At 43.6% G+C, this 72,089-nt stretch overlaps 1 protein-coding gene and 1 pseudogene across 1 annotated transcript; one reads left to right on the forward strand and one right to left on the reverse strand.

Moving 5' to 3' along the window:
* The first annotated feature begins 20,824 nt into the window (after positions 1–20,824).
* Positions 20,825–21,184, forward strand: LOC142450812 (small ribosomal subunit protein uS10-like). Its single transcript, XM_075552756.1, has one exon. The coding sequence runs from the start codon at positions 20,825–20,827 to the stop codon at positions 21,182–21,184; it is 360 nt and encodes a 119-aa protein (XP_075408871.1).
* Positions 21,185–25,617: 4,433 nt separating this feature from the next.
* On the reverse strand, positions 25,618–31,895 carry LOC142451402 (transcription factor Spi-C pseudogene; annotated as a pseudogene).
* Between the last annotated feature and the right edge of the window lie 40,194 nt (positions 31,896–72,089).

Genomic DNA, 72,089 nt, shown 5'->3' on the forward strand with positions numbered 1-72,089 from the left:
TTTTTTTTTTTTAAATAGACTGGTTCATTATTTTGTCTTTTTCCCTTAAGACATGAAATCTGGGAAAACGAAAGACTGCCATTGGGAGGGGACTTCCGGACTGTAGGAGGTGGTCAAGCAGAGTGGGTAAAAGTCATGCTAATCTAAGCCCCCGTTCTACCCTCACTAGCTGTGTAGATCTCGAGTTACCTAGCCTCTTGGAAGAAGTAGAGGTAGAAATCTTAGAGCTATGTAGACTATTCAGTAAGTTAGTAAAAGTGCTTCTAGTAATGGCTGATACTGCTAAGAGAGGACATGCCCCACAGTGTAGGGCACACAGGGGCTTGGAAAAGTATTGTAGTCATAAGGATCGATTCTATGTAGTATTTTAAAAAATTAGTTGGTTTATGTTTAGCAATTTCACCAACACAGTTTACTAATCATTCATTTTAGTAGTTCAGTACATTCATAAGAGTTGTACAACCATCTCCCCCTGCCCCTCCCAGTCAAGTCCAGGACATTTCTCCTTTGTTAGCTCCCCATTTCCTGCCAGCCTCTCCTGTCATGTCCCTCTGGGTACTATGTGGTATTTTGAAGCCATGGTTTTCATTTATTTTATGGGGTCTCAACACTTATAGGATACAATACATTTGCCTCTTTGAGTTTCTGAGGCTATCAATCTTTACTGGAACAGGGAGCCTCATTGTTGTCCCTCAGAGCTGCTGGTGGTTTAGAACCGCTGATCCTTTTGGTTCGAGCCTGCTGTGTAACCCACTATATATTAGCGATCCTTAGATCCTGAACAGCCTTCCAATCAGTAATCTACTTTTTTTCTTGAAGGGTTTGATAAGACCCGAGGACAGACAGATGTATTGTTATCCCTTGATTAAAAACAGCAATAACAATAACCCAAACCCAACAACAGCTCCTTGTCATGGAGTCCATGCTGCTGCCTGGAGACATGTGATACAGAGAGAACTGCTTCATGGTGTTTTCTTGCCTGTAATCCTCATGAACGCAGTTTGCCAGGTCCCTCTTCGGTAAAGTCTGTGCGTGGGCTGTGTCACCAGCCTTCATGTTCTCACTTCCGAACTGTGTGCACCACAAAGTCAGACGGAGTTGTTTCTGAATGAAGTAGCAGTGGAGACGGGTGTGGCTTGCTCCCTACCAGGGCATTTGCTTTTTAGTTCCACTCCGGAAATGAGAACTTGCAAAAACAGCCTGTGTGGTTTTACTGCATGCTCTCAAACCCTGCCAAAGCCATTTACAATACAGTGAGCAAACATGTCCTAGCATCGTCTAAAGCCAGACATCCTGTGCTTCTGAAGCAGCTGATAAAGGACTGTTCAATCTGCTGCGCAGAAAGACAGGAAATGACTCTGGGGAGCTTCAGTGTGTTAATTGTGTCATAACTGTCCTCCCTGGGCTTACTGTGATTCCAAGAATTTTGAGTTTTGCTGTGGCAACTTCTACTAACTTCCCCTGGGGAGTGAGACTGACCCCATCAGGGCTGACTCAGCACCTTCTCACCTGGCTCTGTGATGACAGGACGTCTCAGATTACGAACAAGTTTCTAAGTCTGTCTTTAAGTTGACTTTGTATGTCAACTGGAACCGTTGGCTACGTTTGTATCCAATGCCAGACAATTGTTTGTCTTTGTATACTCATATATTGTTTTGTTTTTTTAATCATTTTATTGGTGGCTCATACAACTCATCACAATCCATACATACATCAATTTTATAAAGCACATTTGTATATTCGTTACCCTCATAATTCTCAAAACATTTGCTCTCCATGTAAGCCCCTGGTATCTACTCCTCATTTTCCCCCCTCCCTCCCCACTCCTCCCTCCCTCATGAACCCTTGATAATTTATAAATTATTTTGTCATGTCTTACACTGTCCAACGTCTCCCTTCACCCACTTTTCTGTTGTCCAACCCCCAGGGGAGGAGGTTATATGTAGATCCTTGTAATCGGTTCCCCCTTTCCTACCCAACCTCACTCCACCTTCCCGGTATTGCCACTCTCACCACAGGTCCTGAAGGGACCTGCATTCCCTGTGTTTCCAGTTCCTATCTGTACCAGTGTACATCCTCTGGGCTAGCCAAGTTTATAAGGTACAATTGGGATCATGATAGTGGGGGCTGGGTAATACTCATTCATTAGATAATACCTTACTATACATAAAACATTGAAGAAATCTTTGTAGATAACATGAACACATCTTTAACATAATATAATAATAACAATCATGGTTTGAGGTATGTTGGAAAGTAGGATCTTTCTTGTTATTATGAACCATTGCAAGTATATTGAATGTTTAATATGATAGGCTTTGTGGGGGTTGGTTCATAACTACAGATTGCATGTAAGTCAGCCATTAGTCACCCGAGAACTGCCTGCAATCACAGTCGAAGGAGACAAACTGGTAATAACTTCATGTGTCCTTTTTATGTCGTTATTGCAAATATTTGACTGTCTTTAACTTCCAAGTAAGCATATCTGTGTGTATATACACATTCATGCAGATGTAGATAGTCCGTTTTCTTGGTAGTGGCCCGTGAAGGCAGGCTGATCAGCTCTTTGGCGTGGACTTTTGACAACGGAAGGGTTTGGGCAGAGCTTTGAGTATATTGCTGCCCTGCCTGAACACCTATTACAAAGCAGTGGTGTGTGGCGGTGCCAGGCCCCTCTGTAATTTCCTGTTTCATCACTATCGCTGGAGGGAATGGCTCTGGTTTCACTGGGAGAACCACCCAGTGACTTAGTCTTAGCTTCCAACAGCAAAAGAGACTTCTGCGGTAGATGTTAGTGTCTGAGTTTTATTTGTAGGTGCAGATAAATCTGATTCTGTCCACAGCACGCTGATTGATTGGAAAAATAAAGCAAACCAACAAATGCAAACCTAAAGCTAGAGTCAATTATGACTAGCGGCGGCCCTACAGGACAGAGCCGAGCCGCCCCAAGGTGTCCCAGAGTTAGAGTCAGATTGCTTCATTTTGTCTTGTGTTGTTCCTGGTGGGTTCAAACTACTGACCCTTTAGTTGACAGCTGGTTACTTTAAACACTGTGTCACCAGGGTTTCTTATGGCTCAGTATCAAATAATTGCAAGTGTTGCCAGATGAAATTCCCGATGCCTGTGAAAAGGACCAGGTAGCTAATGGAAAATCGGACTTGCATTTTTCTCTCATCAGCTGGTGGGCCTTGGTTTATAGAAATTGTTTGAACAACCGCTTTGGGTAAAATTTCAGGCAACGATGTATGTCTCCGCTGCTTGTGAAAATGGTGTGTTTGAAAGAGCTGATCACGGGATTTCAGAGATTTAGACCAACTGATTCATCCCTCTCTGAGGAAGAGATGTTACTGGAAAGTTCAGTGAGCTGCCTCAGGGCCCACAGCCAGCCAAAGTCAAAGGGCAGGATTTGCACCTCAACTTAGGTACTCTGATTCTTAATGCTCTTTTCTGAGAAGGGGCACTTCCCTGTAGTGGGTTTGGACCACAATATCCTCGCAAGTAAGCCCGGGAAGCATGGAGACATCAACTTTCTTCAAAAACAAAACAAAAAAAGCCAAGCATCAATTAGTCTTTTTAAAAAATAATAAGTAAATTTATTGGGGGCTCTTACAGCACTTCATCAATTGTATGAAACATTTGTACATATGTTGCCACCATCATTTTCAAAACATTTCTTTCTGTTTGAGCCCTTGGTATTAGCTCCTATTTTTTGCCCCCCCTCCCCTATTCTCACACCCTCGTGGACTCCTGATAAATTGTAAATTATTAATATTGTCATGTCTTACACTGACCGCTGCCTCACTTTGCCCACGTTTCTATTGCTCTTCTCAGGGAGGTGGGGTGGGGGGATTAATACATAGATCACTGTAGTCGGTTCCCTGTTTCTCCCCTTCTTCTCCCACCTTCCCCCTTCCCTCATGGTATCGCTTCTCCCATTACTGTACCTGAGGGGTTTATTTGTCCTGGAGTCTGTGTGTCGAGAGCTCTTATCTGTACCAGTGCACATACTCCAGACTAGCTGGATTTGTAAGGTAGAACTGGGGTCATGATAGTGGAGGGGAGGAAGCATTAAAGAACTAGAGCAGTGGTTCTCAACATGTGGGTCACCACCCCTGTGGGGATAGAATGACCCTTTCACAGGGGTTGCCTGATTCATAAGAGTAGCAAAATTGCAGTTATGAAGTAGCAACAAAAATAATTTTATGGTTGGGGGGTCACCAAACATGAAGAACTGTATTAAAGGGTTGTGGCATTAAGATGGTTGAGAACCACTGTTTTAGAGGAGTTTTAAGATATTGAAAATAAAATGTTGAATTCTATAGTTTTAAAAAAAGTGAATCACATATTCCTAACTATACCCTATCTGAATTAATAGAAAACTCAAAAAGACAATTAACAAGGAAATTTTTTTGAGATAAGTACTGTTTAAAATGTGAATATTAGAATATATAATTTTTTTCAAAATGGATTCAAACTTACTTATTGAGAACCTGGGTTTAGTAGCTGTTTGGGATTTCTTTTATCTTAAGACTCCTAAGATATTCATGGAATGTTTCCAGCATTCCTAATTATCACCAAGGTCTTTAGTTATCTTTGGAAAAATGCTGGAGCGGTGTGAATGTGGATCCAGTTCCTTGCGGAGGTAGCTGACGGGCTTTCCTGGATAGCTCTTCATGAAGACGTCAGGAGATACCCCTCTGAAAAGGTTTGGTTGAGGACAGTGGAGCAAACAGATCTATGAGACTTAATAGGTAGGGTGGTGAAACACTTTGCTGCCTATCTAGGGCACCTGATACATGTAATTCACATAGACCAAAATTCAGTCATAAATAACAGTTTCTGCCCCCCTCCCTTCTCTTACAAAATTCATTGACACCTAGTCCATCCAGATGCCCAGCTGGCCCTATGGGCGGGGTCAATCCTCTCCTCCGGTTTCCACGGCTGCAACCTTTACAGATGGAGACTGTGTCTTTGCACAGTGATGATGGGGCCTCCAGCTGGTGGGTTCAAACCGCGGAGGGACCTTCAGTGAGGAGCCGAGCTCCTGCAGGACTCCTGATGACCCACCTTAGACTCCAATGTGCCCAAACCAAATGTTTCCCCCAAGTGCGTCTTGCGTCAAAAGGTCCAACCAGGAGATTTCCGAACTCAGATCTAAATGTCATGAAAAGATAGAGGAGAACCCAGGATACATGCATACGCTAACACCCAGTGATCCGGGTTTGAATTCACACCTCCCCCCAGCCCCCCACGACGCCAGCATTTCCTCTTTCACGAAGTGACCTTTTACAGGGTTTCATTCATAGCACTTGGCTCACAGCACTCATCACATGGCAGCGGTTGCCTGCTTGTTCTTATGCAAGTGATGACTGGGCGGGCGTGATAGGAGGATGCTGACAGCCTCTCTCTCTGACAGCAGATTGCCAGCATTCTTGACCCGGGCACTCCGAGAGCCTGGGAAAACACTTTGATTTCCACTGGCTTCAAAAAGCAGTGGTTAGCTAGCTGAACCCAAGCGCTGTGTGAAAGGGGTCTGCAGAGCAGCTCTCCGTGGGCTTGCTGGTTCTCCCTACTCCTCAACCTCACTGACTCGGGATTCTCCGGACATCCGAACCAGGGAGCACTTCCGTGGCAGGTCAAATCACTGTTCATATTTCAAACTTAATGCACCGACTTTAACAACTATGGGGGTAAATCAAAAGGCATTGTTATCAATCACAGAAATATTTAGTACTAAAAACAAAACAAAATGGGAAGTGATTTTACATACTGTATATCTAGGTTAACACATTTCTGAAAGTGGCATTTCCATCTCTTGAAACTCCCCCCCAAAACAAACAAACAAACAAACCATTCTCAGCTATTTGATTTATATTCCACATCAAAATATGAGATTTGGCATCCTTGAGAGACCCAAATTGTGAGCCTTTTAAATGTTCTGTAAGTTCTGGGGACAATGACAACAACAAAGATGAAGAGGTAAGATCAGGATTGTAGCGGGGATGGGCTGAGGTTTCTCCACAAAATTCCTGTAGCAGACACAGCCAATGCAGTCTGGAAGCAGGGCCAGGTGCACTGTCAATGGCGAAAAATTCTTTGGCGCAATTTCCCTGGCCTTTTCCTCACCAATGCAGTTTTCCATTTTTGGAAAACTTCTCTATGATAACCTCCCAGGACCATCCTGTTTCCTTTAAGAAAATCTTTCAAGATTACTCCTTGGGGGAGGGTGGGGAAGGGAGAGGCTAACAGGGGAGCTGATATCAAAGAGTTCAAGAAGAAAGAAAATGTTTTGAAACTGACTGGTAGCAATTGTACAGCACTGCTTGATGTGATTGAACTATGGAATGTTATGATATCTGTAGCAGCTCCCAATAAAATGATTAAAAAAATCAGTTATCTCTCGGTGGGCGTGGTGGTGGTGGTGGTGGCGGAGGAGGAGAGGATTCCTGGGGAATTTCAAAAAGCAATTTCCATAACCACTGTCTTAATCATCGGCACAGTACTTCCCTTCAGAAGCCCATATTTTGCAGGCAGCCTAACAAAACTCAGAGAAGTAATGTTTCTGAGAAAACTGGTCTGTAGCCATTTACTAAGCACAGAGACATGTTTAGACATGTTTGGAATAAACCCAAACACGTGAACTTGAACCTTAGTAGTAATTCTGTTTTTTTTTAGGTAGAATTAAGATGAAAGATAAAGAGTATTGTAAATTAGAAATATGGAAAGCATCAGCGATGAAAAAAAAATCTTGATTGTGTCACGAGTTCCTGAAAGGGACCCCATCTTAACCTTACAGAAAGGATGGAGATCTATCTCCCACAGGATTAATACGAGACTGTCATTAAGACAAGGCAATAAAGAGTCCAACTCACTGAAAGTCCTCAAAATCCGATAGCTCCAATGACAATACTGTTAGGATGTATATGCAAGTAGATTGGGGCTGATATTCTAATCTATATGGTCCCATTATAACAATCTTCAATGTTTCCTCTTGACATTTAAGAAATTTAAATAGATACCATATTTTCAGATGCGAGTTGTACTGCCACAAGAGGACATAAAATCATCTAAGCATCCTGTATCCATTAGCACTCCCATGCACCATCGCAAGATCCAAAGCAGGGACTGGAAGAAGAGCAAATGCTTGCTTTGCATCTGTGCTCAGCAAAAGGAATGCCTTTACTTTTACTCTATTCTGGGAATGCCTCATTGTTTAGGGAGATTTTCCACGGGAAAGAATTCTGGCCTCTTGTATTGATTTTGCTGCTAACAGGTCACCTTGTGACCTAAGGCAAAAGACTGCCTCCCTAGACTTCACATTTCTTGTTTTTAAAGCAAGGATTCCTTCAATTTCCCCCTTTCAATTTTAACATTTTGTTATTATTGGTTGTTTCTGTACCTTTCAATGGAAAGAATACAGCATTTGCATTGGGAGGGCCTGGGTTTGAATCTTAGCTCTTCATGTAAACTGAGTGATTTGGACAAGTCAGTTAACATATTTGAACTTCAGTTTCCTTTCCTATAAAATGAGAATAATGAAATCTGTCCCACAGAACTAATATGAGGATTCAAATTGATATACATGAAAGTAGTTGCACAAGACGGTCCATAAATATGGTCAATAAGAATACCATGAGCCTATCTTCACACTGCCTTTAAAAAAATGGTTAAAATAGACTTTCTACCGAAATAAGAAAGTTCCTAATATTCTTTATTTGAAAATCATTCTATTGGGGCCTCTTACAGCTCTTATCACAATCCATCCATCCATCCATTGTGTCAAGCACATTTGTACATATGGTGCCGTCATCATTTTCAAAACATTTACTTTCTCCTTGAGCCCTTGGTATCACCTCCTGGTTCCCAAGGTTTCAGAACCACATCCTAGTCACACTGTGTGTGAAGGAGGGTTCCCTTGATCGAAGTAGTCAAGATGGCAGAACACGTAGTAACTCACAACGGAGAGGTGAAATTGACAGTGGAATATACATAAATACAAATGCATTTTCACAGTCTGGTCGGAAAAATACCACATATCTTGCAGGGTAATGTAGGTGTGCTTGAAAACAGAGTCAACTAGGAGGGACTAGGATGCAACCATTGCAGCTGATATGGGAACCAGACAGATTGGGGTCTTTTCTTGTGGGTGGGGCATATTTGAACCGGACGGGAAACTCAATCAGGGTTAGGCCTTTGGGCGTCGGTGAGACTCAAAGGTGTCATTGGGTCCTTGACATTTTAATAAACCTGTATAAATTAAAGTAAACGTATGTATGCAAAAGTTTCTCTCCCTGTCATTGAGAGAGACCAGAAAGGAAAGGATTACAGTAGAAACCTAAACCTTTAGATAAAAAAACACACACACACACAAAAGACCTGGCTGCTCAGTTCTTCTAGTTAGTTTAAATGCAGCCCAAAGACCTCTTTGCCTGATGTGAAATTTGTCTCTATCAGGCAAAGCATCTAAGAAGAGTGTTTCTTCACTATCTGCGGAGGAGCTCTGCTATTTCTTACCTTATTCAAAATCCACGGGGTCCCAGGCATCAACATTGCGTCAATTTATAAAACCATCCATTTTCATTCTGTGGTTTCCCGCTCCTTCCTTCAGGACAAAGACGGAGACCACAGTGTGACATGCTACTTTATAAGGTTGTTCGTTGTGGTTTTAACAGCCCAATAGGTTCTTTAAAAAACCTCCTCCACTGCCTTTTCACTGAAAACCCAACTGGACCATGAGAACCAGTGTTCTGAGTGATGAAATTGCTCAATAATTAAAGCACCTGATTACTCGCTAAGGCTGGAATTCTTTTGAACATAATTCAAAATTATTTTCTATCTTATGACCTGAAATGAAAAAGCATGCTTCTGAAAGAGGTGATTTGAGCAAAAAATTCTTGAAGGAGAAGCTCCGTTTCTCAAGCACTCGAATGTGCAGTGTTGTATTTCAGTAATGGAATGGAAGGGGCTAGCAATAGTGGCCGTCATCTAGAAAACAACAATGTCCTTACACTGATGTGAACACTGGCCTTATGCCAGGCCCTTTGTCATAAAAATGGCTATGAATTCAATATTGATATCTCCTTTTCACTACAGGAAAACAGAAGCTTACAGAAATTGATTCGGTTTTCAATATCAGACGTCAGTTTTTGTCTTTTTTTAATCATTGTATTAGGGGCTCATACAATTCTTATCACAATCCATACATACATTGATTGTGTAAAGCACATTTGTAAATTCATTGCCCTCATCATTCTAAAAACATTTATTCTCCACTTAAGCCCTTGGCATCAGCTCCTCATATTTTCTCCTTCCCACTAACCCCTTTCTCATGAACCCTTGATAATTAATAATTTTTTATTTTGTCATATCTTGCACTGTCCAATGTCTCCCTTCACCCACTTTTCTGTTGTCTGTCCCCAGGGAGGAGATTATATGTACGTCCTTGTAATTGGTTCTCCCTTTCCACCCCACCCTCTTGGTATTGCCATTCTCACCACTAGTCCTGAAGGGATCATCTGCCCGGGATTCCCTGAGTTTCCAGTTCCTATCTGTACCATTGTACATCTTCTGGTCTAGCCTGATTTGTAGGGTAGAATTGGGATCATGATAGTGGCCACAGGGTGGGTAGGTGGGTGGAGGAGGAAGCATTTAGGAACTAGAGGAAAGTTGTATGCTTCATTGTTGCTACACTGCACCCTGACTGGCTCGTCTCCTCCCCGAGACCCTTCTCTAAGGGATGTCCAGTTGCCTACAGATGGGCTTTGGGTTTTCACTCGGCACTCCCCCTCATTCACTATGGTAAGATTTTTTTGTTCTGATGCCTTTTTGTTCTGATGCCTGATCCCTTCGACACCTCATGATCATACAGGCTGGTGTGTTTCTTCCATTTGGGCTTTGTTGCTTCTGAGCTAGATGTCCGCTTGTTTACCTTCAGGCCTTTAAGACCCAAGACACCTTATCTTTTGATAGCCAGGCACCATCAGCTTTCTTCACCACAGTTACTTATGCACACATTTGTCTTCAGCGATCGTTTCAGGGAGGTAAGCACACAATGATATGGTGTTTTGTTCTTTGATGCCTGATAACTGATCCCTTTGGCACCTCGTGATCACAGAGGCAGGTGTGCTTCTTCCATGTGGGTTTTGTTGCTTCTGAGCTAGATGCCGCTTGTTTATCTTCAAGCCTTTAAGACCCCAGATGCTATATCTTTTGATAGCCAGGTTCCACCCCCTTTCTTCACCACATTTACTTATTCACCCACTTTGTCTTCAGTGGTTGTGTCAGGAAGGTGAGCATCATAGAATGCCAATTTAATAGAAGAAAGTATTCTTGCATTGAGGGAGTACTTGAGTGGAGGCCCAATGTACATCTGCTACCTTAATACTAAATCTATACATATATGCACATAGATCTATTTCCACATCCTCATATATAAATATATTTACATATGTACATGCCTTTATTTAGACCTTTATAAATGCCCTTTGCCTCCCAGCTCTTTCCTCTATTTCCTTTTACTTTCCTCCTGTCCCACTATCATGTTTAGCCTTCATTTGGGTTTCAGTAATTCCTCTTGTTACATTACCCTTGGTCATGCCCTTCCAGGCCTCCTACACCCTCCTCACCACCGATTTGGATCACTTGTTGTTCCCTTGTCCTTGAGTTTGTTAACACTACTACCTTTTCCCCCACCTCCTCCTCTTCCACGTCCCCCCGGAAGTGTCAGTCCTGTTATTTTCTCCTCCAGATTGTTCATCCAGCCTATTTTATTTAGATAGACCTATGGAGATTATAACATGCACAAAAACTAGGCAGAACAAAACCAAGCAACAATATACAGCAAAACAACAACAACACCAAGAAGCCAATGACAACAAAACAAAACACAGTAAGAAAGAAGAGCTTCGGGGAGGGAGGGGGAAAAAAAAGAGGACTTGATGCAAAGGGCTTAAGTGGAGAGCGAATGCTTTGAGAATGATTGGGGCGGGGAATGTATGGATGTGCTTTATACAATTGATGTATGTATATGTATGGATTGTGATAAGAATTGTATGAGCCCCTAATAAAATGTAAAAAATAGAAAGAAGAGCTTGTAGTTAGTTCAAGGACTATTTGTTGGCCTTTAGGAGTGTTTTCCAGTCGAGTCTGTTGGGGTGCCAAGCTCTGGCCCCAAAGTCTATTTTCGGCAATCCCTATGGACTTCCTTGCTCTGTTCCCCTTGCTGTTCTCTTCTACACCCTTAGTGTTTTGCCTCGGTGTGGTGGGATCAGATCGGGCAGAATTCCCACACGGTTTCTCCAGTGTTGTCCCCTGTAGGGCTATAGGTCAGTGAGGGATGTTGTGTCTCATAGTGGGGCCAGCCATGTGGTCTTCTCTGTGGATTGGCTGCTCTGAGTGGGAATATCATCCTGAAAGCTTGGTGGGTCAGGATGTGCTATACTCTCCCCCCCCCCCCCCCCGCCTTCATCTGCTCTTGTGTACTCTGGTCAGATATGTCCTTCTCCCAGAGCTGCAGATTTCTGGGGGGAAGGGCAGGTGCCCACGTAGTTGGGATTGGGGCCGGCCCCTCAGTCCTCTCCACTGGTTCCCTACTCCATACTGGCATGTTGCATTCACATTTTGGAGCACTGGGTTGAAGTCTGGTGCCTCTTTCCTTGTGGAGATATAAACAATACCCTCCACTTGGGTGGGTAGTGCCCTGTGCCCCTGCTACCCATTTCTTCTTTTCTTTTTTTCCTTTCCCCACCTCCTTTTTAGTTGGCTACCATATATATACCTGGATTTGCTCTGGCCCCTGCAGAGGGCAGTTCTACAGAGGCAGTGAGATGTGAACACAGATCTCGGAAACTCCAAATTCTCGTTCCTTCCATCGTAGCAGGCTGGCTGCCCCCTCTTTGGTGTAAGCAGAAGAGGGGACGCCCAGGGCAGCCTGGCCCCCCCTTTAGTGGGAAGGAGGACATCATCTGGCAGAGCCATGTGGCTTCAGAGAGAGGCTGCCAGCCAGGCTTCAGGCTCTCTCCTCCCACCACCCTGTGCACTTGTCTGTGTGCTTCAGGCGCCTCATTTCATTTCTAGCGTGACAGGGCTGTAGATCACGGGAAGCAAAACAAACCTAAACATAAAGAAGTTTTATTTAGCATCTTCTCAAGACAAACACATGCCTTTATAAGGAATGGAATGGAAACTGGGCCTCCCAGCTGTGCCGATGAGCAATGATTGAGCCCAGGGGAATCAGCCCCCAGTCATGCCAGAGAAGCCCCCTGGTCCCCGACTGAGAAACCCGCCATGCTCAGTGGGACCTCTTGGTGGAGAACGGGCCAGCCCATGGGGGAGGGGAAGCTGCGTGGAGCACAGGCAGAGGAGAGGGAAAGCCAGGCAGTGGGACCTTGGCTGTCAGCAGCCTGCGGACCACGAGAGCTGGCCTGTGAGTGTCGTTCAGCCTTCACCTGGCTCTACAGCCTCTTGATATTATTGATTTAATTTTCCCCCTATAATTTATCAAGGCCCTCTGGTTCCTTTGAGTGCCCTGGTGGGGCAGCTGTCTAGGTGCTTCGCCAGTAATGGAAAGGCTGGTGGTTCAAACCCACCTAGCACTGGAATAGTCTTAGTAACTAACACCAACGATGACTAACTGCTCCCTCACTCCTTTAAACAATTTTTTTTAAAGACCTGCTTTGACGGCCTCTGTACCATCACGGTCAGGGTGCTCTCCTGACACCAATCTACAGTCCTTCCTTCCCAGGGTGCGCACTCTGGTGCAGTAATAGCACTGAGACCCTTGGGGTCTGCTTCTTCCTGCCCCTTCATTTGCTCCTGGGCAATGACTGGCTTTTACCTTGTCCTCAGAGTGCCGGGAAGTTAACGCTGTGCTACCATCCGGGCCAGGAGCGATCCGAGGCTCAAAGAAGGGGGGGATTGACTCTATCTCCTAGCTCCTCAACCTGGGGTCTCCTTGGCCTTCAGAGACCTTGCAGAGCCCAGGAGCAGAGTTGTCCTCTGCAGAATGAAAGTTTGAGAGCGGTCTTGGAATCCAGGCAGCCTCTAGATATGGCAGGCACCTCCATTTTGAGGAATACCCCCTGACCCCAATCTGTAGCGGACACCTTCACCTGTGCATGTGTGTGAAGTGGAGGAGATGGAAGACAGAGGCTGGTAGGGTCTGAAGATATATATATATATATATATATTTTAGGATCGCCAGTTTCCCAGGGGCCAGGGGAGTAATAGAGGTGACAAAGATACCCAAAGCAAGACAGACTCTGCCAGGAGGCACCAGGGGCAGGATTTTGGGGGTGCAGATGTAAACCTTGTATATTACAAAGAGACGAGGAAAGGTGAATAACTTGCAAGAAGGAGGGAGCGCTCTCAGGTTTGCTACATTCCACCCACAGTGTAGAGCAGCGTGAGGCAGGCTGAGGACCACTGCTCTAGAGTAATGCTGCCCAGAGGTCCGAAGCTTCGCAAGGGTTTTGTTTCATCATCCCCACCCGTCTGTATTGGTCAGTCTACAAAGTTATGTCTCGGAGGTCCTTCCAGTGGAAAGTTGGACAATCTAACCACTGTGCAGACAGAAGCCATCATTCATCTTTGTCTTCTGCCCAAGGCATGTGCCCACCGCTGCCCTTCCACAGCACACAACCAGCCCTCAGTACACATCAGATGACAACCTGAGGGCACTCACCGGACTTCCCATGACCTGCCTGGGGCTTGAGGCAGCAGGATTCTAGGAGGGAGCAACCTCAATTTGCTTGGTAGAGTGTATAGTTGCAGTGTGGGTGTGCCTATCAGCTGCAAAGGAAAGAACTCAGAATCCCAGAGAGCTGGGCAAAGACAGTTCTTGTGGAAGAGTGTAGGTGGGAGGAAGCACAGGAGGCAGGCAAGAGACAGGAGCTGGCCTAGACTTTGCTATGATCAAGTTATTGCTAAGAAATCTGAATGTCCCCAGACTCTGTCCCCTTCCACCTTGGGGATAATCACATCTTGGGCAATAGTGGAAATAGCATTCGGTTAGATCTCCTTGGCCCCTCCCAACCCAGTTATCCAAAAATGCTTGCTTAGGTATTTGGTATTGACTCATTCATTAAAACTAGTATCAGTAACAGTGGGCTCAAACCTCACAACTGTGAGGACGGTACAGGACTTGGCAGTGTTTCGCTTCGTGCCTGTGAATCGGAAATGTGGTGCCATGGTGCCTCACACCAAGAGCAACAACACTATTAGCTGGAGCTGCTGCCACGTCCTCCATCGTAGCGCTCTCACTCTGTCCCGCTAGTGATCTCCAGGGCCTTTCAAATCTGGCCTTTTCAGTTCAGTAGGAGCTCTGTTGGCACTGTTGGGTAAGCTAAGGGCTAACCATGAGGTTGATGGTTCAAAACCACTGGACATTCTGAGGGGAAAAGATTAGAGGTCTGCTTCCATAAAGATGTATAGCCTCAGGAATCCTATACCAGGCTGCTATGCGTCAGCATTGACTTGATGGTAGTGGGTTTGGTATTTCATTTCATTTCATTTTAAGGATAGCTCACTGAAGAACTTAGAAAGGCTTCTCTAAGGCTCAAGACAAGTAGCACTTGGCACCTTGTTGTTGAAATATGCTGTGGATGTGACCTAGCTCATAGTGACCTTATGTGATAGAACTGCTGTCTAGGGTTTCCTATGCAGTAGTCTTTATGGGAGTCGGTGACCGGTTCATCTCTCTCACAGAGCAATGGGTGGGTTTGAACCACCTATCTTGGGGCTAGCAGCTGAGCCATTAGCCATCATGCCACCAGAGCTCCTTGATTTGACACCTTAGGATGTGCGATATTCAAATCTGTCACCAGTGTGGGCACCTGGACAGTACTTGTTTTATGGGCCTTTCCCTCTAGGTGGTCCTCAGAGAATCAATTTTATCTTCCCTTTTGCCTCCTTTGTTTCTTCCAGGAAGTCAGAGCAACGTTTGTCTCCCCTCTTTGCTCAGGAGTGCTAACCCCAGCCTCCCAGGTATCTGCCAAGACCAACATCCCTTTGCTGTTTCCCCGTGGAGGCGTAGGAGTGCTTCACATGGTTAAAGGCACTCTTAGCAGCCTGCCCCATTTCTCAGAGTTTCCAAAAGCAGCGTATAGATTAGTACTCTACACATATAATTTTTAAAGTAAGTAGCAAAAGAATTCTTTATGGATGGCGTGTAGAAACCAGGCCAGATTTGTCTTTTTAAGCAAGACCAGGGTCTGTTTCAATGCATTCTCATTAAGCTCTGAGCTATTTTGAGATTGAGGGCTGGGAATGCTGTTGAGCACACAAGACAGAGTCCCTTTGGGCACATGGGACCACCCCCAGAGTTACACAATGGATTGCAGAGCATTCCAGTGAGAGGCTGGGAAAAACCTGACAGGAAGTAGTTCCAGAACACTCTACGCTGCAAGTCCCAGTTGGCTGATGACTAGGGCATAACTATAAACAAAGCAGAAGGGCTTCAAAGAAGAGTGATCTAGACACACGAGCATCATCAGTCATGGCGCACAGAGAAAATGCCTGCCTGGCTTCTGGCAACTCATAGTACCGCTTATGCCAAGGCTTTCAAACTCCAACCAAGGACTATTCCTGTTCTAGAGCATGCCTAGACCTCATCCCCAGCTCCCGAACACCCTCCCCAGCTGATGCCCTCTCTCTCCACCATGTTGTCCTAGGGTTGGCTGAAAGAGAGAGGGCAGGGGCATGAGGAAAGAGGATGAGGGGGCCAGATGATCAGGTTACTAGACCTCCTTTGCTGCCACACGGCAGATTTTAGATGGTCATGATTCTGATGCAACACTTGCCAATTTTGGAGTTCCAGCTGTTCAGGACAGCCTGCAGAGCAAGGCGTGTGTGAATCAGATAGACCAAGCCCAGTGGTTCTCAGCCTGTGGTCACAAGTGTCGCCCAATTCATAACAGTAGCAAAATGACCGTTATGAAGTAGCAACGAAAATGTTAGGATTGGGGTGTCAGCACCACATGAGAAACTGTGTGAAAGGGTCGCGGCACGAGGAATGTTGAGAACCACTGTCATAGACCCCAAACTACAACCCAAGACTTGGATTTTTCCTTTGGTTCTTCCAGATCGATCTGTGCAGATGGCATTCTTTTGGGGTTTTCTACTCCACGTTTTTGCATGTGCTCTTTGAATTCGCTGTTCGGCTCTTTTATTTCATAATTTATTTCATGGACTTTACAGCCAAGAGCAAGTTTCAGAGCCTAGTCTGACATCTGTTTTTGTCTTGTCTTTCTTTCATGGCTAAATGACCTTTACTTTCTTCATGTATGATATTCTTGATGCTATCCTACAGTTTGTCAGGTCTTCTGTCACTACGAGACAAGGCAAGGGAGCAAAAGTGAAGATTTGGACAGAGCATGTGTGGAGTTGGGAGAAGGATGAGGCTTGCTACACCTCTAAAAAGTGACACTCTTGGAAACACACCGGGGCAGTTCTGCCATGTCCTATAGGGTCTCTATGGGTTGGAATTGAGTGGATGGCAAGGAGTTTAGAATGTATAGAGTTTATAATGATATACTGGGACTACATTTCCCAGAATCCTTTGCAACCCTGTTGGAAGTTCCCCTGCCAAAGAAGTTCCTTCGAATCTCATGTGTGTAGTTTGGGGTCTATGAGAGTGGTTCTCAACCTTCCTCATATGCAAGGGGAAGACAAGAAATACCAAACCGGCTATGTGGCCTAGGAAGGATTTCTTTCTCCTAGGATTTAATTTTAAAAATTCTCTTCTGTGTGCTATGTCTTCCAAAAGTAAATCTTTCCTTTTGTAAGACACAAACCTGATTCCAGTAACACTACTGTTCAATGAGTCAAATCTATTCTGGGACTGTTCTTGATCATTTAAATGAGATATAGTCAAGGTTGTATTTTTGGCTCTTGTATACTTGTTTTAATTTTCTTCAGCTTCAACTTGAACTTGCATATGAGGAATTGGCAATCTGATCCACAGTCAGCTCATCGCCTCATTTTGGCTGATGATATTGAGCCTCTCCATTGTCTCTTCCCATAGATCTAGTCAGTTTGTTTCTTGTATATTACATCTGGAGAAGTTTATGTACATAGAGGACATTTCAGTTATTGGAAAATAGATATTTGAGAAGAAATTGTTGGTTTTTAAAAACTCTAGCACATGATCTCAAGTTTTGTTTTTATCACCAAGGACATATTTTCCAATTACTGTTCCTTCTTCTTTGTTTCCAACTTTTGCATTCCAATTGGTAATTGTCAATGCCCGTTGACTACATGTTTGATCAATTCCAGCCAGAAATTATTAGAGTTTTCATTGCTAGCTTTAGTGGTTGGTGTGTAAATTTGAAAACAGTTGTAGTGATTGGATTTCTTTGTATGTTTGTAGACCATATCACAGACAGCATCATACTTCAAGATAGATTCAGGAACGTTCCTTTTAAAAAAATCATTTTACTGGGGGCTCGTACAATTTTTATCACAATCCATCCATTCATCATGTCAAGCACATTTGTACACTTGTTGCCATCATCATTCTCAAAACATTTGCTTTCTACTTGAGCCCTTGGTATCAGCTCCTCATTTTTCCCCCTCCTTCCCTGCTCCTCTCACCATCATTACCTTTGATAATTTATAAATTATTATTATTTTGTCATGTCTTACACTGCCTGCAGCATCTTTTTTGATGATGAATGGGAAGCCATTCCTCTAGGACTTGTCATTCCCAGCACAGTAAACCTCGTGATGACCTGATTCCAAATGACCAGCACTAGTCCAGTTTGGCGGGAGTCATGTTTTGCACATTCCAAGTTCCAATCATTAGTAGATGTTTGCAACTCTTTCTTCTTGCTTGATGCATGGAAATGGAAGTCCCAAAGGCTTACTCCATCTAGGTCATAGTTGCCGACTCTGCTTCCTGGGGGCAGCCCTTCCCACGTTATGGGTTGAGTCCCTGCTTACTTGAGGGACTCATCTTCTAGCTTGGCCTTTGATAATGTGCTGCCGCTATTCATAAAGGGCTCAGGATCTGATCATGTTCCACTCCAATTGATAAGCTTTTCAGTGGCCAATTCCTCACAAGTGGACCTTGTATTCAGCCTTTTCTTAGTCTGGAAGTTGTGTTGGCTTGGTGACCCTGCTCGGCCCTGGTGTCTCTGCTGGTATTTGAGAGACCGGTGACATCGCTTCCAGCATCACACCAACAAGTAGTTGCCACAGAATGACAAACCACAGAGAAGTGGGTCATAACAAATTATGGATGGCCTTAAAAAGAATGAGATTTCCAGAATACTTCATCTTGCTCATGTGAAACCTGTATAAGGACCAAGAGGGACACTTATTCGAGCAGAACAAGGGATGCTGTGTGCTTTGAACTTGGGAAAGGTATGCACCAGGGCCTTGTCCTTTCACCATATTTATTCAGTTTGTACACTGAGCAAATCATCAGAGAAGCTGGCTTATATGAAGAAGAGTGCAGTAACAGGATTGGAAGAAGGCTTGTTAACAACCTGTGATCTGCAGATGACACAACCTTGATTGCTGAAAGTGAGGAGGACTTGAAGCAGCTGCTGATGAAGATCAAGGACGGTAGCCTTCCGTATGGATGACAACTCAATGTGAAGGAAATCACCCCCACAACTGGACCCCTGGGTAGCGCAATGTCAGTGGAGACAAGATTGAGGCGGTCAAGCATTTCATCTTGCTTGGATCCACAATCCGTGCTCATGGAAGCAGCAGTCAAGCAATCAAAGGGTGCATTGCTTTGGGTAAATCTGCTGCACAGGATGTCTTTAAAGCATTGGTGAACAAGGGTGTCACTTAGAGAACGAATATTCACTGACCCACGTCATGGTATTTTCAGTGGCCTCATAAGCATGTGAAAGTCGGACATTGAATAAAGATTGAAGAAGAATATATGCATTATGGTGCTGGCGAAGCAGATCGAAAGTGCCATGGACTGCCAAAAGAACAAACAAATCTGTCTTGGAAGAAACACATCCAGAATGCTCTTAGAAGTAATAACGGTGAGACTTTGTCTCACTTACTTTGGACATGATGCCAGGACAGATTTGTCCCTGGAGAAGATATCCTGGTTGGTTAAATGGAGGGGCAGTGGATGGAGGAGATGGATTGACACAGTGTATAGGGATCGCATTATCAGTAAGAGCTAGTAGTGGAGCACATCCTCTGGACCTGAGGTCTCTGCACAGTGAAGCTCCTGGATCCAGATGACAGCTATATCACCAGAGGAGCAGCAGCAGAACCAGAAGCCAAAGCATGTAATAGAGTGGTGGATTTCCCAGCCCATGGAGCAAGTAAGATGGGTTTTTGTGCAGGAGGCGGGTTTGTGGAGTAGGGTGCCTCTTGGCACTTAACTGGGGAATTTAGACTTGCTTACCCATGGAAGTAGAGCTGAGTGACTTCAGGCTAAGACTTACAGAAGCGAAGTGCCTCTGGGCACTTAATTTAGGGAGCTGGGTTACTGACCCACGGAGCTTGAGCTGAATGCCTTTGGGTTGAGACTTACAGTGGAGTAGTATACCCTTTGGGGCATTTTTTAGTAAACCCGAAAGAACTTTGTAATATGTCCTGTTCAAACAACTCAACCTTGAGCATTTCTCACTGGCATTACAACCTATTAACTTCCTTAAGTAAAGCCTTTAGTAATGAATTTTGTCTGTGTGTCTGTGTAGTGATTGCAATGGATATTGGAATCCATAATAGAAAACATTAATTAATTAATAGGGGACATTAATTAAAACAACCCAAGTGCCCAAACTCAGCTGTATCAGTCAGAAGACCTGATACCTTATTGAACCTATTTCCTCATCTGCATAATGGGAATGATTACTCCTGTTCCATGGATAGGTATTATTATGAAATAATAATTGTATACAAATGAATATGTGTCAGTGACTGGCACACAGGAGATTGATACTGTTACTATTATTACATCTTCTAATACTTCTGTAAGTATTGTAGCTCGTTCCTGGTTCTGAGTTCTTATCAAATGCTAGGCAAGCACTGTGCATACATCCATACTGTGGTCTACATATCCCTTATGAAACTTTAAAATCATGATTTATAATACGAGTGTTGCTATGTATCAGTTTAACTAAACAAGAACCTCAGTGAAAAAGGGTGATTTGAATACACTGATATTTCTGTTTACATTTCCTTACCTGAAATTCCTCATTATATTTTAAACAATCTGTTCTTTGGTTAAGAAAAAATACCATATTTCAGTAGGTCTTAATGATGACTGTGCCTAAACTATTGAATGGATATTAAGAATTGGGACAGATGACTCTATAGAATAGTTTAAGAACCTGCTTTTCAAATGTGGTGAAGAAAGCTGATGGTGCCCAGCTTTCAAAAGATATAGTGTCTGGGATCTTAAAGGTAAATAAGCAGCCATCTAGCTCAGAAGCAACAAAGTCCACATAGACAAAGCACACCAGCCTTTGTGATCATGAGGCGTAGAAGGGATCGATTATCAGGCATCAAAGAACAAAAAATCATAACATTGTGTGCTCACCTTCCCGATACGATCGCTGAAGACAAATGGGTGCATCAAGAAATGCGGTGAAGAAAACTGATGGTGCCTGGCTATCAAAAGATATAGCATCTGGGGTCTTCAAGGCTTGCAGGTAAACAAGCGGCCATCTAGCTCAGAAGCGGCCATCTAACATGGAAGAAGCACACTAGCCTGTGTAATCATGAGGTGTTGAAGGGATCAGGTTTCAGGCATCAAAGCACGAAAAATCATATCATTTTGAATGAGGGGAAGCGCAGAGTGGGAACCCAAGACCCATCTGTAGGCAACTGGACACCCCCTTACGCCGCCATGGCATTTAAGGATACCGGAAAGACACCTGTGGAACCAGAGGTGGCCATTCACCGAATTAGAATTACTCTGACCAGCTGCAACGTGACATCCTTAGAGAAAGTGTGTGCTGACTTGATCAGAGGGACTAAGGAGAAGACCCTGAAAGTGAAGGGACCAGTTAGGATGCCTACCAAGACTCTGAGAATTACAACCAGGAAAACTCCCTGTGGGGAAGGTTCTAAGACCTGGGATCGATTCCAGATGAGAATCCACAAGCGTCTCATTGACTTGCACAGCCTGTCTGAGATCGTGAAGCAGATCACTTCTATCAGTACTGAGCCTGGAGTAGAGGTTGAAGTCACCGTTGCAGATGCTTAAATAAACTATTTTAATAAATTGATTTATCCATTGGTTAAAAAAAAAAAAAAGCTTCCTCGGGCCCCCTCCCCCTACTATCATGATCCCAATTCTACCTTACAAATCTGGCTAGACCAGAGAATGTACAGTGGTACAGATAGGAACTGGAAACACAGGGAATCCAGGACAGATGAACCCCCCAGGACCAGTGCTGAGAGTGGCCATACTGGGAGGGTGGAAGGAAGGTGGGGTAGGAAAGGGGCACCAATTATAAGGATCTACATATGACCTCCTCCCTAGGGGACGGACAACATAAAAGTGAGTGAAGATATGACAAAATAATAATTTATAAATTATCGAGGGTTCGTGAGGGAGGGGAAAGCGGAAAATGAGGAGCTGATAGCTCAAGTAGAAAGCAAATGTTTTGAAAATGAGGGCAACAAATGTACAAATATGCTTGACACACATGGATGGGTGTATGGATTGTGATAAGAGTTGTATAAGCCCCCAATAAAATGATTTAAAAAGTTATTAATGGGGACATTTTAAAAGGGTCAAACTAAAGATTAAAATACATTGTGAGTGAGTCAACAATTTCATTTTGACCCTGATTAAAGTAATATTACAAGCTTTCAAAAAAGAACCTGCTTTTGGGTAAAAAGTCGTAATTGAAACACAAGCATTAGATAGTGTGACAGGTAGTTTTATTGTGTCAACCTGGCCAATAGAAACATGTGGGATTAAAAGGTTGCTGTTTGATTGAAGGGCAAAGAGATAAATGGCTCAGCAAGGCCCACCCCTCTCTCTCTTGCTCTCTGGTGATTGGACCAACATGCGACAGCTTTAGCTAGTTCTCTGGCTCAACTTGTGAGCTACACTACCTGCGGGACAGCCAACCTGTGGGTCATGTCACTAGAGCTTGAGGTTCGAGACCTGCCTCACCGTGCTGCTGGTATATACATCGCTTGAGCTTGAAGCTGGCAGATCCTGTCGTCCCATCTAGTCCTGCTTTGCTAAACTCCTGAGCTCTGCTGACTCTTGGTGACTCACCCTGCTGTTTGCTGCCTGTGGGTGGACTATGCTTGCATTGCCTGAGGGAAGACTCAGCTGTCTGCTTCCTTGACCTTGGACCCAGCAGCCCTTGTGAGCAGGACTTCCAGTATATTAACTGTTCCACGGAAGTGAGTTGAACTGAGTCCTCTGTACTGTTGTGTGGATTAATTAGCTGTTATATTCCTTCATGCTCATCTATCTATCTATCTATCTATCTATCTATCTATCTATCTATCTATCTATCTATCTATCTATCTACCTATCTATCTATGTGTCCTGGTTTTTTTCTCTAGAGAACCCTATCTAACACAGTTGTCAATTGTTTGAAGTATTTTAGAATTTGACATAACCCTTCTTGACTCTGCTTTTTTGTAGATACAACCCTTTTATATCAACTTACATTTGTCCAAAATTTCTGTATTCTTTAGTAGGCAGAAAGGAAATATTTCCTGTTTTAGATTATTTTTGAAGAAGCCTAGAATCCACGACCTTCAATACAAGGGTACATGATGTATTAACAACAACAGTAGCTTTGATGATTCTCACATAGTTGCCTCAAGTTCAAGTGATAAGTAGAAGAATTAATATTTCCACCCCAGTTTCCTTAGTATGTGACCATGGGTAATTTAATGCTTCCAAGTCCCAGTTTTCTCATCAAGGGATGAGAAACAAAACTTACTCCAAAGAGTTGTTGGGAGGATTAACTAAATAAATGCACACATGAGTATAAACATGATCAACACATGTTCTTATTGTTTTTAGGTGTAGTTGAGTTGGTTCCAACTCATAGCAAAAGAACAAGATATTGCCCAGCTCTGGGGCATCCCCCCCATTGCTATTATGTTTGAGTCCATTGTTGCAGCCACTGTGTCAATCCACCTCTTAAAAAAAATCTTCCTCTTTTTCACTTCTCTGCTTTACCAACCATGATGTCCTTTTCCAGGGTGTAGTCTGTCCACAGTATGTGTGAGAAGGCTCACCATCCTTGCTTCTCAGGAGCATTCTTGTTCTACTCTCTCAAGGCAAATTTATCTGTTATTTTGGAAGTCGATGGTATTTTCAATATTCTTCTTCAGCACCATAATTCAAACACATCAATTTTTCTTCAGTCTTCCTTATTCAATGTTAAGTCTTCCTTATTCAATTCAATTCAATTCAGTTTTCAAATGCTTAGGAGGCAATTGAAAATATGATGACTTAGGTGGGCGGTGTCTCTTAGTTCTCCAAGTGACATTCTTGGTCCTCCATACTTTAAAGAGGTCTTGTGGAGCACATTTGCCCAGTGTGATATATTGTCTGATTGCATGGCTGTGTCTTACAGGACCATGGACTGTGGTCCCAAAGAAAATGAAATCCTTGACTTCAGTCTTTTCTCCATTTATCATGATGTTGTCTACTGTGAGGAATTGGGGGGTTTTTTTGTACATTGAGTTGAAATTCAGACTGAAGGCTGTCCTTTTTGATTTCTAGACTTGCTTTCAGTAAGCAGTGTTGTGTCGCCTGCATTTGGAAGGCTTGGCTCAAATTGTTAAAGACTCAAGGCTTACCACCTGTAACTATCGCTATTTTCGCCTACTTGGAACGCCATTAGTTTTATTGTGAAGGCTACCATTAAACCTCTGTTAATTTCACAGTGGTTTTTCACAACATTTTGCTAGAGACTCCATTACCAGAGGTGAGGATAATAGAGGAGGTAATGGCATTAATTAGGATGTCGGAAGTAAGGGCTAGCAGACCATTCAGTACTAACTGGAGAAATTAAGTGTGTTAGACACACAAAATATATACCTGAGGATCTTGAGAAGCAGGGTGGGAGGAGGTTTAAGCTGATTTGAGACTCCGGGAGATTCAGGAAAGAGCTCTGCCTCTCTCCTACCAGTCAAAGAAAGAAGGAAGAGACACCTGTCCTGGCTGGAAAGACTTCAGCTTCTACACGTATTTAGTGACAAGGATGAGAGCCTCTTGTCATAATTTATCCCAAATGGCGCCTCCTGGCCATCATTCTCAATCTTTGGGAATGTGTGTGTGTGCGCGCGTGCATGTGCGCAGGAGAGAGACATGTGTTATGTATATGCATCTGTGTGATATGTATGTGGTATCTGGAATGTGTGTGCTGTTTTTGCATGTACTGTGTGTGCATGTGTGTGTCTGTATGTATACAGGTGCAGTTGAGTTACAGAGAACCAAGGCTCTGTAGTTCTAGGTTTTATGTCTCTTTCTACTTTCCTTTTTCATTTAACAAGCACTCATTAAATATTTCCGCTTGCCAGGATCTTTGATCAAAAGTCCAGTGAAAAATCTTGAGTAAGACACAACCCTTGCTTCCAGTGAACTCACTGACAAAAAAATTAAAATAAACCAACAAATACGAGGGGTTGTCTTTTTGCAGAAATTTAAAGCTATTATGGAGGGAGAAGAAAAGAATGGTGAAATACACTTGAGGGGCTGGAGAAAGGCTTTCAAAGTAATTCTCTCTATGTGTTAAAAGGACCATGTGAAATTCAATAGTGAACCAAGGCTTTTGTCCCCAAACTCAAATCTTGCTGTCGAGTTGATTCTGACTCATAGCAACCCCATGTGTTCCAGTGTAGAACTGGTCCACAGGGTTCTCTTGGCTGTAATCTTAATGGAAGCAGATTGCCAGGGCTTCCAAGGAGATGATGCAAAATTTGAACCACCAACCTTTAGGTTAGCAACTGATGGAAAACTGCATGTGTCACTCAGGCTCCAGCTACCAACTCCCTTACCTGCCAGCAAGTAGATTCTTATTCATAGAGACCCTGTAGGACAGGGTAGAACTTCCCTAAAGGATTTCCTAAGCATTAAACAAAGCTTTTAATAATACCCATTCACTTGGGCAGCACTATGCCTCTTGGACAAGACATGCCACACCAAAGCAAAGAGTTTAGAAGCAGAGATTAAAAGCAAAGAAAATAGGAAATAAGTGGCAGTCTTAAATTGCCAATAACTGGGCACCTTCAAATTTGGAAATTTGAACCATAGTCCAATGACTTCCAAATCCATAAGCTTGGGCTCATCATCATCTGCTTCTCTAAGTCCCAGGGGGATCTCAGTTCCTTTAATCTGCCATACGTGTGCGTTTAAGGTAAAATCCAGCTTGCTTAGATGGCTTCCAAATGAATACTCTTGATGTGGTCTAAAAGGATGTTGTGCGCTGCAAAGGAACAAAGTCCAAAGTCCCAGTTGTCTGTAGCATGCTGCTGGGTCATCGAGGAAGGCGGTCATGTTTCCACCAATGTTAGTATAGGCTGGATGCGGTTTCAGCAAAGATAGCAACAAGGTAACTGATTGTTCTCTTCTCTTCAGTATTTGCCTTAAAGGAAGACTCCTAGCTGGTAGAAGCTTCTGGTGCCAGGAAGCCATTAAACATGTGGGTATGGCTAGCAATCAGGGTCACTTAGCTCATGGTAGTTGGCACGTGGATGGTTATAGTTTGCATTCTAATTATTTAAACTGAGATATTCTTGTTCAGGTTGGACGCACGGTGAGTAGAAGACCTCTTTCCCCAAGAAATAAGCGGGACAAAGTCTTTGGAGAATGGTCTCACTGAGCTGGTAAGTTAGTTTTCTCTGGATTTTGATAATTTCCCCAGTTCTTCTGCAATTCCGCAATGCCCTGGCCATTTTCTGGTAAGTCGTGGTCTTCCGGTTGCCTTGCCTTTCCCCCCAAAGTTCTGCAAGCCTCTCTTTGTTTGTTGACACAAACTGAAAGATGCCCTTGCTTCTGTCTACCCACTGAATACAAGAAGCCATCTATCTGCGGGTTACACAGGGATTCAAGAAGGTATTCAAACAGTAGAAGCTTCTTTCGGCCTTTTCCTCCCTTTTGCTGGAGAGTGGCAGCTTGCGTTAGCTGGCTTTCAGCGATATTCCGCAGTGATGGATGGATATTTGCTCCATACAGTAGTCTGCAACATTGTTGGTGATGGCTTTCCAGGTATGGGCAGGCTCTTCTGCCGGCAGCACTCCACAGCAGCTGGGGCTCCCTCGGACCTGAGCGCAGTGGTTGATGAAAGCCAGGTAATTTTTGTAGTCATGTTTGATTAATAAATTGGGTGATTCTGTTCATGGGAGTGCTATCTTGCATCCAAAAGGGCCAGACGCCAGGAGTCTTAGCTTTCACCGAGATCAGCATTAAATCCTTACAGAAACAGACATCCACAGAGTCTTCTCACAGAGCGCCTGTGTCACTGTGGTTCCTTAACCCCGATCTAAACATAGATAAAAGCCTTAACATTGAAATGAGCAATGAGTTGAAACTCATTTGTGTCGCTGCGTAATCGCTGAGTGTCGGTTCCGACCCATAGCAGCAACTCTGTATAAAACTGAACACAACACTGCTTGCTCCTGTACTACCCTCCTAGCAGTTACGTGTGAGCTCATTGTTGCTGCCGCTGTGTCGATCCATCTCAGCAAGGGGCATTTTTGTTTGTTTGTTTGCTGACCCTTTACCAAGCACGGTCTTCTTTACCAAGGACTGGTCTCTCCTGATAACATGTCTAAAGTATGTGAGATGAAGTCTCACCATCCTTGCTTCTAAGAAGCATTCTGGCTGTACTTTTTCCAAGACGGCTTTGGGTGTTTTTCTAGCAGTCTATGTTATTTTCCATATTTTTCTCCAACACGATCATTCAAACGCTCCGGCTCCTTCATTCAGTGTCCAGCTTTCACATGCGTATAAGGTGATGGAAAATTCCATGGATGGGGTCAGACTCACCTTGGCCACGTCTTTGCTCTTCAAAACACTAAAGAGGTCCAGCACAGCAGATTTGCTCAATGCGATGGGTCTTTTGATTTATTGACTGGTGCTTCCACAAGTGTTGATTTTGGATCCAAGCAAGATGAAGTCCTTGACAACTTCACTCTTTCCTCCATTTAGTGTTCTAGTTGTAGGGATTTGGGTTTTCTTGACATTTAACTGCAATCTATAGCGAAGGTTACAGTGTTTGATTCTCATTAGCAAGTGCTTCCAGTCCTCCTTATTTTCAGCAAGCAAGGTGGTATCATCTGCTCATAAACCTTCTAATAATCCTGATGCAACCTTCTTTTTCCTGTAGTCCTCCAGTTTCTTAGATTATTTGCTTAACATACAGATTGGGGAGGTCTGGTGAAGCATACACTCTTGACACGCACCTTCCTGATCTTAAACCAGGCGGTGTTCCCTTGTTTTGGTCGGATGACTGCCTTTTGGTCTATGTACAGGCTCCATAGTTACTCTAAATTCAAAGGCAAGTTTCTTCTGATATCCAAGTATTCTTTTCTTTCTTGTCTTTTTAATATCTTTTTGCTTTCTTCATGTATGATGCGCTTGATGTCATCCCGCAGTTCTCCACATCCTCTGGTACTAATGTTCAGTGTGTTAAATCTATTCTTGAGATATTTCCTAATTCACATGGGATATACTCAAGGTGTTATTTTGGGTTTCATGGACTTGCTGTTGTTTCTTCAACTTGAACTTACACGTGAGCAATTGATAGTTGATCCACAGTCAGTGCAGAGCCTTTATTTTGGCTCCACATATGGAGTTTCTCCAGCATCTCTTCCCACAGAGGGAGTGCATTTGATTCTTACATATTCCATCTGGTGATGTCCATGTGAATAGTTGCCATTTATGTTGTTTAAAGAAGGTATTTTCGTGAGGAAATGATTGGTCTTGCAAAAGTCTATGCTGTGACCTTCAGCTACTTTCCATCACCAAGGCCACATTTCTCAACTACTGATCCATTTTTCCCTCCTCCAACTTTTTAATTCCAATCACCAGTGCATCTTAATTGTATGCTTAGTCAATTTCACACTAAACAAGCTGGTAGAATTTATGTTTTGTCCATCATTAGTTTTAGTGATTGGTGTATAAATTCGAATACTAGTTGAACTAACTGGACATCCTTGTATGCATATAAATATCCTATCAAAGATAGTGTTCTACTTAAAAATCTATCTTGAAATGCTCTTTCTATGTTGAGCACAATGCCATTCCTCTCGAATTTTTTCGGGCACAAGAAACCACACAGATGCTCAATAAGTCACGGTTGTTGATGTTGGGTGCTGTAGCATTGGCAACTCTATCAATTCCATGTATAATTCAGTGCCATTGGTTATAGTCTTCATGTTGTGAAATCATTATTGATATCCTTTTGCAAATTATTCTACCAACATTAACATAAATTCAATGCTCCCTAAAGCAAAAACGTCCTCATTCACCCATGTAACCATTGATCAACTCTGGTTTCTTTTTTCAGTTGTTTTCTTGATGTGATATTCATATATTATTCACTTCCATAGTTAAGTTGCTGTTTAAAAGACTTGTGCATACATAATCACAACAGTTCTAGGGCACCTCACCTCCTGAATTCATTGTTCACTACCCAATTTTCCTCACCCTCCCCACCCTCCATCTCCAATAAACCATTTTATCAGTTAATGCCTTTATGTATCCACTCTTTTTGTGCTTCATAAACTGGGAAACATAACAGAAAGAATAAAAAACAGGAAGAAAATGAAACAGAAAGAAAAATACTACTAATAATAATATAAAGATAAAAATAAAGAGTAAGAAAGAAAAGACCATCAGGAATATTAAAAAAATGAGAGAAGAAATTTCTGTGATAGAGCAAGGAAGAGATAATTAAGCTTTGAGCAAATTCAGGTTGGGTCAAGAGAGAGGTCAACTGACCAAGGGTTATATTATACCAAGTTTACAGGAATCTCTGTCTGATAGTAAAACTGTTCGAGTCCCCTGTCTATGGCCAGAGGGGATCTGCCAGAAGCTTAATCTGACCAGAGCAGTGGTTCTCAACCTTCCTCATGCTGGGACCCTTTAATGCAGTTCCTCATGTGGTGGTGACTCCCAACCATACAACTATTTCATTGCTACCTCATAACTGTAATTTTGCTACTGTTATGAATCATAATGTAAATATCTGATATGCAGGATATATTTTCATTGTTACAAATTGAACATAATTAAAGCATAGTGATTAATCACAAAGCAATATGTAATTATATATTGTCACATATTTATTTCTAATGCCAAATAAATGAAATTTTGTCTTGAAGCATGGTGTAGCATGGGTAACGGTCTTAATACGACAGCAGTAAACTACACAGCAGTAAACTGCATTGCTGCATTTGCGACAGTCTGTGTAAACAGCCAACATCAGAGTGAAGGTTGAGATAGAGGAGCGGTGTCTCAGTTCCTAAGACCATCAGAAATATGTACTTTCTGTTGGTCTTAGGCAACCTCTGTGAAAGAGTCATTTGACCCCAAAAGGAGTCGTGACCCACAGGTTGAGAACCACTGGAGTAGATACTCTGCAGATGGATTCTGGGCTTCCATTGTCCTCCATAGCATTCTACAAATTGGGGTTCACAATTGAAGTGTGGAAACTTTCCCCTTCTTCATAGTTGGATTTTGCTATTGTCATCTTTGGCTGGTGTGCTGCTGTTGTTGGAACATCTCAATTGGCATTCAGTGAATTCCTGGAAACCTTTTCTTCCCCTAATGCCTTCAGTGTATCTTGGACTTCTGACTTCAAGACCTTTGGTTCTTGGTCATATGCTACCTCCTGAAATGGTTGAACATCAATTCCTTTTGGTACAATGACTCTGTATAGTCCTTCCTTCTTTCCTTGATGTTGCCTTTGCCATTTAACTTCTTGCTCATACATTTTATATTATTACAACGCAAGCTTTTAATTTTATCTTCAATTCTTTCATCTTGAGAAATGACAAATGTATTTTTCCATTTTGATTTTCTGATTCTAATTCTTGACGTACTTCATCAGGATATATTCCTTTGTCTCCTCAAGCCTCTTTTGATCATTTCTGCTACTTTATGCTCAAGAGCAAGTTCCATAATCTCTTCTAACACTCATTTTGATCTTGTCTTTCTGTCCTGTCTGCTTAGTGGCCTCTTGGTTTCTTCATGTATAATATCCTTGATGTGATCCTACAACTTATCTTTGGTCATTACTGCTCAATAAATCAATTCTATTTCTTAAAATGGTCTCTGAATTCAGCTGGGCTAGATTTGTGGCCTCTCTTCCATTAGTTTCTGTGCACCTTTGAGTAATGATTGTATTAACTGGTCTTTCTTCTTGCATCTAGATACTATCCCGTCACTCATAATGTTGTATTTCAGGATGGATCTTGGAATGACTGTTAGACCATGAATGTGACACTCGCCTGGTTCAGTTTGTCATTCCCGCGATGGGCAAGTAATGGTCTGTTTCACAGTTGGCCCTGGCCTTCTTCCAGCTCATGATAGTGAGTTTCCCATTGTCTCTTTCCATAGGTGTAGTCTTTCCCCATATACTCCAGTGAAGCCTACGTGTACCGTCACTGTTTATGCTGTTGAAAAAACTTATTTGCAACAAAACAAAACAACCTATTTGCAACGTACAAATAAATCGTTGGTCTTACAAAAGTCTACCATGTGGTTTCCTGTATTGTTCCTATGACCAAGGCCATATTTTCCAACTACTGATCCTTCTTCTTTGTTTACCACTGCTGCATTGCAATCACCAGTAATTACCAATGAATCTTCATTGCAAGTGAGATCAATATAGACCACAGAAGTTGGAAAAAGGAATGATTGTACTACACATCTTGATATGATGGAACTATTGGAATTGTATATTTTGATTATGTCCTAATAAAACTGCTTATAAAAAAGTTGGAGGAAATCTTCAATTTGTTACCTTTGGCATTAGTGGTTATGTGAAGTTGAATAATGATTGTATTAACACATCTTTCAGGATTCAGGATACATCTTGAAATGACTCTTTGTCAAAGAATTCAATGCTATCTTTGTTCCGTTTGTCACTCTGCACAGTAGACCGCATGACTGTCTGATTCAAAATGGATAATATCAGTTGATTTTAGCCCACTAATGCCTAAAATGTCCATCTTTATGAGTTTCTCATCATTTGTAACAACTTCTAACATTCCTGTATGTATCCCTTGTACAGTCCATGTTCAGATGATTAATGAGTATTTGCATCTATTTCTTCTCATTTTCAGTTGTGTCACATTCAGCAAATGTAGGTCCCCAAATCTTTACAGCATCTAAGTTGCTAATGGCAACTCTGCTTGAGGAGAGACTCATTCCCATTGCATTTGGAGTGCCTTCCACCCCGGGGGTCTCCTCTTCTGGCATGGGCCATCATTTTTAGAATTTTTTTAAAAAAGGAGCAATAACTCCTTCTTCCTGGTTTATCTTAATCTAGAAGATTCACTGACACTTGTCCATCATGGGTGACCCTGCTAGCATTGGAAATACCAGTCACATAAGTCCAGCATTACAGTAACAGGCAAACCACCAAATAAGACAAAATGACAGAGGAGTGTTGGGTTGTTAACTGACTTTTAAGTTCGCCCCTGACTCATGGGACCTCTATGTACCTGACTCATGGGACCTCTATGTACCTGACTCATGGGACCTCTATGTACAATGGCTGAAATGCTGTCAAGTCCTATGCCATTCCCATGATTAGTTGTTGGTCAGACCATTGTGATCCATAGGCTGTCGTTGGCTGATTTTCAGAAGTACATGAATATACTAATTTTCATAGGTCAGGCACTAGCTTTTGGTTAGCTCAAACCAACAATTGTTTAGACCTTAACTTACCCACAACATTCTTTTTCTTCCTTTGGTGCATGGTGAAAGAAATCCTCTCTTGTGAGAGAGCATGTGTGTGCTTTGCCAGAGCCCCTCCCTGGTCCAGCCCTCCCCATTACACAGCCCCTTAGTGTTGCTCTGGAGATGCTCAGCCGCCAACTGCCTTCTCTAAGGCCCCCGTGTTTGACATGCGGTGTGTAGACTGGAGATGCCAGCCCTTTGACCACTGACGGGCACTGGGCAGTATCTCCGTGGTGGTCCTTTCGCTGCTGGAAGGTTCCTCTTCTCAGAACCCGAAGATCAACAAAGAAAAGCAATCTGGTCTCAGATGATAAGTCTCCCTTGGTTGGTGGAGAGCAGAGACATGGGCCCGGAGGGCTTTGCTGCTTTCGTAGTGCTTCCTTCTCTACAGGGATTGCGATTATGTTTACTTGAAGACGTTTATAACAAACAGTTACAAATGTTAGGGGACTTGGGCTGTGCTGGGGCCCGTGCTCTCCCTCACAGCTGCAAGTGTTGCCTCCTACATGTTATTAATTTAGAGGTAATCAGGTTTGCATCTGCAGCTGTGTAGCATATGTTTTTCTAAAACAGTCATGGCCACAGGCACCAGAACAATTAGGACTGGAAAAAATGCCAAGAAGCATTTTCTTTTCTTTTCTTTTTTCCCTTTAATGGACTGCTAGCATCTTTCTTTTATTTCTTGGCTTTGTGTGATTTTACCATTAAAGAGAGTATAACACACAATTCTTGAGCACCTACAATGTGTCTGAGCTTGTTGCTTTGTGTAAATGTTATTTGATTTAAATATACCACATTGTTTTTTTAAAAATTGCTCTAATTTTATTAGTGGGGAGAGAGGCCGAGGCCAGAAATGCTTCTGTATGGTAGGCAAGCGTAATACAGTCGAACACAGGACAGCCCATCTATCACTACAGTAGAATGTCACACCAGGGACCAAACCTGATTTGATATTGTGGTCTGGAAGTTACCATTGCTTTTCCAAATTTCAATTGAATTCTAGACTGTTCTTAGGTTACTTTAATGAAAAAAAAATACTATTACCTAAGAGTAATTTGATTTTTGACTCCAACACAAAAAGTCTTTACTTTTTTGGAGAATTTTGTAGAATTGAACAGATTGAAGATTCTCTGGGGGGGGGGGAGGAGGGGACAAAAAAAACCCCAACTGAGTTATGGTGTCCAGATGATAGATGCACCAGGAACCAAGCTTGTGGCAGAGAAGTCCTGAGACCGCAGGCTGTTCTCTTGGTGTTTAAGCATCTTTTTCTCTTCACTGTGATGCTTTCGGTCTCTCCCCTCCAGTAAGGGCGTCAATGCAACTAGATGAATGTGAAGATTTACCTAACTAAATTAACCCAGGTATCGAACTGTATTTATTTATTCATTAAACACACAATTTCAATTTATTGTAGAATTTGCTCCCTAGTTTTCCCTGAGTTTCCTGAACTGTAGTGGGCATGCTCAGGAGTCTGTCGACGATACCCTTGGGTCAAATCCTGCTCTTTGCAGGCAGGCCTGTGGCTGCTTCTATACACACTGGCACAATAAGGTAGCTGCTACAAACAAGCCTGGCTTCAGGAGCCTCTGACGCACCCAAGTCCACAGGCCCTGCGCTCAGAAGGGCCACATGCTTGGTGCAGTCCTTTCCAGAGCATTAAAGTTATTGATGATTTTCTGAGCAGAGGGTCCCAATATTTTCAGTTTGCATTGGGTCCCAGGGACAGACTGGACAGACCTTGGGGGTGGGGGTGGGGCAGTGGTCAAGCGCTAGGACACTAGGGAAGGTTTGCCATTTTGACTCCCCAGCTGCTCCATTTTTTTTTTTGTATCAATGCACAGGCTTTTTTGTATCGTGTATTACTTTTTTGTATCATGTATAGGCTACAAATGGCTGGCCCCTGATCTAACCGGTCTTATGTTTTCTCATAATTTTTAAGTATTTCCATTTTTTAAGGTGTTTAAGAATTACCTGGAGATTTTTTTAAGTGTATACACTTGAGCCCATATTCAGAGATTCTGAATCAACAGAGGCTTGCTATGAGGCCCAGGGAACTACATATTAAATAAGCTTCGAGATGGTTCTGACACCCGAACTATTCCTCAGGTTCTTCTCCCTCCAGCCACACCTGGGGAGCCCCTGGGGGCTCTTACTGCTTTAAGTTGAGAGCCAAACTGGCGTCCCTGTCCTTCGCGCCTCCCTTTTCCGATCCATTTCTTAACACGGCGGTCAGGTTACTTGTCCTCCAAACAGTACTTTAGCATTTCTGCTGCCTGGCTCAAGATCTTCTCGTGGTTTCCCACCCCTAAGTCCGAATGCGTATGTCTAATATTCCAAAACTTCCCACGTTGGTGTCTATAGAGCCCCTTGCAGAACATTTCCTTACTCACACAGCGGGGCACCGAGGCAGCAAGTGTCAGAGGCAAAGGCCAACTCTGCTTGGTGTGCCCTTGTATAACCTCCAAAGTCTTCACCTGGAAAATTGAGGCAATAACTTCCCATGAGGCATCGAGAGGGGAGAACATCATTTCTCTAGTGCACCACCCCCATATGTATATTGTAGTCATCAGCAAACACCAGCAAACAAATGGAGGGGCATTTGTACAAAATAAGGACCATGCCTGCTCGTCACACTGTGGTGGCTGTCTTACTATGACGTTGGGAGCTACATCCATGGTATTTTGAACACGATCAGGGCTACCCATAGCAGGTAGATTTCAGCAGAGCTTCCAGGCTAAGATAGACTAGGAAGAAATAAATGATGATCTCATTCCCAAGATTAGCTGATAAGGGGCTTATGGGGGACAAAAGAACATTGTCCAATAAGGTGCTAAAAGATGAGCCCCCTTGGTTGGAAGAAAGCACACAGTAGGCACAACATTGAACTCGAACATATTACCGCTGGTGAAGAAATGGGACAGATTCCATTCTGCGTCGTCATACATAAGGTTGCCATGAGTCGGGGCCACCTCAATGGCAACGAGCACTGGTCACGAAAACAATTCTCCCAGAGTGCCAAGGTAGAGGGAGACAAGGAAGAGTGAGGACTGGTCACGGGTTAGAGGAGACTAAGGAGACTTGACAACTAAGGCAAAGTGAGACCCTGGATTCAATCCCAGCTCAGAAGGAGGTTTCCATAGAAAAATTGGAGAAATTCACATCAGGTCTATTTTCTAGCTACCAATAATACATCAATGTTAATTTCCTTTTTTTGATAGTTGTCTTTTGGTTGTGCGGGGTGTTACCATTAGTTGAAGCGGAGCGAGGGATAGAAGGGGACTTTTCAAGTTTGGTAACATTTATGTAAGGCTGCAATGAGTTCAAAATAAAAAGTTAAATTGGGTGTGTCCAAGTTAGATTTATCGATAAAAAATTGAGAAAATAACTAAATCGGAGTTGTAAGACAACATGTAGTAATAAAATCTGGCATTCTGCGGGAACATAGTATATGCCACCCACAGGGGGCTGTATATTCATAAAATCATTATAATAACCCTGTGTAGCAGGTAAGTTTTTTCTCAGGTACAGTGTCCTGCATCCAAATTCCAGAAAGCAGTTTTCTATTCCCTGCTTCCCAGGCAGATCCACTTTTGGAGTCTGTAGGCTTCCTCAGGTCTCTGGACTGAGAAACTCCCATTGCCTACACTACTTCTAGCACACAAATTTTGTGAAATTTTGTCTTGTTCATTTTACTTGTATGTCTTATAACTCCAGCTAGAAATTGATCTTTCGAAGCAAGGAGTAGGTTTTGTGGCTACTGGGATATCTCACACAGCTGCATATCAAGAAGCTTGGCTACCCCAAAGAGCTCTCTACTAACAATGATGGACATGCCGTAGTGTCTTGTGCTTACAATTGTGCATACCCCCCCATGCCTTGTACTAAGAATCTTGTACCCCATCATGCCTCGTACTATGAATCCTGGTTCTGCTATAGAGTCTGGCTTTATGAATCTTATGATGCCTTTTGCTAAAATTTAATACTTACTTTAGGTAAATTGACAAAAAATTATCGAGCCAATTGGTTGGTAAAAATAAGCTTCTTCCTAGTCCCTCTATCTCATCTTCAAGATATCTAGAATGGTTCATTTTGGCTGTCCTTGGCACATGCTTGCTAATCGGACGAGAGGTGGAGGCCTGGGAGAAGGGGGAATATTAGCAGTTGGCTTCAGAAATGGCTTCTTGGAAAGGCATATACAAGGGGGGGGGGGCTTCAAAAAGTTTGTGTGATATTCCATTATTCTTTATTTCCAGCTCCCATGAACTTTCTGAGATCCTCTCATATTTCAAAGACATATGTATTGATTTCTAAAGTGAAATCCAGCATCCATACATTTTAAAAGTTAATCTTAAAAAATACCTTTAGTTGCCTAGAATAGATGGCAAACTTCCAGTCAATATTATTAATAAAGGTGTAAACAACCCAATAGAATGTTGTAAAGAGTAAGCCAATACTCCGCCCAAGAAGATTCATGGCATTCCGAGAAGCATATGGAAAGGTCTTCAACACCATCAGTCAGTAGGAAATAGGCGTGGGATTGCCTGCTGAACGGGCCGCAAGGTTCAAGTCCACCAGCTGCTCTGTGGGAGGAAGTTGAAGCCATCTTGCTCCTGTAAAGATTTACAACCTTAGAAAACCCTACTTAGGACTGTTTGGAGTTGGAGTTGATTCAAGGGCAGTGGGGTTTGGTTTGTTTAAGTCATGAGGAAAATGCAAACCCAGCAAGGGAAATGCCAAATGCCGGCAAGAATGTGGTGTAACTGGATTTCTCACACATTGCTGGTGGAAATGAAAAAATGGACAGACAGCTTTAGACAATTGGTTGGCAGTTTCTTAGAAGTGAAACATCTTCTAACTACATATCACTAAGGCCTGATGGCTCAGTCTTTAGAGGGCTTGGCTGCTAACTGAAAGCTGAGGGTTGACCCTACCGTCTGTTTGAAAGGAGAAAGACTAGCACCCTTGGAAATTCCATGGTGTAGTCCAACTTTGTCCGGCAGGGTCACTGGGAGTCAGAATAAACTTGATGTCCGTGGGTTGGAGTTTTGTACCATACAATCCAGTTGGAAACCACCAGGCTGCGCTGAGAGGGAAAGACTGGGCTTGCTACTCCCGTAACCCCGTGAACAGTTGGCTTTGATAACTCACAGGGGCAGTTCCACCCTGTCCTACAGAGTCACTATAAGTCAGCATCGACTCGATGGCAGCGACATTGCAGCAGTCCTACTGCCAGATATTTACACAAGCGGCGCGATGATTTACGTTCACACAAAAACCTGCATGTGAACGTTTACAACAACTTTATAATTCCTTAAAACTGGTGATGAAGACCCCAATATCTAAGCTGCAGTGCATTTTTATTTTGGAAACCATTTCTTAACTTAAAAAATGAAGGGATCACTCATTGGCATACCAACATAGACACAATAGATGGATTGACTTCAAATATATGATGCTAACTGGAAAAAGCCCAATAGAATCAGCTACATGTTGGTATGATTTCCTTGATATGAATTCTGGACAAGCCCAAACTATAGGGACAGAAATCAGATCAATGGTTGGCAGGGACTGGAGTTGTTGGGAAGGGACTGAGCTCATGGAGTCTGTAGCTGATTGTGGTAGTAGTCACACGACTATGATTGTTAAAATTCATAGAATGCTACACTTAAATAAAGCCAATTTTACCACATGTAAATTACAACTCTAAATAACCTACCTTACAAAAACTACAGACTTAATTTCTTTAACATTTAATTTCCTGTGCTGCTACCAAATAGTCGGAGTAGATAGGACAACCTAGTATGTAGGTAGATCTTGGTTTGTCTTGGACAATCTCAGTTAGTTGTTCTGGTGATCCAGGTGCTTTAATATTTGCTATAGACAATAGAGACCTGATCCACATGATAAATTATGTAGTTAATTTGGGTGATCAACTTGTGGCACTTTGGGCAAACCCTTGTGATACCAGGTCACATATGTTACTCTGGGTGAACTCGAGAAACAAATTAATAGACACTCATATGTGTATAAGAGAGAGTTGGATATAAAGGGTAATTGTACTTTAAGAAAGCATCCCAACCCAGTCCAGTCCAAGTCCATAAGTCTGATATTGGCCCATATGTCTGATACCAATCTATAAAGTCCTCTTCAGACTCACGAAACACATGCAGTGACACCAAATGCAGCATGATCACAGGCCAGTGGGTAAAAAAGTCTTTGTGAGCATCTCAGGGCTGGCAGGAGTCTCCACACGGCTGCTCCAGCACCCAGAGCTGCATCAGGATAGGTCCGTGTGACTTCTCCTCAGGGATGTCTCACAGGGCGTCAGCCTTGTCAGTAGAAGTCTCGGGAATTCTCAGGAGAAGGCCATGCCCACACAGAGGCCTCGTTGGCTATACAAAAATTGACACACTAGACTCCACCCCTTCACTCTTAATCCTCTCAAGTCCCAAATTGACACTAGATTATGTAACTGCCACATCATATAAGAGAGTTTTTCAGGATAGTGCAGTGTTAACCTTTCTCTGAGTAAAAACATAAGAGAACATCTTTGACTGATAAAACATGTGACATGGACTTTGGAATTGAATAGATGTAGGATTAACGAGCAGCACTGCTCCTAGCTAAGTGGGCATGATATTTACTCTGTAACTCCACCTGTAAAATAGGCATTTTACTATCTGACTTGCAGGAGCGTTGTAAGAAAGTGACATGCAAATTGTTAGGGAAAACTTTGCTGGCCAGATGTTGCTTTGACCCCAGTCACCTTGTTGCCATGGGTACCATGGCCACTTGCTGTGAGTAACGGGGGTGGGGTGGGGTGGGGTGGTGGGGTGGGGCAGGGATTCCCTTTCATGTTCAGGTGGGGCTGTCGCCCCACACGGCCAGGCCATGAGAACTGTACTCCATTTCCATCCCCTTTCCTGAGCATGGTCCTGTGTGCTTTGACATTCAAGTCCTCCATTAGGGCCCAGAAGATGGACCCGTTGGAGATCAGCTCCTCACTGAAAACGAGTCCCTTCCTGCACTGAGACTCCTTGCTCCCTGGCTGCCCATTGACTGGCTGTCGGTGATGGGGTGACCTCACGACAGGGTGGAATGTATTTGAAGAACGTGAGGGATGCGAGCCTGGTGCACTTGACCCATGGAGAGAGGGCGGCGTCCAGTGCTTCAGTGAGCACCACGAAGCAAGCCGCCATGAGCCTCAGGCTGTCAAACAGCTTGACGGAATTTCACTTAGAGCAAACCAAAGTGATGCTTCAAACTGCAGCCAGGGGGTCAAAAGAAACACAAGATCCCGGAGCTGCTTTGAAAGGAGTTTACACCATAGTTAGGATGACGGCATGAAAACACGAATCCAGAGACCCATGAATAGAATTGAGTGCTCTACGTTGTGGTATGGTTCTAAACATCTAATACAAGATTGGTAACAAAAGGAGCGAGGAACACAAATAATGAGTCATCAGAGCAAGTGTTTATACATTTTCCTTATATGATTTTAGCGTTTTGCTAACTTGTAGCTTCAGGAGCTAGTGTCTGATCGCCAACTGTGATTTCAGTTACCTCACAGCCTGGTACTGAACCGGGTGAGCCGTAGTTGACACGGTAAGGATTTAAAACAACATTCACTGAAGTGTTGTTAGCAGATGCAACATTGAGCTGGGAGGAGAACTGAATACTGTTCAAAATTAAAAAGAGAAAAGGCCTACCCCTCATCATTTAATAGCAAGTCACTATAGAAACTTCTGATTTTGGATTCCATCTTACGGGAATTCCACTTTGCTGCAAGGAAGAGGGAGCAGAAGTTGTCAGGGTGCTTCGAAGGGTGAGTGAGTCTTTCTCTCTGAGAGTCGGTCTCAGATTAAGTTGCTTTCTGTTAAAAAGAAAGAAAAGGCCAAAGGAAACTGTCTGCAAGGGTGCTTGGTGCTAACACGCCCTGAGCCCTTCCAACGGCGGCAGCGCTGTACCGTGCACTGTGAAAAAGAAAGGAAAAAATCCTGTGAAAACACTAGTTTTGAGAAAGGCTCAGGATTAGTAGCAAGGCTTTGCGTTGCCGTCACTTGTAATATCGGAATGAAGTTAAGCAGTGATTCAAAACAAGTGACTACAAGCGAGGGCCTACATTTTTATGCCGTTTTATTTTGCTGTAGTTAAAAAATATTCGCATAGAGTCCTAGTTTCTTTTTCTTCTCTTAATAAAACATTCCTTCCCTTATAAAGGACAGTTGAGAAGAAAAGTGTTCCTCTGGGAATCCTAGCTAATTAGAGGACACTATCAGGAGAGGCCTCAGTGATGTGATGATGGTTGGGGATGAAAGAGCCTTGGGCATTTTAGACTTGTACACCCAAACCTAGAAGTGATAGTGTGTAAGGCGCAGTATCTTTACCTATTTATTTATTTCTGGTGCACGTGGGGATCAAGGGCATTGCAGGTGAGTGTAAACCCGAGGAGGGAGGACTCCGTGTGTAGGCAGGGATCCAGGAGGAAGGCTATAGGATGGGAGACAGTAAAGGTTATACCCTGACTTGAAGTAGTGTGACAGAATGCTGGTGCATGGTATGAGGCCTGGGTCCCAGGTAGGGTGTGTTTCTGGCTTTCTGCCCACCATTTCTCTTGTTGGTTGTTGAAGACTAGTCTTGCACCGTCTTCAGGACCCTTCTGCCCCCGGAAGCTCACCTTCCAGCACTACGCTGATCAGTCCTCTGTGTTGAGCCCTAGGGTTTTCAGTGGCTGACTTTGCAGAAGTAGACCCCAGAGCGTTCTTTCTAGCCTCTGCTAGTATGAAAGTTCTACAGAAACCTGTCCACCATGGATGACTCCATTGGGATACGATAGCTTCTAGCATCAAAGCACCACTCGAGCCACCTTTGTCCCACAAATTGACAGGTGGCTGGTGGTTCATGTGCACTGCGATTGTTTTGTGCCGGAGAGTCCATCCTGACTCACAGCAACCTTAGAGGACAGAGTAGGTAATCGTCTTTTCCGGACCACACTGCCGGGGTCTTTTCTTTGGCGCAGTCATTGGCGAGTTCAAACCTCACCTATTTGGTTAGCACTTGAACACTCAGTCACCGCACCACAAGAGCTCTGTCATGTGCAGCAACGCAGACTTCCTTTCTAATGTTGGAATTGCAATCTTCAGAAAGGAAAGTAAAAGAGAAGTCCTACTATCTCTTCTCTCAAGGTGCTGCTACGTGTAAACCAATTCAAATATCATTTTTAGCCACACATTTATTTAGTCTTCAACAGGACACACATAAAAACAAATGATTCCGATGAGGGAGACCCTTAGCACAAGACTACAGTGGCTTCCAAGGAGTCACAGAAATAAGACCGCTTACATAGGACACGGAGAACAAAGGACATGGTCACAAAATCATGATTGCTGCAAGATCAATTCATCTCAGCTGTGGGTGGGATTGAAGAATTGGGACAGAGACCATGATTGGGATCCACGCATGATTGAACATCAGAAAAGTTTACATGATTGGCCCAGAACCCTCTGATCAGGGCAGCCAAGGTGTGACTCATGACTCTGCCACCCTAGCACCCCAATTTTCATCAAAGGCACACCCAGGCGGGTGGCAGTAATCCGCGACTCCTGATCCACAGCCTGTTCTTCCCGTGCATACACGAGGCTCTGAAACAAAATTGAAAACCCATTAAAGGCTGTTATTCAGATAGTGATGATTTCATTTGTTTGTAAAAATGCACTTATGGCTCTCGGATAACTTTTACATTGTTGTGAGGGACAGAATTGGCTCAGCCATCTCAAAAGTTTGCCAGCTCCTGATCTAGGGGGATGTAGTGCCCCTCCTTGCACTGTAGCCTTCCCAAAGACTAGTGCCCAGCATTTCAGCGGGAATACAGTGTGCACTGCCAACGTGGCTGTTAGCACCCCAATGCCCCGCTCACAGCCCCAAAGGACTCCTTGGGCCACAGACAGGGTCTTTAAATGAAAATGCAAGCCTTCGTGTGGGCGAGCGCGGAGGGGGTGAAGCCACTTGCCCAACACCCCACAATTCCACCGCAGTGATTTTAGTCAGTAAGGAAACCGATAACCAGCCTCTTGAAATCCCATTCCTGTGACGACTCCATGCCATTCCTACTTCTCTGATTTGCTTTTTCTGAAGGCAGAGCCGAAGGGCACAATGTATTGACTTGCGGCATAGACAGAAATGTTCCCTCCACTTTTCCCCTCCTGACCTCATCTACTAGCTGTGGACCATTGTGCCTTTTTGTTTGGTTTGGAGTCGGCAGCCTATTTGCCAGTGGCTGAAAGGTGATTACAAAACGCTGTCATTTCAAAGAGTGTGTGGACAGAGGCCTAGAGAAAAATTGCCCGGCTCTCTCCTTGATATTATGGGACGTTGACTCAGGCTAACTTTGAGCAAGGCCTATCGGGGAGGGCGTTGAAAGTGAAGAATAAGCCCGAGCGTCTGTGGTGCTGCCAACCACAGGTCCACAGGGCAGTCCCTGCACTGTTGGCGGCAGACTCTGCTGTCCCGATTGGATAATGCTCCTGTGACTGTTCACCCGGCATCACGGGAAGAACGCAAGCTGCTTTCGAGCTCACGAAGTCGCACGAAGCAGCTTTCCGAGGGCTGTGGTGCTGCTGGGGGTGACACAGTGAGCGCCTAACTGCCAAGGTCAACGACGGGAACCCCAAAGGGCTGTGCTCCTCGTTCCGTGGGGCCGCTCAGTTGAAACTGATGGATGGCGGTGAGCTTGGTTTGGGGATTGTTGGTGAATAAGTGAAGAGCGATCCCTTCAATCATGACCGAAACAACAAGGCCAATCCCTAACCCCCCGGGTGCGGAGTTGATTTCCATACCTAGTCACCTAACATGTCAGAGAGCAGAGGTGTCCACAGTTTTCCTGACGGTCATTTTTCTGGAAGCAGATCGCCAGGCCTTTCTTCTGTGGCCCTGCCCGGTGGGTTAGAACAGCTCATCGTTGGCCACAAACTATTATTTGTGCCACCCAGGGACCTTAAAGCAATGGATTCTACCCCAATAGGCCATGTTTTGAAGAACACTGCAATTAATTTTCAGGGCTTTTCACCTCAATCAGATGCTTTCTTTTTGGCTAATGAAAAGTTAACATGAATTATGACAGAGCAGAGAAAAGCCAAATTAGAGTTTTCATTTCTAGCAAATGCACGAAAGAAAAACTCAAAGGGTACAAAGTGCTCAGCACACATCCTTCATCAGGAGGCCCACTTTTCTGTGTGGCACCCCTAAAGGTTAGCTTTGCCCAAAAGGAAAGAAGCAAATGGTCACTTTAATTTGCGGGAAATTGCTATTGACATAGACCTGGATTCTCTAATTTGATAGCCACTACCCACATCTGAAGTCTCACGTACATTGGCTGTGTTCTCAGAGGCTCGTCCCTGGACAATGGCATCATGCTTGGCAAAGGGCGCGTGAAAGGGGAGGCCCTCAACAAGCTGGACTGACACAGGGGCTGCAGCAGTGGGCTCAAGGGTAACAGTTGTGAGGCTGGTGTAACACCAGGCAGTGTTGTTTCCTGCTGGGCAAAGGGAACCGCTGTGATAGCACCTAATGCCACCACCGCCACCTCGTCACCTACATGTAGCCATTGAGTATCTGAAACCCATCCAGTGTGAATTGAGCTGTGCTGTGAGTAGAAAATACACACTGGACTTCAAAGACTGTATGAAAACATGTAGATTATTTTATTGATGAATTTTTATATCGATTTCATGTTGACATGCTGATATCCGACTACACTGGGTTAAAGGAAAACACCCCAAACACAGGCATCCAGTCAATTCCAACTCATCAGCCTATACAGCAGCGGTTCTCAACGTGTGGGTCACGACTCCTTTGGGGGAGGTCAAAAGACCCTTTCACAGGGGTCGCCTAAGACCATGGGAACACACATATTTCCGATGCGTCTTCAGGTGGGTCTGCCCACATGCAGATATGCCCCCATATGAGTTCCCACAAAATTTCACTTATTGCAATTGAAAATAAATAAGTATTTCAAAATATATAATTACATACTTTTTTGTGATTAATCACTATGCTTTAATTATGTTCAATTTTTAGCAATGAAAATATATCCTGTATCTCTGATATTTACATTATGATTCATAACAGTAGCAAAATTACAGTTATGAAATAGCAATGAAAATAATTTTATGGTTGGGGCTCACTACAACATGAGGAACTAAATTAAAGGGTCACGGCATGAGGAAGGTTGAGAACCACTGACTTAGAGGGTTTGGGACTGAAAACCTTTAAGGGAGCTGACAGCCTGGTCTGTCTCCCTTGGAGAGGCTGGCTGGTGGGTTTCAAGGTCTGGTTTTGTGGTCAGCAGCTGATGTCTAGACAGATGCCCCTTTAAAAGAAAATACATCATTAAAATTAATTTTACTGGTTTCTGTTTCCTTTTAAGATGGTTCTAAAAATTTCAAACACCCAGTAGCTTATATCATATTTCTCTTGGAAAGTTCTGTGTGCACGGGCCTGCACTGACTTCACACATCAATGTGGTTTTCCATGGCTATGGTTCCTTCTGCTAGCATAGACATAATCAGTAAGTTAAAGGTCAGATAAGAAATAGGAATCTGGCTGTTGAATTCACCAATTGTTGCCTTTAAAAAGGAGCTGTTTTGTCTTACAGGGTGTTTTTTTGGTTGTTGTTTTTTTTTTAAACCCAACATGGTAATTCTCTGTACAATTTCTCTTGCACTTGCTTAGTTCTTTTTTGTTGTTATTTTTCTTTCAGTATGTTGCCACTGGGACGGCTTCCTATTCTTTGGAAGAATTAGACCAGATGATTAAATCCTCTTCTGAGCATTGAGAAGGGGCAGCCAAAGAAAGCTGACTCGAATACAGGGACTGAACAATAATTAAACTGTAAATGTTGATTTTCCGTCCACTGGTGTGCCCCATGCGCATGCAGAGCACAGTGTCAGTCCTTATGTTGCTGCTCCGTGATGGTGCGTGAGAAGCACTGGAAGACTGCTTTAAACTGGGGCGTTTCCCACGGCTGCTGACCTGAGACTTCCCCTGGCTTTCCCCTGCTCACTCACACAGTGCACATTGATTTTAGATAAAACCTCGGAGACCTTTTTCCTTCAAGCATATTTATAGCATTGTACTCATTCTGCAGGGGAGCTTCTAGAACCTGGACCCGCGCCTTCTTACTGCAACCTGGAAGAGGCTTCTTTTGACTTTGCAATTTCTTAAGGGGATGGATGGGAGACACAACCTCGGCTCTTTATCAGGTTCACCCAGGGGCACCTGATCAACTATGGCATCAGAAACACGAGGAGAGGAGCTGGGGGTGGGTAGCAGGGGTACAGGCTTCCCTGGGGATTCCGCAGAATGACCGTGGGGGAAGCTTTGTTCTAACAGATTGAGGCCTGCCTCTGCTCACCGTTTCCACATAGACTTGAGGAAGCTGCTTTGTTTTATGGGCATGAGTTCAGTTTCTGAGTGCCTTCCACATCCTACCCCACTGCCTCTCCATAGAAAACTAGAGAAACTACGGCAAACACTGAGGACTTTTTTTTTTTTTAACACTGACGCCTTTGATGATGATAAAACCAGCATATGCTCAATTTGGACTCTTATTGCTCGAGTCATATGATGTACATGCACATATAAAGTCAAAGTGTTATCCACTCAGTGTAGTCTCACACGTCATTCATGACAAAGCAACTGTGTCTACTGGAGGCTAAGAGAGGCATTTTCAGCAGGTGGAGGATGGTTGGATTTGTGCTGAATTATTTTGGATCGAACTTTGATAACATACTATCAAGGAAGCCGTGTGTGTGTGTGTGTGTGTGTGTGTGTGTGTGTGAGAGAGAGAGAGAGAGAGAGAGAGAGAGAGAGAGAGAGAGAGAGAGAGAGAGAGAGAGAGAAGCTATTTGGTTCTCTTTAATTTGGTCCTATTTCATTAAAAGCCTTCAGGAGGGGTTCATAGTGGGAAAAGTATTTCATTAGCTGTTAAGCACTAAGCAACATAAACTATTACATCATAACACATTTGGGGAAGGTTTGCGTTTTCATATTAAAACTAATATGCACAATAAATCCCTCTTGTGGGTAGTTTAAAAAAAGTGAATGATTCTGGGGGTGCTCTGTTGAGGGGGAGACAGTGTGAAACTAACGAGAGATTGTTTACAGTAGTTTTAATTTGCTCTTTTAGTAGTCTCAAAGTAGATGGAGAGTTTTGTATAACAACCTGTGAACCAGTAGTGATTTGGGGTTGGCTGTTTTGTCATCCACTGTTGTGTGAGGTTTGTTCCCTTGTTCACTGAAACACTTTTACATATGGCCTCCTAAACAGCCAGTACTGCTCTGCGTCCTGAGGATGCTGCAATGAATAAGGCAGACAAAAACTCGCCCTATCTTCCCAGAGTTTCTAGTCCAGTAGAAGAATAAAGCTGGGAGGCAGACAGACCATAATAGTGGTGGGTGAGATGATAGTTGTTTGCATGGCTCAAGCCAGCTGCCCTCAAAGGTGACGGTTGAATAGAAGTTTGGACAGGTGAGGGGAGGCAAACAAATATCAAGGGAAAGATATTCCAGGCAGCAGAAGCAAGCAGTATGAATGGCCCAAGGAGAGGGCATGCCAGATAGAATACAAGATTCCCAGTTAAAATTGAATTTCAGATAAATAATGAGTAATTTTAAAATATAAGTACAGTGAAACTTATAAGATGGGGCAGCCTTGTTTTTTGTGTCTCACAAATATTCTTTCACAGGTGTATTAGTCTGGATTGAATACAGACACAAATTCATAGACACTCATGTATGTAAGAGAGAGCTTTATATAAAAGAGTAAATGTATATTAAAAAAAACATCCCCATCCAGTCCAGATCAAGCCCCAAAATCCAATATTAGCCATATGCCCAGATAGACACTAGTCTATAAATTGCTCTTCATACTCAAATGTAACACATGCAATGACACTGAATGCAGGAAGATCACAGGGCAGTGGGTGGAAAGTCTTGTGGATCCAGTGGTAGTGGAAGCATCTCAGTGCTGGCAGGGGTCTCCATGTGGCTCCTCCAGCTCCAGGGCTCTGACTCCATCAGTGTGTCTCCATATGGCTTGTCAACAAGAATGTCTCATAGCAAGTGTGCCTCCCACCTCCAGGGAGAAAGACGAGTTCCCAGAATCCTCAGGAGAAAGCCATGGTCACACAGAGGCCCCATTGGCTATGCCATGATTGACAGGCTAGACTCCACCCCTTCAAAAGTTGACAGATGATGTAACTGGCACAATAGGGTGCAGTTGTACCAATTATCTATTTCTTTCTGTTAGTGCAAAAGATGTGAAATTTTCTCCTCTGACAGGTTGCAGCTTTTCCGGGTGTTACTGTATATCTCATATAATATTTGGGAGATAATTATACTAAAAATTAGAGTGTGCGTGTAATGCTATTGACAAGAGCAAGAGGATGGAAGCAACTTAGACACCCAGGGGGGAAGAATGGATAAATACACTTTAGTGCATATTGACATCGGAATACAAGGCATTGCTGTAGAAGAATGACGACACTGTGAAATACATTCTGACCTGGACGGATTTGGAGGACATGATGCCGAATGAAGTTTGTCGATTACAAAAGGGCAAATATTGTATGAAACAAGAATTATAAAAACAAAAAATCGAGATAAAAGATTTTCATCCCAAACGAACTAAGTTCGATGGTTACTGGGGGTGCGAGGGAAAGGGAGGGAAGGGGAAACAGTAAGCTACAGGACCCGCAGCTCTTACCGTGGGTGACGGGGATGATGGCACTCTACGAGAGGGAGAAAAGAAATCAAAGGGGACAGGGTGCGCTACTGGGAGAGTTGATAAAGACCTTGTTGGGTACAAAACTGATGATCTGAAATGCAAATCCCCACCTAGTTCACAGAGATGTTTTAAAAATTTCAAGAAAGAGGGAAAAAATTTACAGTAGATATATTTTTATTTCCTACCTCTGGCAGTCTTAGGTATCCTGGAAGAGGCTAGTGCTTGGAGTTGAAGGAAGGAGACACTGAGAAGTCAGTCGATGGCCGAGGGAAGTCCTGGGGCCCAGAGGTGAAGAGCCTTTCAGGCCACTGTAAGAACTTGCCTTGTTCTCCCAGACTGGACTCAATTGGCTTCTTGAGCAGAGGTGCCCTGGCCGGTCTTCAAGCGAACAGCACCAGTTGGCTTGTTGTGAGGGGGGTCGGAGGACAGGAGCCGAAGCAGGGAGACCAGTTGGAGGCTGACTGCCAACATCTGGGGAGAGGTAACGGAGCATCTGGGAGCCTGGATAGTTTCTGATGGCCAACCAGTAGCATCTGCTGATGGGCGAATTGCGGGGTGTGAGGAGAACAGGAGAGGCTCAGTAAGGATGTCGTCGTGATTCAACAAAAACGGAAAATTCAGGCAGAGCTGGATGATTGTCTTTGCAGTGGAGTAGGGGCATCTGGGGAAGGGGCCAGGAGATTAGGAATTGAGTTTTTTTACATGTGGAGTCTGAGCCTTGTTTTTTTAAATCTCCAAGTGGAAATGTCAGATCGGCAGTTAGAGAAGTTTCCTCAAATAGCAAAAGTTATAGTTAGGTCCTTTCACCCAGTGATAAAAGGAAATGAAAGTGAAGTGGAAGAATGGGCCAGAAGACTGTGTGGGAGGAGATGTTTCCCACCCTGCCCGCCCTGGAAGACAGCATTGGGGAGCGTGACTGTTTTAGGGTGCTGCTGTGCCAGGCGAGTTCCCGAATCCAGAGGGAACGGCAGCAGAGAGCCATTGTGCCAGGCAGAATTATAGTTGAGCTAGATGCTCCATTTCTGTGCTCCCAGCTGCCTGCGGCGGCCTACATGAGTCACTTACTGATGTTGCCACACATACCCTCCCTCGGCCTGTGGTGTGGCAAGGTTAACCAGTTCTGGCCACTTCCCTTTCGAGCAAGGTAAACTCTAAGAAACTCCTGGGAAGTTGCTCTCCTTACAAGTTACCCCAAAAGAAAAACATATCTTTCCATGGAAGCTCCACTGCTATTCATCCAGTCATTTCCAGTTCGTGGTGACTCACAGTGACATAGGGTTTCTGAGGCTGTAAACATTTATTAGAGCAGACAGCCTCATCTTTGTCCTGAGGAGGGGCTGGTGGATTTGAACTTCTGACCTCGAGGTTAGCAGTTTAACCCTTACCCGACAGTGCCACCAGGAGCGGTGTGATAAATATTATTTTATTGTTGTTATTGTTCACAATACAGTCATGAGTTCACTGCCGAGATTGAAATGAGGCTGTTTCGAGCTAAAGCTAACTCAGCACAGCCTCCCGGGGTCCAGAGAAATAGGAACTCTCTCCCGACTCTGTCTTTCTTTCTGAATTCAGGCGGCCAACAGATGTTATCATTTCATTCCCACCCTCGAAAACTTGGCTCCCCCTCAAGGCACTTTAAGGTTTCCCACAGTTTCCTTCTTGAATCTTTTCCTGTCTCCTTCGAAGGGCTCTCCTCCCCTTCTCTGTAGTTTCTGTGAGAACTTGGCATTTTCTCTTTGGCTGGTTGGGTGACTTATTCTCCTTTCTCCCCCTCTCAGCTCACATCTTATTTCTTATGAGTGGCTGTATGCAGAGATTGGTTCTGTATTTTTTTATCTGAATATGCTATTTGTAGACCTCTCAGTTTCATTAAGAAATCAATTAAGACTGCCAAGCCATGAAATTTGATTTGGGCAAGTTTCGGTAATTTTACCCATGCCAATTCTGGGACTGCCAGGCGGGAGAAGAGAGAGTTTGAAAGCGATCAAACTCTACCCGAATGGTTCCCACCAACATTATTCCGGGGAGAAGTTATTTGATGTAGGGGAAATCTGGTGATGGGAGATCTCTAAGGTGCACTTCAGTAGTTTAATGACCTTGGATTAACTTGCACTCAGACTCTTGACTGAATGAACTCTTCACGGGTTTTCTTTGCCTGATCCGCTGTCAGCTAGGTTTGAAGTCGAAAGCCTCTTTCTTTGATGCCAGTCATAACTGCCTATCTTAGCAAATTCCCGCCCTACTGCTTCAGGAAGGGCGAGCTGTCGATGTGTGCTCACTGACGGACGACGTCTCAAGAAGCTTCTCTTGGGCTTGTGCAGAGTGTGATGGGAGCCAAATTCCTCAGCAGGAACAGCCTCAGTCACGATCAGTGATTATTGCATGGATCTGGTTTAGGATTACTGAATCAATCTTTAAAAAAAATTTAAATCATTGTATTGAGAGCTCTTACAACACTTTTACAATCCATACATCAATAGTATCAGGCACACGTGTCCATATGTTGCCATCATTCTTTTCTAGACAGTTACTTTCTATTGAGCTCTTGGTATCAGCTCCTCTTCCCCACCCCCCTTGTGAGAATGAATCTTAAATAGATCTTTATATTAACGTGTGCTTTGCAAGCAATCTTTTTTTTTTTTTTTTTGATGAGCCTACAGCATTCTTCTTGGCCTTATCTTGTCTGGGCCATTCTACCTTTGGCATCTACAATCTTAAAATTTATAGAGTGAAATGATACAATGAGGACTGACTTCGTTTTGTAAGCCAGCATGTGTTGATTGCTACTGTGTGCCAGGTGCTGTGTTAAGTCCTTTACATAGGAGAGGCATCCAGCTCTCACAACTCCTTTTCTAGAGGGATATGGGCTTTGGACAGAACTCTGGCAACACTGTTAGATAGGTGTCGGAATGCGTCGGTTCAAGCTCACCAGCTGCTCTGTGGGAGGAAGGAGAGGCTGCCTGCTCTTGTAAGCATTTAGGACCCTGGAGGCTATGAGCCGGAATCTACCTGATGGCAATGGGCTCGTGGGTTCTTAGAGAAGTTAAATTACTTGTCCAAGTTAAAATATTCAAGTGCGGAGAAACCCAAGATTTAAAACCACCTCTGTCTAAAGCGAAAACCTCTTTTTAGAGATAATAATACTGCCTGAGAGATTGCTTAAACTAAACACAAGATTTCGATCTTATTTGTTTCCTAAAAGTCAACTCAGTGTCAAGGTGGAATTGACTTGGCCATATCCTTTCTATATTCTCAGAGTCAGAACACCGATTAGCTAAAATAATACTGCAGTACTAAGCTGCTGAGATTTTAGAATAATAGTTTGATTATAGGAAAGTGTTGGATCAGAAATCAATTATCCTGTGCATCAGGAATAAACAAAATAACTTTGAGCGCCATGCTTCGAAGACACTCTCTTGGAGCAGTGGCTAAATAGATTCAGCTGCCAACCAAAAGGTTGGCGGTTGGATACGTCCGAGGCATTCTGAGGGAGACAGCTGTGGCACTTGGCTTCTGTAAAGACTGCCATGTAGGAAACTCTGTCCTGTGGGGTGGCGATGACTGGAAGTCAACTCGATGGCAATGGGCTTGGTTTTATCATGCTCTGAGGAACACACTCTTTAAAGACAGACCATCTAATTCTTCACACAAGGATGGTTACAGCACTGATGCAGATGGCAGATGCTGGACAAATTGTTGACAGGTTGGCTCAGGTGAAAAAATGAAGGACTGAGATGAGAGAGAGTTTTCTACTCTTGCTCCCAGCAGAAGGTCAGAGCAGGAATTCCTAATTACATGCTGAACTCAATTGGTCTCTTTCAATGTGTGCTTGATGAGGTGTTTCTGATGGGGCTTTCAGTGGTCAAGCTTGAAAGATCATACTTTAATAAAGGTCAAATCCTCTATTATGAACCAATAAGAAAATTGGGCTAGAAACTGCTGGCACTTCTGCTTTTATCTTTTTCCCTTTCTCATTCAGTGCACATAAAAAAGAAATAAAGGAAATTTGTAGATGACATGTGGGATATTCAAATAGAAATGAGATGTTATTGTATTTCCCATGCACTACGTATTATGATGACATATCTGACTGTGAGGAGAAGGTGACCAAACCAGTGTGGCAACAAACACAATTCAGTTGCTTCTTCGCTTGCTCCTCACATCCTGAGTCCCATTACATGGTGGTGAAGAGCTAAGACTCCATTGCTGTGTAGGTCTGGGCTTAATCCTGGCTCCGTCATTTATGGATTTGATTTGGGCTAGGTAAAAAAGTCTTCTAAGTCACAGTATCTTATTTATAAAACATATGTGGTTACTGAAGTCCTTAGGTGGTACACATACTTAAGAGCATAGATATTAACTGAAAGGCTAGAGATTCAAATTCACCCAGAGGCACCTTGGCAGAAAGGCCTGGTGATCTCCTTCTCAAACATCATAGTCATTGAAAATCTGACAGAGTGCAGGTCTGTGCTGATGCGCAGGGGCTTGCTATGAGTTGGGATAGACTCAATGACAACTGGCATGGCTTTTCAATGGCTACCACAATGACTATCAAAAGAGCTGGTATCTGTGCAAAACGGAACCGAACACTGTCACATGATAAATATTGAATAGACAGCCCAAACGGAACCCAGTCAAGCCCATTCTTATTCACCCTGGCCTACATGTTAAGTAGACCAGCTAGCTCCCGAGCATTTCTCCACTGTCACTCTTGACGGGAGCAGAAGGCCTCGTCTTGGAGTGGTGGTGGGCTTGTTGGCAGTCCAATGCTTAAGGCACTATGGCACGAGCACTCCAGTTGAACAGAGGATAGCTGTTTAAACAATTATTATTACTGCAGAAAAGACACCAGTTCATTAGTTGAAAATAGTGGTAGATACATGTATGGAAATTCGTAGGGAGTGAAAAGATAATTCTTGACTCCCTGATACCAATTGTATGCAAATCATTTAATGTGCAAAGCATTGTACTGTCATTCTGGGCTGTGAAGTAGGACTGAATCATTTTCATTTCCACAAGTAAATGCTGACAGTAATAATAGGGTGTGGGCCAATAAATCCTGCCTGCCTACCTGAAAATGACTAATCTCTTTTATCTAATGATAAAATAGAATAATGTTGGGGTAGGTAAGTAGAGGTAATATGAAAGTGGTCAGAATGAGAAGTTGGAGTGGAAACGAGAGAAAGAATCCAAGGGTAGCTTCACATTTCTTCTTGGGCTCTGATTATCTAATATTATCTCCTAGCCTGCATTAGCAAGCAGAGATCAGACCTCAGAATTAGATTCTGTCATCTACTTGCTTAATTCCTAACCAGCAAGGACAAGATTTCCTAGTCAAGCTCGTCCAACGGCAAAAGTCTAGGTGACATCTTCTGAGGGATAGCATGGAGTCCCTGGATCTTGCAAACAGTTCATGCAGTTGACTACACTCTCAAAGGTTGGAGGGTCAAACCCACTTAGTGGTATCTTCAGAGAGAGGCTGGTGATCTGCTTAAAAATAAACAGGTGCCCCCACCCCCTCCCCTGCCATAACATAAATGCTATGTGAAACACTGACCACCAAGTGATATGACTTTCCTTATCAAAGGGCTTTATTCTAATTAGAACAAACCCAGCTGTCGACACTCCATGGAGCACACTTCTACTTTGTCAAAAAAGGAGCGGCCTTGAGCAGGAGTCAGGCCGACAGAATGTCCCCCTTAGATGACTTTACAGTGAGATTGAAGCTGGAGTCATCACAAGAGACATGCATTTAAAAAATTCCCGTCTTGGAGTGATGAGAAGACCTCTGAACATCGCCGCCCCACTGCCAGCCGCTTGTTCCCGGCTGCTGACATCGGAGCAGAGAAGGCAGGAAAAGCGCGCCCCCTCACATGTAGGCCCCCCATACGCTGTGCACAGTAACGGCGGCGGCAGGTAGAGATTTTCTTTCTCATCATCAGGGGTTTGCTTTTTTAAAAATGAACATGTTTTTTGATGAACTGTTCCTAACTTTCCGGTTCACATTCTGAAGCCATTCTGGTTTTGTTTAAAGCTGAACTCATAACCCACAGTAGGGGACTGCGGTGGTCCCCACTCCAGGCGATTGCCTGTGGGGTCTTTTCCCATTGGCCATCGTAAACTCACTTCAGGGGCAGGCATTGCCTGCTCATAGTCCTGAGTGAGAAGAATTCTATCAATTTCATTCTAACTTTCAGACAAGCCTTCATTTGGGTTGCTTCCTCTGCGCAAGGGGAGCAGATTCCTCAAATACCAAACAAGTCCATGGAGATTCCAAGGCTCATGGCTCCCCTCCACACCCGTGAATGGTGAGAGGCCTTCAGATTACTGCTTACAACGGCGGCCGGGTGGCACTGCCAAACTGTGCTAGATGCCAGCTCAACTGCTCAATCCCTGTGCCACAGACTCAATGTTTAGTCTGTATTCGGAAGCTCCGAGCTGCATTCTCCGGACCGGATTCTCCTCGGTTGATGATTCGAATCATTTGTGTGTGCGCCCTGTCTCCAGCTCTGTTGAGACTGTCTGTGGGTGGTTTCCCTGTGCGGGATGACAAGGGGAAAGGTCAGAAGCTTCCATGATTCATTTCCTCTTTGCTGCACGCACTGGATGCTTTTCTGGGTGAGTCACTCCGATGCCAAACACAGGAGGGATTTTTCTTCACTTTGAGGCCCCGAGGCTCCGCTATGTCCTGAATGGGAAGAACTGAATTCCGAATATCTATCTCCTGGAAATGATGATGGTACTTTCTGGTGATTTAATAAGCCCATTCATTTCCTTGTTCGTGTCTGTTAACTTGAAGCCTACCTCTTAGGAGAACTTTCTGGTATCTTGTGGAACCCCGCTGGGTGCTGGGTTGCAAGCACTGAACTTTTAAAATATTCCCCAAACGTATTCCAGTATTTAAAAGCTCCGACGTTCTCTGGGACACCATATGTTCTGGAACAGTGATGGCAATCAGCTTGCAGCCTCTCCCTCTTCCTGTCAGAATGCCACTCTGTGCAAGGGGTGTGAACATCAAGTACTGAGACGATATTTAAATATCGAGAGCTGAGACCTGTAGCCAAGTGTGGCTTTCTCAGTGAAGGAAGGGTTAATGTTTTCCTTCTTTTTGTAGCCTTGGACAATTATGAAATACAATATGCCTAAAGAGAAAACACAAATTATAGGATGATGAATAATGACCAGCTGCACACTCCGCTAACCACCACTCAAGTGAGAAGACAATAGGACCCCAAGCTCCAGAAGACCCTCCTCTGCTGACTTGGAGACACACCCTCCGCCTCCCCTCCGGAGGCGCTGCGAGCTGTCCTGGGGTTTGCGGTACTCACGGCCTGCTTTTGCCACCTGTGTATGCAAAGGCATTCTTTTCTCAAGCAATATCATTTCTATCTTCTGCTGGTGGCACTGGGTAATTTACTTGGATTAAGTAATGACCACAGGATGGCACAGGGCTGGCCTTTGTGTGTGCTGTTCTCTCTCGCACCCGAAGGTTCCACAGAGGTGCTTGTCTTGTGTCTGCTGTGTTGGGAACAAATAATCTCCTGCTAAGGCAGATGCTGAAAATGACGGTGCAGAGGGGTGGAATAAGGACGAAAGCGGGTGGTCTCTCCCATGTGTTCTGAAGTTCTAAGATGCAAGTAGAGTCCAATACTTTTGTGATGGGCAATCGGCGTCCTCTTCCACACCTTAAACACCAGTCCTCCCAGTATCCCTTCATTGAACTTCCTTAGGAAAAAGGTCAGCAAGTTGTCCAATCTGTTTAACTGGAGCATGAACAGGAACTATTTACTGTGTTTGTAGATTTCTATTCCCTTTATTTTCTACTGTGAGCATTTGGGTGCTATTTTAACACATATCTTCACCGCACTTTCCATTTTAACTCAGCCTAAGGATTTTTAAAAATCATATTATTGGGGGCTCGTACAACGCTTTATCATACATGCATCCATTGTGTCAAGGTCATTCGCACATTTGTTGCCATCATCATTCTCAAAACATCTACTTTCCACTTGAGCCCCTGCATCCGAAGGGTTGTTGACATTCTTTGGTTTGATCTATTCACGGCTGAACTAGACAAAGATACATGGGAGAGGGACTTAAAATCTGACTCTTGATATTGGATGAAGGATTTATATTCTTATCCAAATACGCAGAGAAATCATTAATAAGAAAATAAATGACTCAATAAAAATGTTGGTCAAAGCTCTGGACACTTCACCAAAGAAGATGTACAGATGAAGCTTAGCATGGACAAGGCACTGGACATCACCTGTCATTAACCCCACCATGCGGCACCATGACACTGGCTATTCCTCTAGTCCAAACCACTGCCTCAGAGTCCCTTCTCCTTCAGTGACTCTAAATGGGATTTCCGAGAGTGTAAATCTGTCTGGGAGCAGACAGCCTCCTCCTTCTGAGGAGTGGCTGGGAGGTTTGAACTGCAAACTTTGGAGTTTGCAATCCGACACCTTACCTGATGTGCCAGCTGGGCTCCTTACAATCTATCTGAATGGTTACATCCAAACATCGACAACGCCAAATGCTGGCCAGGAAGTAGAGCACGGAAACGCGCACTTACTGCTGACGGAATGCAAAATGCTGACGGAATGCAAAATGCTGACGGAATACAAAATGCTGACGGAATGCAAAATGCTGACGAAATGCAAAATGGCGCCGTCATTTTGGAAACCAGTCTGGCACTTGGTTACAAAGATAGATATAGTCTAACCTTGTAATCTTACAATGATGTTTCTAGACGTTTACCCAAGGAGTTAAAAACATAGCCACACAAAACACCAGGAGAATGCCTATAAACAGCTCTTTTCATAAAATTGAAGATACCACTTTTAATAGGTGAGTGGACAAATTGTGATGCAGCCATATGATAGAATATATAATATTCCAGTGATAAAAATAAATGAACTGTCAAGATAGGGAAAGTCATGGCAGATGTTTAGACTCTTCTTGCTAAGTGAAAGGAGTCCATCAGAAAAGACTGCCTATTGTATAATTCCAACTACATGACTTTCTGGAAAAGGCAAATAAAGTGCAGTAAACAAGCTCAGAGGAAGAGAGGGAGAAAGGGAAGGTCAGTAGGTGAAGCAGAAGATACCTCAATGATAGTAGAATGATCCTGTATGATATTGTAGATTCTCTGAGTTTTAGATATGCATTTCGTATTAGATATGTATATAGCTATGAGGAATTGTACCTTATGCATTCGTCACAAAATCCCATGGTATGACACAAAACCGAACTCCAATGTAAACTATTGACTTTAATTAATAATAAAACATCAAAATTAATTCATTAGTTACAATCCATGTGCCACGTTAATGATAAACAGTAATGAAGGAAACTGTAGACAAGGAGGAGAGGGGATCCATGGAGCTCTTGGCACTTTCTGTCCAATTTTCCATACACCTAAAACTGCTTACAACCAACAAACCCTCCTTTTTTTTAAAAGTAAAACAAAAGCATCTTTATTGCAATAAATTAATTCAGTGATATCCACAAATCAGTTGGTTAAAATTTTAACCGTTCGTCAATATTTTCAGTTCCTTATTTTCCTTCACGTTCTTGAATGTTCAGACAAGTTTGTGGAAGCAAGGAAGGAAATATTTATTAGGACTTACTCTGTGCCAGACACTTTAAAACGTTTTTGTGGTTAAAATATATATAGCAGCATGTTGATCATCTGAAGCCTTTAAGCGCTACAGTTCAGTGGCATTAATTGTGTTTCCTATGTTGTGTTATCCATTTGCAAAAGTTTTCCATGCCCCGAACAGAAACGCAGCCATAGCCCCCATCCTCCTCTCCCCCGCCCCTAGTAACCATGAATTCAACGTCTCCAGGCACTTGTGCGCCAGGCTCTTCTGAATGTATTATCTTATGAAGGGCTAACAACACTGTGGCATAAGGAGTTATTGCCTCTGTTTTATAAACGGAGGTCTCTGGGTTTCAGAGAAGGATCACACAGTTAGACATGCACAACCAGAAATGGAAAAGATTTTACTCCAAAGCCATCTTCTCGTTCCTCTTTATCAAACTGCCTCTCATTTTATTTGCCTACTGACCTTGGAGTTCCCTTGGCAACCGCTGTTTTAAGAGGATCCATTTCTATTAGATAGAATGAAAGTTCTTGGGTCAACTGGTAATGAGGAGTTGAAAGGCCCACAAAGCGCTGGCATAAGCTTGAGCCCCTACAGACTTATAAGCTCCAGGTTGCTGTAGTTCCATCAGGGCAGATGGGGAGAGGCCAGTCTTTGAAGCTCACGTTTGATCCAAGACTGCTCTCTATGCTTCCTGACATCACACTCTGGCTGCCTCTGGGACCTGGTGCCCACAGCCTGTAGTGGGTATTATAAGCGTAATGTGAGAAAGCCTAATTAGAAGATGACAAAGGCGCATGGGGTGGGATTACCCTGGCAACAGCCACTGGGCTCTCACACTATTCATTGGAGAGTACAATTTGGTAAGCTGCCCATCCGTCTTGAACCTCCTCCAAGATGTCCTCACTGAGATTCCACACGCGCCGTGTTAGGCGTTGGTCTTGCTCGGAAGGCTCTTTTCTAGCATGATTCTGGAAGGGGAGAGCAGGCAAAATGTTTGTCTCAGAAGGGCTTAAGTGGAGAGCAAATGCTTTGAAAATGATGAGGGCAAAGCATGTACAGATGTGCTTTATACAATTGATGTATGTATATGTATGGATTGTGATAAGAATTGCATGAGCCCCTAATAAAATGTTAAAAAAAAAAAAAAGAAAGAAAGTTGGCCAGTCAAGGAGCAGTTGTTGGGGAGAAAAATGAGGTAGCAATGCAACTTTGGAGTATTTCTAGAGGTAGTATTAATACGATATTAATTTCAGAGGTACTTACGATTTGTCAAGATTTGTTTTTAACTCAGGCAGAAAGTGACATCTGAGTCACACTAAATGTGACTAAATGAGCCTTAATGAGGCTCAAAGCTCATCACAGAGGCCGGTGGCTTTTTCATTCACCTCGTGAGATTCAAGGACCTGGTGTTAAGGAGCAGTGGATTTGGCTAAAGCCCCTTAAATTCTGAAGAGTTGAGGAACATTTTTCACATCCTCCTTGATCCAGGCTCTAGTCTTCAAGTCCTCTGCAAAGATCATGCTCTTGTTATCCTGTCGTGACATGCTTGCCCTTTGGGGTGTATTGAAGCTCTTTCATTTGCTCGTTCTTTAGCCATTCGTTCAATCAAGAGTTCTCAAACGTATGTTAAGGACCAGGCTTTGTCTCAGACCCTGGTGATAGACAAATGAATGGGCCTAATGAACAGCAGAGTCTATTTCATTTAGTTCGCGTGTGTGCTTTCAATGAACTTTTAAAGCACAACTATATAATTGCTATGAAAAAATTGCTTGTTTGTCCTCCATAATATTTGGAATTTTAAAAAGGGAACAAATCCCCCACATAAAGCTTGGTCAGTCGTCCGAGGTATCTTCAGCAAACCCAGTGCCATGGAGTTGTCATTGAATCTGTTCAGACTCATCAGGACCCCATGTAGGTCAGAACAGAAGTGCGCCCCATGGGATTTTCAATGGTCGAGTTTCTGCAAGTACATCACCAGGCCTTTCTTGCACGGTGTCTGTGTGTAGACAAGCACCTCCAACCCTTGCAGTTAGCAGCGGGGTGTGTTAATCATTTGCATTGCACAAGAACTCAAGGAAGTGTGTAGAAGAGGCAGATTCATAGACACAGAAAGTAGAATTGTGATTATTGCCAGGGACTAGAGGAAGGGGTAACGAGAGTTATTATTTCGTGCGATAGAGTTTGTCCTTGGAATAAACAGTGGCGATAGTTACACAGCATAGTAAAAGTGCTTAATTCTACTAGATTGCACACCAAAAATGGTTAAAATGATCGTATACATCCTACCACAATTAAAGCGAAACAAAGCTTGGAGACAGGGCAGCAACGTGGCTTTTACTAGGAGATGGAGCACACGCCTGACAAGAAAATAACCAAAGGTAGGAGCAGTTCCTTTGGAGTTTCTACACCGGCAGCAAATTCTTGGGTTATGATTTTGTGAATTTTGTGTAAGAGCATCATTGGTTTGCTCCCAGACTTCATGTGAGTCACCAGATCTTTCCATTTAACCACGAGAGTTCGGTACCACATAATGTCAGAACTGGCAAGGGCTTCCACCGTTTATGCATGAGGTAACTGAGTTCCCCGTGGGCCTGTGATTTGCCGGCCAAACATCCCTGGGGGGTTCGTGGCAGGATTCTGACAACAAAATGAAATCCCTGTCTGATTGTTTCCCCAACATCTGCTCTACAACTGACCCAACTTTACTGTGGCCTCATCTCCTCTCTGTGTCTGACACCCGTGTTTAGGTAATGGTGATGGGAACAATACGGCTGACGCATGTTGAGGGTCTCCTGCTGGACAGCCATGCCATTATCAATCCTCACAGCCACCCACTGGGAGCAGCATTACTCGTGCTCTCGTTTTACAGATGAGGAAGCAGGCGCAGAGAGGCTGAGCCGATGATTCCCAGGCCGGTTTTTACAAATTAGATTGTCCTGAAGCACCAAGATAAACAGTAATAGCGCACTGGATTAAAAAACAGAATAAAATAGTCCTAAGTCCGTCCATACTCATGAATCCAAATAAATCATGGAAAAGGGACATTTGTTAAATGTAGAAGGGATGAGGAGCATAGAAAACTGAGCAACATTCCACAAGCTAACTGCCTGCTACTCTTCAAAAATGCCAAGATTTGGAGAGACAAGGAAAGACGGAGGCGCTTGGAGGAGACTAAGATGTGACAACTAGATGCACTGTGGAATTCTGGGAAAGGTAGTGCGTCCGTGGGAAAGCTGGTAAAAATGGAATATGGATTTATCTGAATAAATATAGCCTGTACACATGTTGATGCTTTAGTTTTGTACCTGAGTTATTTCTCAGTTTTCATCTTGTTTTGTAGCTATGGAAGATGTTAGATATCTTTCAGGAAAAGTACACTATTTTGGCAACTTCCCCTTAAGTCTGAAATTATTTAAAAATAAAAAGTTAAAAATGAATATTGTCAGTCCTCACCTTAGACTTACTAAGTCAGAATTGTTCAGGGCGGTGTGGCCTGGAACTCTGTACCTAGAAACCTTAGGTGCAAGGCCAAGTGTTGAGCAAAGAGTAGAATCAGAATTTAAACCCAGCTGTGCCTACTTCTACAGCTCATGCTCTTCGTTAACAGAGGGATCCACCTGCCGGGATTTGAAATTCAGATTAAAACTAAAACAAAAGGATATTTTCCACGAGGGAGGAACGGCAATACAGCACTCTATACGAGTACAAAATGTTGTGTTTTTATTTACTTATTTTTAATGGCATATGTGAACCTGGTACGTGAATTGAACTAAAGACTAAAGCTTCCTTCCTGAGCATAATTCCCAAATCATAGGCAGGGAGTGTGATTATCTCAACCAAGTTTTGTATACTCAAAGAATAATCCCCAAGCTTCCTTCATTGTAGACAGAGAGGAGCTCCAAACTGTAATTGTCAATGTCACTGTTGTGACCAAATCATAAAAATTTAATGATCTATCATCTTGGATGAAAGAAAAATAGTGAAATCAGGTTCTACATATCATTGTCCAAGTGTGGGGAAAAACTGCTGGCCTGCTCTAATATGTCTTCTCCCCTATTTGGCACTGTCTACTTCTTCAGATTGCTTCAGGGCTTGGCTGGTGTTACCCATACGTGGGCATGGGATGCCAAAGAGGTGGGGTTAGCAGGCTTGTCCAAAGGACTCCCAGCCCCAAACCCTCTTCTACCTTGATGCCAACTGCCATGTTCGTTCCTGGAGATCAAAAACAGAATCTGGCACAGTTCCGGTCTTTGGGTAACCCCTGGTCTGGTCTGGGTAAAGAACTTATCAATAGTTCAGAGCTGGGGGTTACACAAGTAAGTGCATAAGAAAGGGAGAGAATTACCATTTAGAACAAACAGCTGACTGTGACTGCTTTCAGACACTAGGAAAGCGACATCCTGTACTTAGTGGTGATGGCTCCTCTCCTTCCCAATTGAACTTAGACTCCTGTTTGAATGGTGGCCCTGCCCTGTACAATAAACTAAGAGGAACTGGACAGTTAAGTGGTTCCTGAAAGGCAACAGGAAGCAAAAAACGGGAGTGGGAAATTTGGATGGAACCTGTGCCGACAGGACATAGGTACCTTCTCTACATTTCCTCAAATATGTCAGAGATAGGAAACCTTTGGACACGATGGGGTGAGTAGGCATACAGATGTGAAGAATTACAATATAACAAAATAGAAAAACCAGTACCAGTTGCTGTGGACTGGACTGCGACTCAAGGTCACCAGCCCCCTGTGCATTGGAGTAGAATGGTTTTCAAGGTCTTCAGTGGGACTGTTGAAAGTAGATGGCCAAGGTGTTCTTCCAAGGTATTGTTTCTGGTTAGCAGCTGAGCATGTTTACTGCTTGCATATGAAGTAGACTTCTATGAGGGAGATTCCAGAAGTTTGTGGGGAACTGGAATGAAAGGAGAATGGGTTGTTTTTTTCATGTATGTTATGGCGCTCCCTTCTATGTAATAGGACCGCAGGGGAGGATCTGCCTTGCTATGATGGGGAGAGGGAAAAGGGTAGGGGTGGTGAAAATTTCACCGAGTACATGATGTCTGAGGATAATCCTTAAGCCTAAGTAGGAGTTGGTCGGATGTGTGAAAAGAACAGAGCTTTCCAGAAAGAGGACTCACATCAGCAAGCAAACCCCACGACCTTTCAAATGTGTTTTCTTTGGGTTGAGATATTATATCTGAATAGGAATCCTGTCAAAATACAAATTAGTTTTGTGATCTTGTAGCAAGAAGACTGCACCACAGGAGTGAGTTATGTTAAAGGAAGAGAAAAAAACAGGGACCCAGAGCTGGGAGAGCAAACCTCATCTCTTTTCTGCTCCCGTTTTGGGCTGCCATGGGGGCCTCGGGGCCAGGGGGCTACAGGAGTAGAGTGGTGCTTGACCAAAGGAGTGAGAGGGAGAGACCTCAACGAGACGCTGGAGACAACTCTTGCCTCCTGAGCCCTGCTGGCTGGGGCAATGTGTCTTCTTCCTTGTTTATGTGGAAGATGAGTAATAGGCTCAGCATTTTAAGTCATTACTGTGCTGGAAATGAACAACATGTAGAGCAACAATAAAATAGCTTGTCGTTATTGAGAAATCATTGTGTATTTTAGGTGCAATTTCTCATTTAATCCTCACTACCATCTGGAGAAACAGACACTATGATTGGCACCTCCACGGTGCAGGGGAAGAACAGAGAGAGGCGAAGGAACTTGCTCCTGGGTATAGAGCAGTCTCTGCAAAGCAGAGATCTTGGATCCCAGTCTAGGCTCTTAACCCCCAGCTTCCCTGCACTGTCCCCTTGCTGGTGGAGGAGTCAAGCTAAGATTTAGGTGTAATCGTGGTGCTTGCATACACACTAAATTTCCTTCATGTCTTTTTCTTTGTAATGTTGTTAGACAATACTGTGTTGGTTGGTCCTGCACAGACGCACCAACAGTCACCTTCGAGTCACTGTGGCCACCCAAGGTGTCCACACAATATCCAGTTCATAAGGCCTCCTGGGATTGCACTACTGACTAGGAGTGCTGGTCGGCGTGAGGGGCAGGACCTGAGGGACTCAAGTCTGCAACTCTGACCAAGAGCAAGAGCTTGGGATCCATTGGTGGCTCTGGACAAGTTTTTGTGTGGTCTGTCCCAAGCCTCAGTTTCCCTCCTCAGGATAATGAGATTAGTTCTCTAAATTCCCAGCGGCCTCCTTGTGAGGAGCCAACAGAGTTAAGAATGTGTAGAAATGATTAGAGTTTTGTGCCAGGCATACAGAAGAGGAAAAAAAAGTTTCCCACCTGCAAAGAAATCACCATCTGACTGAGCAAGGTTCCTCGTTTCTGGCTAATTGTTATCTTGAGCCACTTCACTTAACTTCCGGTGTCATGGCTTAAATTATGTCCTGCACAAATATCTGTGGTGACCCTGACCCCTACGCCATTTGAGAATATGTGTGTTGTCATATGAATGATGTGTATCAGTATCAGGTGTATCTGAAACCAATCACTGTTGTGATATGTGGATAAATTGACTGGATTCAGCCCAGAAGCAAGGAAGCACGAATGGGAAAAGATCCTTGCTTGTTGGAGATCACGGGGAATCTAGTGACATCACGAAAGAGAGAGGATGTCCCCTCTCAGGGGACAGTGGTGTCTCTTACAGCTGCCACTCTGATGTCCTGCTCCTAGCCTCCTCGTTGGGGAGAAAATCAATTTCTTCTCTTTAAGTCCTGCACTCAAGGGATATCTGTTTAAGGAGCACTAGATAATCAGAACGCCTTGGGTCTCAGTTTCCTCATCTGTATAATGGGGATCATTGTCCTACTTGCATCTAGGCTTTTGGTCAGGATTAAATTAGTAGAAGCGCTTCTAACCGTGTCTGACCTAGAGTAAATGGTAATAAATCTTAGCTATCCTTCTCCTCCCCATGCCTCCCTTTTATCACTTTCCTTAATTAAAGAGTTAGTGGCAATTAAGTCTTATATTGGGCGTGGCTCACTTGATGAATTAAGACTGGTTCTAACAGGCCAGTATTCTTTATGCTCAGATCAATGACCTATCACCTTGGGTTTGCCTCACGCGCATGCGAAGGTTGGACAATGATGAAGAAAGACCAAAGAAAAAATGATGTGTTTGAATTATGGCATTGACAAAGAACAGTGAAAGTACCGTGGACTGATCCCAAAGAACAAACAAATCTGTCTTAGATGGTGTACAGTCAGAATGCTCATTAAAAGTGAAGATGGTGAGACTTCATCTCACATATTTTGGACATGTCATCAGCAGTGTACGAGGGGTGCCCCACCAAATAAGACCAGATTATTTTTCCCACAAATAAATACATTTACACTTTCTTTTACCAAAAAAACCCTCATCACCTTCAAAGTATTCTCTGTTACACTTAATCCATTTGTCAAATCTGTGATTCCATTCTTGGAAACATTTTTCAAACTCATCTGTCTGGATGGCTGACAGCACCTCCCTCACTTTTTTCTTCACCTCTTCTAAGTCATCAAATTGATATTCTTTCATGTCCTTCATCCTTGGAAACAAAAAGAAGTTGCATAGAGCGAGGCCAGGTGAGTAATATGTGTGGGGCAAGAGAGGCGTGCTGTTGTTTGCAAAACACTGGCCCACTGAGATGGCTGTGTGAGCAGGTGCACTGTCGTGGTGGCAAAACCAGTCCCATCTGCCATAAAGCAGGCCTTTATTTTTTTGGTCACACACCGTTATGCAATATTTTCAGAACCTTTAAAAGGAAAGCTTGATTAATAGTCTGACCTAGTGGAATAGACTTCAAATGCACTACCTCCCTCACATCAAACAAACAAATGAGCATCATCTGGATCTTTGATTTCACTTGATGAGCTTTCTTTGGGCCAGGTGATGATGGTGTCTTCCACTGGCGTGATTGATGTTTCCTTTTGGGGTGGTAAGAATGCACCATGTCTTGTCACCAGTAATGATCTTGGGGAAAAAGTCTGGGTTGCTTTGGAGCTGTTCTTTCAAAGCACAGCATGTTTCCACTCGATGCTGTTTTTGCCTGTCAGTCAGAACTGGAGCCAAAAATGTTACAGCAACCCTACTCATTCCCAAATCTTCTGTTACAATTCGCTGACCCGAGCTCCAAGATACTCCAGGTAACTTCCCTATCTCTTCAATGGTCCTTTGTTGGTTTTCAAGCACAAGTGTATGAATTTTGTCAACATTTTCATCCATTCAAGAAGTTGATGGATGTCTAGAATGAGGTTTGTTATCAATTGACATTTCACCTCTTTTGAAAGGAGAAAATCACTTTTACACTTGAGTTTTTCCCATAGCGCTGTCCTTGTAAGCTGTGTTCAACATCACAACAGTTTCTCTGGCATTTTACCCAAGCAGGAAACAAAATTTCACAGCCGCATAAAAAGTGAGGTGCGAGCAAACTACTGTCACAAAAAAATTCACTGTAACCAGAGAGAATCTTCCCAGATGATGCCACTGGGTGCACTGACTCAGAGTGAGTTGCTTGATGCTCACCTAGTGGGGAAAACGTGTACTATAAAATCTCCATTGGGTTTCTGTTGTGTTTTGAGTGCCTGGTTGTTTTATGCTAGATTGCCTAGAGAAACAGATTCAGTGACACATGTATGTGTAAGAAAGAACTTTATATCAAAAAGCTTTATATATCAGGAAAACATCCCATATAGTCCAAATCAAGTCCATAAATCTGATACTAGTCCATCAGTCCCTCTTCAAACTCATACAGTCACATGCAATGATGCAGAATGCAGGAAGATCACAGGCCTGTGGATGCAAGGTCGTGTGGAGACAGTGGCCCTTTTATCACAGTTCATCACAGGCCTCTGGCAGGAACCAGAGTCAGCCAGCAGGAAGGTGAAGGCAGAGGAAGGTAGAGTTTCCCAAGATCCTCCTTATGAGAAGGCCAGGCCCATAAGGAGTCACATCTGGCTGTGACCTGATTGACAGACTAGACTCCACCCCTATGCATTAATATATTTTTAAGTTGAGATGAAATTATGTAACTGCCACGGGAGAGACCAGTCCTTGGAAGAGGAATTCATGTTTGGTAAAGTAGAGGGTCAACGAAAAGAAGGAAAGCCGCCAACAAAGTGGATTGACAGCGTGGCTGTACCAATGGCTCAAACCAGGCAACAATTGTGAGGCTGGCCCAGGCCCAGGCAATGTCTCATTCCCTTATACCTAGGGTCTCTATGAGTCAGAATTAACTCAAGAACATCTAACGATAACAACAAAGTTTTGTCTGTGCATAATTTCCATGTGAACAGGGCACTCGAGACTTAACAGACTGCCTTTGAGTCACCGCTGACTCACAGTGTTCCCATGTGAACCAGAGCAGATGTACTCCATCGGGTTTTCAATGCCTGGATTTTTTGGTTTGTTGTTTTGGAAGTGGGTTATCAGGGTTTTCTTCTGAGATTGTGTTGGGTGGACTTGAACTGCCAACCTTTTGGTTAGTGCTGCCTTCATCATTTATACCACATATCACTATTGCCGTTGAATTGGTTCTGATAAAAGCAAACCAGTATAGGATTTGTGAAGTTATAAATCTTTACTGAGCAGATAGTCTCATCTTTCTCCCAGGGAGCTGCTGGTGAGTTTGAACCTCCAACCTTGCGATGAATTGTCCAACACATCCTGGGCAGCACCACCCAGGCTCCGTTTAGATCATATACATCCTCAAAAGAATTTGCTAACAGAATCCTTTTCTTGTCAGCACCATTGCCCACATGATCTCTCTCCAGATTGCCCACTTGGACATTCATTCTTAAGTTTATGTCCTTGGTCTTAGTGAGTTCTTTTAAAGGAGTGAAAGGCAGAGATGTGTCCCTCCCCTTATGACATGGCTACTACTCTCCAACTGCCAATCAACCAAACCACGTGTTTTCTCTCCCTCTGGGTTGAGCATTTCATTGACTTTCCTCTTTTTTCTTCATTCCCTTTTCATTACTACACAATGCACTCTTTCACTGTGTGAAGAAAATTGAACACCTGTTGTAAGTCTTTGAGGATTTTGTTCAGTGTTTTCTTTTAAATTGAAGCCAGAAACCCCCACTGGCAAAACCAGCTGTTTCACATATTTAAACACAAACTATAAAGTGTCAAGGGGAAAAAGTTGCTTGCCAATGAAGACCGTACACGGGAGGGCTGGAATCTGGTTTCAAGATTTATGAGCTGAAAGCAAGTCACACTTTAATGAATATTAAATGAAACCCATCTTGTTTGGGGAGAACAGGCTATATTTTCTTATGGGCATTTCCTTGGAACAGCTCCTTGCTAAAACTGGAGTTGTCTCCTCAAAAGGATGTGCATGTAAGCACATTAGAATAAATCATCAGACTGTTATAAAATATGATACTATTAGTTTGATACTAATACAATTATATATCTTGCCTCTAAAATGTGTCAAGTCCTTATCTATGCAGGCAGGCACGCTTTGAAAGCAGACTGGGAAAAGAAAACAGTGTCTTATTTTTCCCTTGGTTTGAGGGATTAGTCATTTTAAATGTGGATTAGGGAGTCAGGCTTAACCCTAACAGGTAGTGGACAGTGTCTGTCCCTGGGGTCCCCAGGATTTTGTTCCAATGTTCAAAATTCTCCATTAGGTCTGGCTGGGTTGGGGAGGTGTGCCCCCATTTCCCTATCACTTCTTCTCCACATGTCACCAGGAAAAGCTTTGGCCCTTTGCATGAATATGACCTTTTGGAAGAATATTTGAATTTGAAAAATTCCATCCTAGGGAATGATTGGTGCACCTGGGAGCATTTAGGATATGCCAGAACAGCTTGTATGTTGTGATGATGCCGAACAGATTTCAGTGGAGCTTCTACTGACACACTAGGAAGAAGAGCCTGATTGCTGGCTTTGGAGAACAATTGATCTGCTTCCAAAAGATCAGCCAATGAAAACTGTATCGACCACATCAGCCTCAATCAATTATGAGGTTCGTGCAGGACTGGGCAGTGTTTCCATGAGTCAGGGGTGAACTTGCCAGCAGCTAAGAGCAAGAAGAGAATTAGGGTGTTTGTGGGGGTGGGGAGCCTGAGACTCTGATCTCAGGGACACCTGCCACATCAGTTTTCTGGGCCTCCTGGAGATGTGGAGTGGGGGGATTTGGAGAAGGAGGCAGAGAAGTTTGCTTGGTCTTTTTAAAGCCATGCTAACCTACCATGTAGGAGCCGACCTGTCTGGCCTGATTGCGAGTGGGAGAGACAGGCATAGGCTCAAACCCAGATCTGAGGTCAAGCTGGCCTCAGGGAATGACAGTAGGGAATGGAAGTATCTGGTGGAAATGCCTTCCCTCGAGCCAGATGGAACTTTGTTCAGGCACTGCAGGTGGCCGGTGTAGACCTTCCGTGTGGGGGCTGGGTCTACTTCCTATGCGCTACTCTCTCAGAAATACAAGCAAGTCATTTTTAAGAACAGAAATTTATTTATTTCCCACCGTTCTAGAGGCTAGAAGCCCAAATTTGAGCTTTCCATCCTACCCACCCTTTCTGTGGACCCCTCTCCTAGTGTGTGGTGTCTGCCCGCGATCCTTGGTGTTCCTTTATCTGGAGAGAGGTCCTTCCACAGTGTTCGTCCCCCACTTCCCTGTATGTGTTTCTGTGTCTCTTCTGCTCTTTTTATTCAGGCTTAGGAAGCCCGTAGAGGAGCCCTAGTGGTGTCGTGTTTATGAGTTGGGCTGCTAACCCCAAGGTCAGAAGTTTGAAACCACCATTCAGTGGCTCCACAGGGGCAAGATGAGGAATTCTACTCCGGTAAAGAGTTACCATCTTGGAAACCCATGGGGGCAGTTCTACCCTGGCCCACAAGAGTGCTATGAGTAGGAACCAACTCCATGCCAGTGAGTTTAGTTTTTGTGCTTTGAGGAATGCCCTACCTACCCTGCAATGACCCCATTCAGACAACAAAAGAGGAAAAGCCCATTTTCAAGCAAGATCATGTCTACAGGTACAGGGACTCTATTTTTTGGACTCTCTTCACTCCCCTGAGACAGGTTAGGGAAGAGGTGGGATTAGTTAGACGGAAGGGGAGTTGAATGTAGAGGATCTAAGCCCCCTTTGCTGGCACCTCCAAAATAGAGTCTGGATTTTCTAGAACTATTTGGAAGTTCTGTTAGCTTGTGAAGAGTGAAGATTGAGTGTGTCAGGCTATCATCTCCCCTAAGTTAGGGTTGGAGTTCTTTTCCAGGGTAGACCATGGTGAACTGGGGTAGCTATCTGGTTCCTAATTTGAGAGTCCATTTATGTAATGGTCCGGAAACAGGATTTAGAATCAGACTGAAGACAGATCCATTGAGGGCAGGAATGCCATCCATCTTATTTGTTGATATACCAGTGCCTAGTGCCGTTTCTGGCACAGAACATAGACTCAATAGCTATTTGCTGGATATTGAAGGAATAAAGCAATGTATATATGACTTAGTTAACCAATTTTAAAGCCCAGAGTTGTCGTATTTTAGCTTCGTGGCTTTACTCAAGCTCTCTGAGTCTCTGTATTCCTATTTGCAAAATGGAAAAAATAATACTTTATAGGGTTACTGGAAGAAAAAAAGAGATCTAATGTAATGTGTCTATAGCCCTTAGCACAGGCCTTCATACAGGTAAGTTACCATTGTATTGCTTGTCCCTGTATTATCGTAGCTTCTATTCCTAGTGCTTCAGTGAGGCAAGGGGAGTTATTGAAATATTGGGCAGTGATCGCTGTGGCAGTCATTGAGAAGATCAATAGAGGGAATTGTGCTGGTTTGGAGAGTGTGATCAAGGGCTCTTTTACGAGGTCAGGTGTGAGGCAACCATCCATTGACCTCTGAAGAGATGGGAGAGTGACTGGAGAGGAGTGCTAGGAAAATGAGCCCCATTTAGACAGGCGATTGGAAAGTCACAGGTCTGCCTGGCCTCCAAGTTCAGGCCACTTCCACCACACCCTGACACATAAACCTACTTAGCTAAGGAGAAGAGTTAGTAGGAATGTGTGTGTGTATGTGTGTGTGTATACACATGTATAAGCACTATCTGGTTCACGATGAAGACAATGGAAGCCATGGGAAGGGGCAGGAGACAGGGAGAGATGGACGTTGATCAAGGTAAATGTTTGTTATTTTCCTTTTTGGTTGGGCCTTCCCTAAGGGGAACCAATGGCTGATGTGCTGACAACACTGGGCTCTCTAACTCTTAGGCTGACCCACCCTACCTGGAGAAAACTCATAATTTTGTCATCATGTAGTTTCCTAACCCTTTTGTAGCCAAGTTTCACAGTTTTTACATTTCTCAAAACACTCACCAAAAGGGAACATATAAAATTCAGGAAGAGAGGTCATACAGAACTTTGGTACCACGAATTTTTATTAATCATTTATTAAACATTCATGGTGTGCCAGGCATTAAGGTAGGCACTTAATTACAGCCTATTTAATTTTTACAGCCCTTCTTTCAATTTCCTAGATGGGAAAACTGGTGCTAGAGCATTTAGTGTGTTAATCTGGGCAGACTAGAGAAACAAATCCAGATATACTCATATGTGTGTAAGAGAGTTTTATATCAAAGAGTAATTGTATATTAAGAAAACATCCCAGCCCAGTCCAGATCAAGTCCATAAGTCCGATATTAGGAATGTCCAATACTAGTCTATTAAATCCTCTTCAGACCTGATGCAACACATACAGTGATGCCGAATGTAGGAAGATCACAGGCCTGTGGGTGGAAAATCTTGTAGGTCCAGTGGTGGTGGAAGCATCTCCAGTGCTCTGGCTGCCATCAGTGTGGCTCCACCTGGCTTGTCAGCAGGAAGACAACGCAGAGAGAGAGGGTGTCCTGCCTCCAGAGGGGAAGAAGTTCCTAGAACCCTCATGGGAAGGCCACGCCCACAAGGATGTATCAATCATGCTATGACCCATGCTTGACAGGCTAGACTCCACCTCTTGCTTCTTTTATCAAGTTGGCATGAAATTGTGTAAGTACCACAGTTAGTATCTTTATTTTCTAACAGTTCTGAAGACCAAAACTCCAAATTAAGGTCTCAATTCTGTGGACTCCTCTTTCTCCGTGACTCCAGGCATTAGTGGGCAACTGTCTTCCCTATATCCATTGCCGAGTCTAACCTGCTCCTCTATAAACCAGAAGTGCTTAGTTTTAGGATATATGCCCTACTCTGATATGGTCAATTAACATAACAAAGGATGCTATACCTAATAGGGTTACAACCATAAGTAGAAGGACTTCTCAAGCATACTCTTTATTGTTGTTGCTGGTGATGGGTGGGGGTGGGGTGGCACAATTTCGCCCATGATAGTAAGCAGGAAGTCAGGATTCAAACTCAAAGGGTCTTGAGTTCCAAACCTTCCCAGGCGTCCGAAAGGCCTTTGTTGAAGCTAGATGAGCCTTTGTCTTTTTCCTTCTAGAGTTATCTTTCGTGAGGTGGCTGGGTTATCTCAGTGATGGTAATAGAGATGGTGATGGAAAATAATCACTCGCTGCCCTAGGGATGGGGCAGTATCTAAATCAGTAACCAGAGTGAACATTTATGGAGTCCTTATGATGTGCTAAGCAGAATGATAATAGTACCACATTCACAATCGCATTCCATCCTCACAATAAGCCCATCAACTGCATGGGGTGGTATCAGTACAAGTCCCTTCCTAATTGACTGCACACATCTCTTCAGGGTAAGGCACATCCCACTGGCTTCCATGCTAGATGCTTTTGGGCGATACACAGGATACTCTGATTGCTTTGTTTGCAGAAGTCTCCCTTGGACTGCAGATACCTGGGGTAGGTTATTTCTTCTTCACAAACAAGTGAGTTGTTCTGA

The sequence above is a fragment of the Tenrec ecaudatus genome, chromosome 6 (genome assembly GCF_050624435.1).
Source record: "Tenrec ecaudatus isolate mTenEca1 chromosome 6, mTenEca1.hap1, whole genome shotgun sequence".
Classification (NCBI taxonomy): Eukaryota; Metazoa; Chordata; class Mammalia; order Afrosoricida; family Tenrecidae; genus Tenrec; species Tenrec ecaudatus.

Excerpts from the sequence above, each read along its gene's own strand:
- LOC142450812 (XM_075552756.1), top strand. The coding sequence starts at position 20,825 with ATGGCATTTAAGGATACCGGAAAGACACCTGTGGAACCAGAGGTGGCC.